The sequence below is a fragment of the Saccostrea cucullata genome, unplaced genomic scaffold (genome assembly GCF_032062105.1).
Source record: "Saccostrea cucullata isolate Sc308-1 unplaced genomic scaffold, CSIRO_AGI_Scuc_v1 ctg3455, whole genome shotgun sequence".
Classification (NCBI taxonomy): Eukaryota; Metazoa; Mollusca; class Bivalvia; order Ostreida; family Ostreidae; genus Saccostrea; species Saccostrea cuccullata.
Window position 1 is genome coordinate 19,050 of NW_026920282.1, and position 72,089 is coordinate 91,138.

General features: G+C 32.5%; 2 protein-coding genes across 2 annotated transcripts; both read left to right on the forward strand.

Annotated features, from left to right (window-relative positions):
- Nucleotides 1–10,585: 10,585 nt before the first annotated feature.
- LOC134246147 (lectin BRA-3-like) lies at nt 10,586–13,624 on the forward strand. The gene is made up of 3 exons (XM_062728451.1): nt 10,586–10,659; nt 11,059–11,155; nt 12,835–13,624. The coding sequence occupies exons 1-3, from the start codon at nt 10,636–10,638 to the stop codon at nt 13,089–13,091; spliced, it is 378 nt and encodes a 125-aa protein (XP_062584435.1). The 5' UTR covers nt 10,586–10,635; the 3' UTR covers nt 13,092–13,624.
- Nucleotides 13,625–35,701: 22,077 nt separating this feature from the next.
- On the forward strand, nt 35,702–40,020 carry LOC134246167 (lectin BRA-3-like). The gene is made up of 3 exons (XM_062728491.1): nt 35,702–35,722; nt 38,475–38,571; nt 39,782–40,020. The coding sequence occupies exons 1-3, from the start codon at nt 35,702–35,704 to the stop codon at nt 40,018–40,020; spliced, it is 357 nt and encodes a 118-aa protein (XP_062584475.1).
- The last annotated feature ends 32,069 nt before the right edge of the window (nt 40,021–72,089 follow it).

Sequence of the window (72,089 nt, forward strand, 5' to 3'; positions counted from 1 at the left end):
TGTTTTAAACCACAGGCCATGGCATGGAGGGGGGGGGGTAGGTTCGATATTAAGTACTAATTTTTTTCCAAACAGCACCACTTTAAATTCCTATTTTTAAACCTATTCTGCAACGTGTCTGTGGAAAGTGGGGGCTAAACCTACGCAGCAATGTTCAATGTCTATACTAGGAAAAAGCTAAGCCCTTCCGGTTCCGACGCCTATGTAGTTTGGTAACTTTATAACCATAGACAGAGTAGGGGAATAAAAAAATGCATTTCAACCACTCTAAGTAATATTTAGCATTACTCTGTAGTGTCCCCATCCCACAAGAACCCCTGACCCTCAGGTCCATACATTTCACAATTCTTGCTCATCTCAACCTGATCCTTTTCCATGAAATTCACAATTTTCAAAGAGGCACTCTTCCTCATTGTAACTACGCATGTAGTTAGTTGTTTAATACCCAGGGACAGAGAAGAAGATTTTCCATTTTAAAAATGCATGTTTACTATATAGTCAAAAGAGCCCTGTACCTTAACACCAGAACTCCTGACCCTGGGGCCATGAAGTTCACGATTTTAGATGAGGCACCCTTCCTCATCATAACTATGTATTTTTCAAAGAATTAATGCATGTTAACTATATAATCATTTAAGCCCCGTCCTAACACCAAAACCCATGTCCAAAGGCCATGAAATTCACTACTATAGAACAGGAATTCTTTCTCATCGTAACTATGTACTCAATTAATTTTACCCAGGAGCAGAGAAGAAGATTTTCAAAGAAATCATGTATTTTCACTATATAATCTATTTAGCCCAGCCTTAGCGTATAGAACCCCTGACCCTGGGGTAAAGAATTTTACTATTCTGGTACAGTGTAGAAGACTCAGTGCTTATTACAATTATTCCAACAGTTTCACTGCTTGATATCTAGAAGTAAAGAAGATTTTTCAGGACTGCATTAATTTTAGTGGTTTTGGTCCCACCCCTCAGGCCCCAGGGACCCTGAAATTCACTATTTTGTGTTCTTTTACCCATAGATGGGTTTTTCAAAGGTTGAAATTGGTTCAGTGGTTACAGAGAAGAAGCTAAAAATGTTCAAATGTTTACGACCGCCAAATGACGTACGACGACAAACGAACAGAGATAGCAATAGGTCACCTGAAAGACTCAGGTGACCTGAATTAAATTCTCAGAGGCACATCTACCTTTTAAAGTGCAGTTTTAAGTTTGAACTCAGATATGCAAGGATGGAAATTAAAAGGCATACAGAAACCACTTCTGGTAAATACAGACCCTTAGTAAGCAATTTCGGGGGTGGGGGTGAGGGTGGATGGGGTGTGGGGTGGGGGGTTACAACCATATATTTTCAGTTTGGGCACTATGAACAATCGAAAATTCCTTGGCAAACAAACCAAAAAATAGAAGATCGTCATATATTATCATTATTGAGGGGGCACATGTATATTGTAATGAAGTTTTCAATAGTATTCTATAGCTAAGTATCGGCATAATAGCCTCCCCCTCCCCCCCCGAGTTATATCCAAGACACGATGTAGTTACGATATCGACACATTACTGTTTTACAGTTTACTATAATATTTCTCTATTCTTGTGTGTTTACTACAATACTTTTTGTTTTAAGAAGTCTTCTTTACTGTCAATATCCACGATATCGTGCCGATATCGAATCATGATTGTTGAAAGAATTATGATTTCCATCTATAATACTGGTATAATATTTTTAACATGTGTTACTTGAAAACTATATTTTCTTAAACTTTCCATGTAGTGTCGATATCGTCGATATCGACGATGTTGCTTCGATATCGAATCATGTTTGGTCAGCTATTTGTAAATACCGTCCCTGTTACCTTGTATGTGTATTTATGTTTAATTACTTTATTTTTACTTGTACCTGCCATCGATATCGTCGATATCGACGATATCGTATCGATATCGAATCATGATTGCTAAAACATATTACTTTACCAACCTTCACCCTAATACACAATCTTTATATTTAACATAGCCAATGACAATTAGTTCTGCGTTTCTTCATGCAACGGTTGTGCACATTTACTTTCTGATTAATAAGTTTACCCTACTGTCGGTATCGTCGATATCGACGATATCGTATCGATATCGAATAATGATTGTTAAAACATATTTAACAACTTTCACTTTCACCCAACATCTTTTTGACGTCACTTGTGACCTTGTACATGTAAAGTTATGTTATACCTCATTGTGAAAATAAATTCTATATTATAGAATCGATATTGATACGATATCGGCATGGTATTGTCAATATCGACGATATCGGCATAGCACAAATCTGATATATATGTTACCAATTTTTTCAAATTAATAGTGCTCATTACGATCGATATCGATACGATATCGACATAATATTGTCGATATCGTCGATGTCGACATTGAATTTGTTCTTGGACATGTATGCCGCCCCTCCCCCCCCGCCCCTGCTTCGTACACGGCCATAGGAAAAAACAGTCATCGTTGAAGGAATTCTCAACAGACAGTAGAATGTTTTAATACGAAGACATCACAATTACGCCTGTACATGTAGCACAGGGAAAGATATTAATATAAGTCTTATTGCTACTTGTATAAGTATGTATTGAATTATAAATATGTTTGTTTTTATTTTTTGAACATGAAATAAATTTATTTAAGATTTTATTTCCAGCTGTTTGGCAAGCAAAAAAAAATTGTCAGAAAGGGATCCTGCAGATATCCAAGAAATACAAAAAAATGTCTGAAATGAAATAAAATTGAAATTTTAAGCATGTCGGAAATCCTTTGCAAAATACTGGAAATTAAATGCAGTGAAAGAAAACATGAAAATAAAATGAGCAAGCACACAAAATTGTGTACACCTAATAAAACCCTTAACCCTGGTAAAGTTTATCTAGCATAAATTGTGTTCATTTGAGATAATTTCCATTTTTCAAAAGATAAGATATTTATAAACTTGTATCTTTAACTTGCTGTTGGGAAGCTGACACTTATTCAGTTCACAAGGAATCTGTAGCTCTGGAGCTTCAAATGCTATTACCTAGAGAACAGGCCCATAGCAACGCGTATCAAAGTAGTGTGAGCAACCTCCAACATCGCTCACCTGAGCACATGGGCTAGGTAAAAACAAATCAGCTCGGCACTCAAAAGTTTACTTGGGGAAGGGAGAGGGATGGACTTGAACTTTATACTTCTTGTCACCATATCAATATAAATTACTGGTATTAATGTAAAAACTTTGGGTAAGGAAAGATGAAACTTGTGTAGAAGCATCCTCAGGTAGTGTACATTCAAGTTTATTCAAGTCATGACCCCCGGTGATAGGGTGGGGCCACAATGGACGACCAACATTTTACATAGGAATATATAGGAAAAATCTTCTTAATAACAGCAAAGCCATGATTGGTAATGTTTATATGGAAGCATCCTCAGGTAATGTAGATTCAAGTTTGTTCAAATCATGACCCCCGGGGGTATTGCCACAATGGATGATCAAAGTTTACATAGGAATATATAGGAAAAATATATAAAAAATCTTGATTGGTCTTGTTCAATTCTTAGCATCCTCAGGTAGTTTAGATAAAGATTTGTTAAAATCATGACCCCCAGGATTGGATGGGACCACAAAAGTACACAACTTATTTGGAAAAAAGCCAGTTAGTCAAAAATATGTAAGCACCCTTAGTTAGTGTAGATTCAAGTAAGCATAGATTCAAGTTTGTTCAAATCATCCCCCCCCCTCTTTTAGGATCGGGACCACTTAGGCATTTACTGAATTGATTTTTCCTAGACACAGTGCTCAGGTGATCGATGTGGCCCATGGGCCCCGTGTTACATGGATGAGTTTGATGTCAATTGTTTTCTTTTTGTTGCATAATATTTCCATTTTAAGAAATGAACTAACCGGATACATGAAGATGACCCTCTGACCATCGTTTGCATATTTTTTTTAAATGTGTTTGCACTTAACGTTAATGCAATTCTCACCAAACAACATACAAATTGAACAAAAAGTTTCTACTTGTGTGACTAGCCATGTTTTAAATTCATTTGTATTTGATCTAGATTTGGACATCTTGTAATATTTCTTTCAAATGGTGTAAAGTTAACTTCAATTTTACGTAAATAACCGTAACTGACTGCGATGCGACTTTTCTTATTTTGATTTATTTTAATGTGCCGCGTCGCCCTCATGGAGCAGTGGTTAGAGCGTCTTCTATAGTCATAAAGTAAGGAGCTGATTCTTACGTCGCGGGTTCGAATCCCACTGTGGGACGCAGTAGGTGCTACCTTTGAGCTACCGCGAACGGTTCTTTTCGTTTGGAAAAAAACTCTCCAATCTATGACAAGTATCAATAGAATAATTAAAACCTGATCTTCCTATTCAATTGGAAATATTATTGGAAATGTTTCCATAGTGACATTATTCATTTTATTTATCCATTTATTTTCATGAGGAATTAATTCATACATTGTAATACTTTCTTAGAAATCTATGACGAGTGCCTAATCTTTCAATATTATGAATAACGACTACAGAGTATCCAATACTGAAAATATAACATTGTTTGCTATGTGCTAAAAAATAGTTGTTATGGATTAAATGAGTTTAAAAATACTCTCAAAAAACACACATTTCAACATCATTTTTTTTCTTCATGACGTGATTTAGATAAAGATTTACAGGTAACATGAATATGCGTCAAACTTTCTTTGAGTCGTTGCTAGGGGAGTGGTGTTGTTGCTATGGGAATAAGTCATTGAACAATATTCAATAACTTGATACAATATTTTAAAGTCTTTCCGAACTATCACCATGCAATTATAAGCATATTACTTGAATATCCAATTCCATGACAAACAATACAATCCCAAAGTCAAATCTCTATTACAGGAAACATAGGAACTTTGGTTGTCATGTACACGGAATCCTTGCCACATGGGTTGATTAAGTAACAAAAAAAATAACAATAATAAAACCAACATTTCATTGTCAATTTTGCTCAACCGGATTTTTCTGACTTATTTTGAATAAGTCTTAATAAGATTACACGAATACACGCCAAAATTACCTTTCTTTGCCTTGTTGCTATGGAGAACCTGTCGTTACTATGGAGATAAAGAATTATGCAATATTCAATAATGTGCAGGAGAGACCGCATCTAATCATACTATTTTAAAATTTGTATTTCGTTTATCATAAATAACCGTTCATTTGATTTTTCCGTGAACTTTTTGCATTGTTTCTCATTTTATGCATCAAAAAGCCCATTTTTGTTGCTAGGCAACAGATTCGATTTTCAAAAGAGCCCATGGATTTGACTTCAAATTCTAAAAGAGAAATACCTCTACTTTTTTGTGAGATACATACAACAACTGTATTAATCTGGCCATTTTTAAAATTTGGCCTTGAATATTGCCAAAATCACGAAAAATGCTGAATCAGCAAAACTTGTAAAACATGTGTACCTTCCAATGTCTACCACAGAACTGACTTAAGACCTAAATATTTTTTATTACATTATTAGAACACAATAAATGTGTATCTTTATTACACCCATAAGTAAGAATAATTCTCATGGTATTTACGTGTTATTTTAAGCCTCAAAGATAGGTGATGTTTTGTCCTTCAACACTGAAAAATCCGCCGGTTGCTAAGGAAATTTCTTTGGCCGGGTTTCCATGGTTACCATGACTCAAAACATTTTTCATTTTACATACATTGTTCATACTTCAAAATAAATCTATGAGTGAAAAATCATCAAATTCTGAGAACCCTCATATATCACCCTTTGTCTGATTTTTATGTGGACTGGTACTTAATAGATAAAAATGATGCAAAAATATGTATTTTGAAAATGTTCTCAAATCCGGTAAGATTTTTTTTCTCTTACATTCAAGTACATTTTGTTATAATTTTTCTGCACCTCTAGCCTGACGTTTATTGCGAGAAAAAGAAAACACATGACATTGAAATAGTGCCACGCTGTTGGTAAACTATGGCAATGATTGTATCGGGAGATTGAATTCACGGATTGCATGCTTTATTTTGAGTGAAATGATTAATTAAATGTTTTCGAGTTATGCCGGAATACGAAAATAATGACGTCGCACCAACATAATATAACATCATAATGAAAATAAAATACTTTTGATGAAAAATTGTAAAATTTTAAAGTTTTTTTGTAAGATATTGAGCGAGAACATTCAAACGAAGCAGACAAATTTTACATTACTCGATGCAATGAATGTGAAGTAAATTTTGAATCGATTTATTAAAAAAAATGAAAATGGACATTTTACTATATATTTCATTGAAAAAGCGAAACCTGTTCTCATCAACATTAGCACATTTGAAATACGATTACAATCTAACCACTCAGACGAATCTAAAAAAAAATCAGTAAGAAAAATTTAAAACGAGAGGAGTTGGCTGACAAATTTTTAGCCTATGTATTCAGGCAGACAGTAAACTTGCGATTTACCTTAACCATTATAAGTATTGTAATTTCGTTCGCGCTAGTACTGGGATTGCCAGGGACTTACTTATATGCCACTTATTATCCAGAAGGCGTAAATTTGCGCAACTGCATGAAATAAATCAGAAAAAGGAATGTTGATAATTACGCCAGTATACAAAAAGTTGTTCTTGTAGAAAAAAAGATGCCATGAAGTTTTCTTTCATGCATTTCTCTTAACACATATGTTTGAAACAAAATACTCTGTTATTATACCCCTGTTTGAAAAGTGGGAGGGTATACTGTAATCGGTACGTCCGTCCGTCCGTCTGTCTGTTATGCTTTGGGGTACCAATCTCTTATCCGCAACTCCTCTTATACCACTGAGTGAAATCTAATGAACCTTGCACAGAATCCTTATTACATACTGTCATAATACATCTTCTATTTTACTTTTTGATCCGACACAAATTTTGGCTTTCTCGGCCACAGCAAAACATGGACTTTGATATATTAACCATATAGGAGGCGGGCTATCATTTAGTGAGCTCATTGCTCACAATACCTCTAGTTTTACAAGTAATTACAAGTAATTAAAAATATACCACGTTTAGGAAAACAAAAATCAAAGCTGCTTATAACTCTTAAAAATCTATTCAATGATTTATTAAACGGTCATGAAATATAGTTTTCTATCATTTCGCCTTTATATAAGCAATTTGATTAGTTATTCGTGGATTTTTTATGAAATAATTTATTATTTATCGAACTGTAAACAAACACAATTTATTTACTTTAAAAATGTTTAAGCACGATTTATAATATAGAAAACTTTCCTTTATTTATGATTTCTTTTTAGTATGTTTGAGAAACAAAAGCTGCATTGTCTGACCGATAAATAAAAAGTTATACACATCATATAAAACACCCTAGGTTCCAAACGCCTCTGCACTTGATTTAAAGAAAGTCCACGAGAGACAAAACGTTTTAAAATGGTGTACAATTCCTATACCAGATGCATTGTGATAAATTCTTCAAGTTATTATCAGTGTAAAAGTCAGCTGCCTTAAAGTTCATAATGGATGTCAATTTCATTAATGATCGGAAAAGCTCCGTTCATTTTATGAATTATCGCGCCCACTACGACTCTTTCTGGTACCACTGAAGGACTTCTATGTGACTGCTTTGATACTACTGAAGGACTTCTATGAGACTGCTTTGGTACTACTAAAGGACTTCTATGGGATTGCATTGGTACCTCTGAAGGACTTCTATTGGACTGCTTTGGTACTACTAAAGGACTTCTATTGGACTGCATTGGTACCTCTGAAGGACTTCTATTGAACTGCTTTGATACTACTAAAGAAATTCTATGGGACTGCATTGGTACCTCTGAAGGACTTCTATTGGACTGCTTTGGTACTACTAAAGGACTTCTATGTGACTGCTTTGGTACCACTGAAGGACTTCTATGGGACTGCTTTGGTACTACTAAAGGACTTCTATGGGACTGCTTTGGTACTACTGAAGGACTTCTATGGGATTGCTTTGGTACCACTGAAGGACTTCTATGGGACTGCTTTGGTTCCATTGAAGGACTTCTATTAGACTGCTCTGGTGCCTCTGAAGGACTTCTATGGGACTGCTTTGGTACTACTAAAGGACTTCTATGGGATTGCTTTGGTACCACTGAAGGACTTCTATTGGACTGATCTGGTGCCTCTGAAGGACTTCTATGGGACTGCTTTGGTACTACTAAAGGACTTCTATGGGACTGCTTTGGTACCACTGAAGGACTTCTATGTGACTGCTTTGGTACCACTTAAGGACTTCTATTGGACTGCTTTGGTACTACTAAAGGACTTCTATGTGACTGCTTTGGTACTACTAAAGGACTTCTATGTGACTGCTTTGGTACTACTGAAGGACTTCTATGTGACTGCTTTGTACCACTGAAGGACTTCTAAGGGACTGCTTTGATACTACTGAAGGACTTCTAGTTACTGCTTTGGTTCCACTGAAGGACTTCTATGAGACTGCTTTTATACTAATGAAGGACTTCTATGAGACTGCTTTGATACTACTGAAGGACTTCTAGTGACTGCTTTGGTACTACTAAAGGACTTCTATTAGACTGCTTTGGTTCCACTGGAGGACTTCTAAAGGACTGCTTTGGTTCCACTGAAGGACTTCTATGAGACTGCTTTGGTTCCACTGAAGGACTTCTATGTGACTGCTTTGGTTCCACTAAAGGACTTCTATTAGACTGCTCTGGTGCCTTTGAAGGACTTCTATTAGACTGCTCTGGTGCCTCTGAAGGACTTCTATGGGACTGCTTTGGTACCGGTGTTATACTACCTTTTGTGAGTGTGTGTCTTAATTGGACGGTATTTAGGTATGGAAAGAGAAATATACGTATAGACTTAAAAAATTGATTGCGATATTGATCCACGAATTTAATGCTGTGTAATACCTCTAAACTCTCTAATCGTCAAACATTTAATTGTATTGTGATCTTGAAAAAAAAACTACTTTAGAAATAAAATATTTAGTGTTCTATTAAATGTCCTTTGTGCATGGATGCTTTCATTCAATAATCCAGGAAATTAATTACATTTTTTCTGTTATAAGCAATTATATTCATATGTTTGAATTATTAATGCTTTAGATGCAGATCGAAGGAACTAATGACAATGGTATCAATGTTAATATTTAATTGCTCGAGAAGTGTGTATTAAAGAGCGCTATTAAATTGCAATGAACTATAAATATTACTTACAATAAGAGACGACGTCCGTAAGTCCATTGGAACAAATATATTTCGAGCGGAACAACAAGACTGTATCAGAGTTGGAATTAGATGCTAAATCATTCATATTTTTGAAGAAAAAAAAATACGTAAAGGTACAACTATTGTTTTTTTTATTAGAAGTTCAGAACAAAAGTGAAATTTCATGAACCAAAAAGTAAACTGAACTGAACAAAACGTCTAGCTACTTACAGTAAAACTCGTTTAGTACGAACACGGATATTGCGAATGCACGGATAAAGCAAAATCATATTGGATCCCCATCTGTATAATTTTAATGAATTTCTTGTATGGTTATAACGAATTATGGATATAGCGAGGTAATTTCAAAGGTCCCAGCGACTTCATAATAAGCGAGTTTTGCTGTAGCTGTATAGGAAAATGATCAGATTTGGCGTTCTTGTCTGTGTTTCTCTGGTCGTCTTTAGAAAATTCCTGTGTTCTTTGACCTCTGAAGGACATCTGATAAGAAATTTTGCTTTTGACAACACTTTACCAGCCCAGAATCTTTACTATATGAAGATTAACGAAGGGGTCGGTCTGATAGAGTGCGGTATACAATGCTTTGTGCTAAATCCAGCATGTGTCGCTGTCTTGTACAGCAAGAGATTATCGTCTTGTAAGCTCTTGAAATGTTACCTGACTGAATTATCGATCAACGGGACAAGTGCAGAAGTTGGATGGGAATATTGGTTTCAGAATAATTGTAAGTATTTTTAAAGTATATTCATATGTTATTTATTTAGATGATAGGATCATGACTTTGAGTTTAATCTTCCCTTGAATAAGAATATTTTTGGTCAAAGCTTTTGAAAAGTTGGAAGTAGTTTGTTCAAGAAATAATTTAATTAAAAAAATCTCTGATACGATGTTATGTTAGAAAATTTATTACAGATTTCAACTAGAAAATAAATCTTCTCATTTGAACTTGAAATTCATAATAAAGTTTTAATTTGATCGACATGATAAGATATAACTAGTTATTAATGTTATAAAAGATTCAAAGTAAATTGGAGAAAACCATTTCGACATTTTTTTTAAAGGCGGAAACCTCCCTGATACTAAGAAATAATTTTTCTGTACAGCATCTTTTACTGGAAGTAGAAAATATTTTTGTATTCAAATACAACTGCCCCTGCTAAAACTTACGCTTAAGGGCTTATATTTTCTGTTCATACTCCTTACATATATTAAGAAATTTGAAAATATTTTTATTATGAACTTTCTCTCAAATGAAAATTTATAAAACATAATTTCAATCGATGACAAAGAATAAATCTCTTTATCAGTTTGTCCTGTCGGATGGGTACCCTTTAATGGACATTGCTATTTTCTCAGCCACACAATGATGAATTGGACCGATGCTCAGGTAAAAAATAGTAATATATGTTTATTCATTATTTTGCGACTTGTAAAAAAAATTTAAATCAATTTAAATGCTTTAAATTAGATGCTTTGAATTAGATTTTATTTTAACATTTTTGGGAAAAAAATTCTCCTTTTTCTTGCAATATAATCTCTTCTAAATCTCTTTTCAAAAGAAAAGATGCAAATTTCAAAGGGTGCATAGATAATTATTCTAGTTTACAAACCTGAATGTATATAAATATAATCATATAAAAAAATTAATGAAGTAAAAATAGTTTTGTGGTACTATGAAAAATAATTTTGTGTTGTGTAAATTTTAATTGTCTAATGAATAACTCTTTTAAATCAGTAAACTTTTGATAAACTTTTCTGTACAATTTTCCAATTTAAAATCTTGTAGGCGCAATGTGAACTTCATGAAGCCTACCTTGTAGAGGTAGGGACTATGGCAGAAAATACATGGATTCTGGAAACGTTAATTTCACCTTGGAATAACAGTAAGATTCCTTTCCTTTGTCCAAAATTATATAATCTTAAAACGGTGTATTAAGATGATATTTGGTTTGATTGAATAATAACCTTCCACACAAAAAAGACGATACTATTAGGATTATGTATTTTGCATAACTTTATTTTTTTTAAAATATTGCTTTACATAAAGTAGTAGGCATCTTTCATCACACAATAAGCATCACCATGATGCTTGCTATATAAGTATCGTGTTCGATTAAAAAATGCTGCCTTGTTTTTTGGATGTACTAAGAGCGATATATGGTAAGTATCTCAATTGGCCCCTTAAAATGAATATTTTAATTTTACTTTATATATAGCTTAAAATTGTACAGCTATATATGCGACTTTTATTGATCAAAATGCCTTTATTTTAGAAATATGACATCATAAAAATCACGTTTTCTCGCCATTTTCGCATATTTTGTATAAAACTGCTTTTTTTCCCCAGATAATATAGAGCGCAGCCGAGAACAAACTTTATATTTTTACCAAAGATGTATCTATCCAATTCTGATTAGTGACGGAAAAATTATTTATTTTCTACACTGCGCTTTATGCAGCCGTATCGGGGCCTACTGTATGTAACTCTGACATGCTGGCACTACTAAGTCCAAAATGTACTGACATTCCATTTTTTACTGACAAACTTAGAAAATTACTGACAATGTGCTGTCTTTACTGAAAAACTTAGACGATTACTGACCATTTTACTGCCGGTGCTGATAATCTTAGTCGGTGCTGATAAACTTAGACTTTTACTGACCCGTTTACTGTCCCTGCTGAAAAACTTAGACAAGTGCTGACATTTACTGATAATTACTGTCCCTGTTGTTCTCGTTCTCGGGGAGGCTGCAGTGGTATGAAATCGATTTTTTTATATTTCAAAGAGGGTTTATTTGATTGTTTAAAGTATTGTTTTAGTGAATAATTTTATTTATTATTAAAAAATATTTTTAATTACAATATGCAAGCCCCAATGATATTCATAAAAAAGATCGTATGATCAATTTATGGAAGAATTATATTTATGTTCTCCAGTGTAATTTAACTAATTTTACAAGTTCACTGAAGCTAGTTTTTTGCACACACTTCTAAATTTATGTAGACCATATCACATCCATATTAAAGTAACGCAAACACAAAGTTTGATGGATGAATTTGTCATTTATTATACATGTATTGTCTTAAAAATTTCTTAAGGAAATATATAAAACTTTAAAGCTTTTCAGCAGAAAAGAAATTAATAATTTTTTGTGTGTGTTGTTCAGTAGCACAACATTTACAGCATATTACAGCCATGAATTCTTTTCCTCCCGACTATAAAAAATTATTATTTATTTACTTACATTCCTTTTATTTACAATCTAATCATGTATATTGACGGCAATTCATGCTTTTTTAAGCTAAGTAAAATACTCTTTGAAGTGATATTTAATTTGGGGTGGGGGCGGGGCGGGGGCGGGGGGGGGGGGGGGGGGGGGGGGGGGGGGGGGGGGGGGGGGTGGCGCATGACACATGCGATCTTTAATCAAAATGTATTATAATTTTTTTAATTATATTTTTTTTAATATGGCACACATACAGGTCAATAAAAGTTATCCTGCCGTGTTTAATTCATGTTTTATGCATTTGTTAATTGTCCCAATTGGTTTGTTATTTTTAGGGGAGTGTTCCAGGTGGTCTCAATGCTGTAAGACCTGGATTGGGGCAACAGATGTGGATAAGGAAGGCAATTTTACTTGGAATCGCAGAATAGCAGTCGATTTTACAAATTGGTACACAGATCAGCCTGATAACTACCTGACTAAAGACAAAAATGGGAATATAATAGGGCAACATTGTGCTCTATTTTGCCGAGATGGATTCTGGGATGATAATCGTTGCTTAACGGAGAAAACTTTTATCTGTGAAAAAGAGTGATTTCTAACCAATAGATTTTTTTCGATATATTAGAACAATTTTTTTATGTCAAGTGAAATATTGTAGTTTTTTTCTGGAAAGAATGATTTATATTTTCTTTTTAATTCATGATGTTGATTGTATTTTTTTAAGTAAATAGTATGTAAAACATCCGTGTGCATAGAATATAAAAAAAACTAAGGCTTAATTAATTAGGAACTGGAATTAATTTCAGAAATCCACTAATAATTATAATTTTAAAAGTTTTCATGGGGGTTTAACTTGAGTCCAAGTACTGGGGTCTAGTACTACAAAGGGATGTAAACAAAAATTAAATGAAAAGAATAGTGACATGGCAGAGACATAGTCCCAAGAGATCGAGGTGTAAGAAGTTATAAGTATTATCTGTCCGTAAGAATTTAAAAATAAAAACAAATGCCAAGAAATTCAAAGTACATTGTTTTTTTCTAATCGTTTGCATTACTAATGCAGTACTGTGCACGTGATTTCACTAATTTTCATGGGTTTTAATTTTCATTGTCTAGAGTCATGGAGAAAACTACAAAATAATAGCGAAGAAACTAGTAACAATAAACAAATATTTTTTCCCAAACTTAGCGAATTGGACTCCGTGAAAATATGTGGTTTTTCAGTTTTCTTAAGTTCTAATTATTTTACACTCAGGGTGTGCAAAAACACACATGGCTTATGTATGTTTTATTTGAAAAGTCCATCACTCATGAAAACAATAAAAATTATCATCATTGATTTGAAGCTAGAATTCTACATTTATGTTCATTTTTAATTTTCGAATTATTTTTTTATTTTATTTTTTATTTTAGAATGTCTTATCAAGCAAAAACAAGTTGGAAGAAAATTCAATTTTTAAAAAATGCATTTCATTCATTTTTTATCAAATATGAAAATTCAGAAGTGGGTTACTATTGGCAACTCTGATTCAAAACCTCTATTTTTCAGGTTTACATATTTATTGCCACAAACATTAGGCCGTTTAATAATGACTTTTCTATATTTAGTCAGCTAGAGTTTTGCCCAAATTGATTTATGCTGAAATATCAACCTGTATTTTAAGAAGTACAGTTTGCAGAAGAAATTGTCATTTTATTGATTAAAAAAGGATGTCTTTACTTACTTCAGTCTTTTTTATGCAACTATCTACCTGTATTTTTTGTGAATATTAATACGAACATATCCGTGAAACATTTTTTCCTAGCTTTACTTGGTTGTTCAATTCATTTGTCTTCTACAAAAAGGTTGGCACAATTATCAAATTATTTCAAGCCAAATGTCACAAGTTAATTATCTAATAGTCATATTATTGATAAAAAGGGATGCCTTTACGTCCTTCAGTCTTTTTTCATGCATATATTAACATGTATTTTTTTGTGAATCTTTATACGAACATGTGCGTTTAACACTTTTGCTAGCTTTTCTTAACTGCTTGTTCAGGTCATTTGTCTTCTACAAAACAGGGTGGCACAATTATTTTGTGCCAAACGTCACAAGAAATTATCGTCGAGTCTTTTTCTTGGATTGTTCGATTAAATGGAAATGTTATACCTTCGATCGAAATAAACTTTTATTCTGAATTTTAAGCCTGAGATTTTTACAAATGACAATTGACAATTTTCGTCATTTTGATAAAAACTTTGTGTATGGACAAGCAAGACTTAAAGCTGAACACTACTCGTAAAATAGGCATAGTTCTCCCTACAAAACATATATAAAGAGCAGATCAGTTCAATATATTTCACTGTAGAGATCTGAAGATTGTACACGTACATCTTACACACCCGTTTTTCCCAGTCGTGATGAAATTATAAAATTGAACGTATTTTTCCAAAACAGGACAAAAGTAACATGAAAAAAAAAAACAGGTCAATACATTATTTACAAACAGAAAATGCACATAAAAACGAGGAAATTAATAAACGCAAAAAACCTAAGACCACGAAAGGAATACTACATGTCGGCCACGAGTTTCAAATATGCAATCGGGTGTAACAAAATTGAACGGTTTATACAGACCCTGAGACGTGCTACTACCCCAAAAAAGCGTGTAACTTTCGTGCGCTTTCCGTTTCGTGCAAACCGTGTAGCGTTTCGTGTAAACCGTGCAGCGTTTCGTGCAAACCGTGTAGCGTTTCGTGTAAACCGTGAAGCGTTTCGTGTAAGCTCCAAAGCGTTTCGTGCAAACCCTGTAGCGAGCGTGCGAGAAGCGTGTGAGAAACGTGCGACTTTCGTGCAAGACCCGTGTGAGAAACGTGTGACTTTCGTGCAAGAATCGTGTAAGATTCATTCGGAAGTCATTTCATTTTAAATATGGCATTGGATGGGTTAGGATGTCGAATTGTATTAGTATTTTATTATTGAATTAGTTATGAATGTAATATTTTTGGAGTACAATAAATGGAACAACAAAACAAAATTACACGGTAATGTATGATATATTTTTATTTGTTTTTTTTTTCTTCTAAAGAAAATGCTTTCAAATTAATCAACTATGTTCAACAATTTTAAGGGCATTGAATTCAATATACTATCAACGCAATCATGGCTTCCTAAATTTTTTTTTTCTCAAAGAAAGAAAGAAATACCGGTTTATTTTATTTTTAATTTAAAGCAAAAATATATCAGGTCTCCGCTCTTGTCTTTACACTCAACGTACGTGAAAGAAAGTTTTGAAAAGATGTGTCATTAAATACCTTTTAATACATAAAATATGTTGCTCATTATTGTCAAATAATTTTAATTCGCATGCCAAGACGACCACATGTATAGAAAAGGGGGGGGGCTATTAAATTAAATTACTAGTACAGTCTTTCATTTTTTGTTGTAACTTTCAATCTAATATTAGTTTGAATAAATGCTAAATTTTCTATTTTTTTTAATCCTTTGTTAAATGTGTGCACCGATACACCCCTTAAAAATATATATGAATCTTCTTTCCGTCTTTCAGCTGTGATCAAGGTTATTTACAACAGCGATCACGGGCTCCGAGTGCATGCAACTGAAAACCGGTTTTGATATATATACATATGAAGTTCACGGTTTAATGATACCTGAACATTACGATTGGGTTTTATTTTTTTCAAATAAAATTGTTCTAAAAAGATTTAATGGGTACAACTTATATATCAGTGGATTTAGTCTTTTATTCATTTTGTTAATCTGAATTTTTAGCCGTAAACAGTAAAATAAAGAGAACTGATTTGGTAGTCCTTTCATGAATACCATGTAAGAAAAGTTCAGGAGTAAATCATTAATAATTGTATATTATTTGTTTTATAAATCACGTACTTTATATTATATCTGAGATATTTCAGCTTTGTTGTAATATACCTGAATGCCGTGTAAAGATCGATCTACATTGTATGTACAATGTGTAGTTAAATGCCGCGACTATTAATTAATGTACACATATATACAGTCATACATCTAGTCGGGTTTTGAAATGAAGAATTTTACAGTATAATGGGTAAACTGATGTTATTTGAAAAGCTTCATGCAAAAAGAGAAAGATAATAAAAATAGATTAAGATATCACATTTACCCCCCCCCCCCTCCACTTACCGATTTCCGTCCTACAGATAATGCTTACGTAAGATAAAAAAATCTTTAAAAATGTATCAATAATCGTTAGTAGAGTACATAGGCAAATTTTATAATTAAATCAAAATCAAGAAAAATAATCCGGCTACGGAAATCAAACACAATATAATTAATATTATTTAAAATCAATGAGTTCATATTTCCGCAGTAAGAAATCGAATTTTTGTTTAAATAAATTTATTGAACTATACTCGTAAAAATATTTAATTGCAAGAAATACATTGTAATAAATTATAATTTATAAAAATTGTATTTTATCAAACATTGACTCATGATTTCGGCATTTCGTTTTTAAACATTTGGATAAATAAATAAATACGAAACGAATTATTCAATAATTAATTACAACTGTCAGAGTAATAAATATTTCTAACGGTTTGTATGATACTAGTGTACTGATTTTAATTTAAACAGCTTCTAAATGTGGCTTTGTGAAAGATTTCCATTAAATAAATGATAAAACCGTAATGTCCGAGATATTCCGAGTAGAAAATCCAAACCGAGGCCAAAACGTGCGAGAATCGTGTACAAAGCGTGTGAGAAACGTGTACAAAGCGTTTCGTGCAGCCTTTCGTGTAAACCGTGCAGCCTTTCGTGCAAAGCGTTTCGTGAAAACCTTGTAGCGTTTGGTGCAAACCGTGTAGCGTTTCGTGTAAACCGTGCAGCGTTTCGTGCAAACCGTGTAGCGTTCGTGTACCGTTCGTGCAGCGAGCGTGTGGGGTAGTAGCACGTCTCAGGGTCTGTATACCCGTCTGAAAGTGCCTATTTATGAGAAGTGTTCAGTGGATTTGCTGATTATTCTAACTATTTTGTTTCTTACAAATCCAATAGGTAGACTACTCCAATCATAAACAATTAAACTCTAACCTGTTAAATAGGACATAGCATCTTAATTCAGTCTGTTTCCTTTTTTTCAAATGTTACGAAATAATGTACCTTACAAGGTAAGCTATTTTTATAAAGGGAAAAAAGTTAGCTAGTGGTATTTTTCATCACGTTTTGTGATGAACTAGGATTTCTTTTTAATACAGCAACAACAAGAGTGTAAGCCAGTAAACGAAGTGGATTGGGCTCACGCTTCTTCCACTTACATTTTACATAGGAGCCTTATCAACTTTTAGAAGATTGGTATTCGAGTCATGTAGATTTGCAGGAAGGTTTCGGAATTTTCATTTTTACGCTGGGGGTCAAATGGGAGTTTTTTTGTAGATAGCTTCTGGTTCCCTTATTTCACACAGTTACTTAATCATAGTTTGGGAGATGTTGGTGGTGTCATGAAGATGAAAAGTAGGGTTTTGGAATTTTCATTTTTTACCCCGGGGTCAAATCTTTTTTTTTTCTTTTTTTTTTTAAATGCACCTTGTTCCCTGAATTCCTCTTACATTTTTCTATTACATTTTACTTCCCCGTGGGGATCCGGGTTAGAATAAGTCCTCAGTATACCCTTGCTTGTCGTACAAGGCGACTAAATGGGGCGGTCCTTCGGATGAGACCGTATAAACCGAGACCCCGTGTCACAGCAGGTGTGGCACGATAAAGATCCCTCCCTGCTCAAAGGCCGTAAGTGCCGAGCATAGGCCTAAATTTGTAGCCCTTCACTGGCAATGATGACGTCTCAATATCATTGAAATATTCTGGAGAGGGACGTTAAACAGAATACAATCAATCAATCAATCTTACATTTTACACAGTAGCCTAATCATGTTTTGGGAGAAGGTTGGTGCATAAGGTTTCGGAATTTTGATTGTCACACTGGGGGACAAAATGAGGGTTAAAAATGACGTTTTATGTACGCAACTGGTTCTCTAAACTCCTCTTACATTCCACACAGTACTAATAGCCTTATCATCTTTTGGGAGATGGTTGGTTGTGTTATGAAGATGTTCATGAAAGTTTTGGAATTTTCCTTTTCACCCTGGGGGTTAAATGGAGATAAAAATGATGTTTTCCTTGGTTTCCCAAACTCAACTAACATTTTAAACAGTAACCTTATCAATTTTTGGTTTATGGTGTCATGTTGAAGTGCAGTAAGATTTCGGAATTTTTATTTTCACCCGGAGGGGGGGGGGGGTAAATAAATAGGAAACTTTCCTTTATTTTGATTTGCTTTTAATGTGTTTGAGATATAAAAGCTGTATTGCCTGACCGATAAATAAAAAGCCATACACACCATTAAAAACACCCTAGGTTCCAAACGCCTCTACACATGATTTGAAGAAAGTTTACGGGAAACAAATGTTTTAAAATGGTGTAAAATTCCAATACCATATGCATTTGGATAAATTCACCGAGTTATATTCAGTGTAAAAGTCAACTGCCTTCAAATTTATAATGGTGACAATTTCTTTAATGATCTGAGCAAGCTCCAGACATTTTATGAGTTATCGCGTCCACTTCGACTTCTTTCTGGAACCACCACTGAAGAACTTCTATGGGAATGCTTTGTTACCACTGAAGAACTTCTATGGGACTGCTTTGTTACCACTGAAGAACTTCTGTTAGACTGCTTTGGTTCCACTGATGGATATCTGTTGGACTGCTTTGTTACCCCTGAAGGACTTTTTTTGGACTGCTTTGTGAGTGTTGGTCTTAATTAGACTGTATTTTGGTCAAGAAAGAGAAATATACATATAGATTTAAAAAAATTGTTTGAGATATTGATCAACAAATTTAATGCTGTGTAATACAGCTAAGCTCTCTGCACGTAAAGCATTTAATTGTTTTGTTATCTTAAAAAAAATACTATAGAAATAAAAAAAAAATATCAAGTGTTCTATGAAATGTTCTTCGTGCATGGATACTTCATTCAATAGTCCAGGTAAATAATTTACATCTTTTTACATTTCAAGCAATTATTATAAAATGTTTGATTTCTTAATGCTTAAGCTACAGTGCGAAGGAACTAATCACAATTGTATCAAAATGAATATTTTACTGCTGGTGAAGTATGTATAAAAGAGTGCTATTTGATTGCAATTGAACTATGAAGATAACGAACAATAAAAGACGTCGTCCATAAGTCCATTCACACAAATACATTAAGAGCCGAACAGCTATGCATCAGAGTTGGAATAAGATGCTAAATATTTCATATATTTCTTTTAAAAATCGGTAAGGGTACAGCTATTGTTTTTTATAGAAGTTCAATACAAAAATGAAATATCATGAATTCACTTAACCAGAAAGTGAATTGAAAATAATGCCATATATATAATTACACATGTATAGCGTCTAACTACCCACAGCGTAGCTGTAAAGGAACATGATCAGATTTGGGGTTCTTGTCTGTGTTTTTCTGATTGTCTTTAGAAAATTCTTGTGCTATTCTACTTCTGAAGGACAACTGATAAGAAATATTACTTTTGACAACACTTTGCCAACCCAGACTCTTTACTATATAAAGATTTACGAAGGATTTGGTCTGATAAAGTGCAGTTTACAATGCTTAATGCTAAATTCAGCATGTGTCGCTGTCTTGTACAGCAAGAAATTCTCGTCTTGTAAACTAATGAAAGGTTACCTGACTGAATTATCGATAAACAGGACAAGTGCAGAAGTAGGATGGGAATATTGGATTAGGAATAATTGTAAGTATTTTCTAAATATATTATTATGTTATTTATTTAGAAGATAGGATGTTGACTTAGGGAATAACTATCTCCTAATTTGGTATTTGCGACCGTTAATGCTGATTTAACGGTCGCAAACTGAGTTTTACCGTAAGCGTAAGCGGAGCCGGTAAAACGGATGTTTGCGACCGTTAAATCAGCATTAACGGTCGCAAATACCAAATTAGGAGATCAGTTATTCCCATTCTAATGCAATCCATGCATTTTGTTTTGTTGTTTACGTCTTATTTTGATGAATTTTGTTACATAAATACGTCACGGAGCATTGTGTTTTTGCGTCGCTCTATTATGACGTCACAATGAAAAAGCTTTCACGCTCGTAAATGCTCGTTTTACTGCTTCAAACATCAGTGCATTAGCCAATGAAAAAGTGTTTTACAAAACAATTGCATTAGAATATGAATTTAATTTTTCTTTAAATAAGAATATTTTTGTCATACAGATTTCACCTAAAAAATAAAAACTTCTCACTTGAACTTGAAATCCATAAAAAAGTTTTAATTTGATATAAGATATTAATAGTTATGAATGTTATAAAAGATTCAAAATAAATTCAGGCATACAATTTCGACAATTTTTTGATAGGGCATATATCCCTTGTTTTGAGAAATATTATCGTACAGTTTCTCTTTTTGAAAGTAGAAAATATTTTTGAGTTCAAATACAACTGCATCTGCTAAAACTTATACTTAATGTCTTAAATTCTGTGTTCATATACTAGTACCCTGCATATATTAACAAATTTAAAAATATTTTTATTATAAACTTTCTTTCAACTGCAAATTTATACAACACAATTTCCATTGATGACAAAAAATAAATCTCTTTATCAGTTTCCCCTGTCGGATGGGTATCCTTTGATAGACATTGCTATTTTCTAAGCAACGGAAAAATGAACTGGAGCGATGCTAAGGTATATAATATATTTATTCATTATTTTGCGACTTGTACTTGTAATTAAATTTGAATTCAATTTGAATTAGTTTTATTTTATTATTTTTGGGAATTAAAAGCTTATTTCTTTTGAATCGTTATTGTTTTCACCTGAAATATGATCTCTTCTAACAAATGTAACCCTTTGGTTAAAGATGTTAAAGAGTAGTCATTAAATACTGAAAATTGTAACATAGACAATGTGATTTTGGATATGAAATGAAGATAAAATGCAAAAATGATTCCTGAAAAAATCTAATGTATTCAGAGGACGTTTTAAAAAATTAATTAAAAATTGTATTAGAAAAAAAAATACATATACACTCTACTACCCCATACGCATGTTGCACGGATGGTACACGTTCCCTACACGGTTTACAGGATATGCAATACGGTTTGCACGAAACGCTTCCCAGTTTTTACGAAGCGCTGCACGGTTTGCACGAAACGCGGCACTATTCAAACGAATTTTTACACGGTTTGCACGAAACGAAGAGGCACACGTAAGTCACATGCATTTAGGAATAGTAGCATGTCCCAAAATAGGTATAATAATTTGATAGAAAAATTTTGCTAATAATTAAATATCAATCTTTGTGAATCTAAAGAAGAAGTGTAAAATTATTTTGTTCCTGTATATTTATGTACATTGTACCTATCAGTCTGTCAATAGCTTTTAAAATAATGTTCCGAAAAGCTCTTTTAAAACAAAAAATGCAATTTCATTGACTTTTATTTATAAGTATCAGTTGCTATTATCAAAGGGTGCATAGTTAATTATTCTGCACTTACAAACCTGAATGCATATAAAAATAATCAGATAAAAGTAATTGTAGTAAAATAAAGTTAATATTTTGTGGTGTGTAATGAACAATATGCGGTATATTACACATGTTTGCCCCACAAAAGTCAAAGTCAAAGTTGAAAAATGCTTGAAATGTGCTGAATTTTATAAATTATATGAGAGACATATATTAACAGAACACATTAATGTTCGAAAGCAGTTTATTGACAATTTTTGGTTTTATGACAAACCAGTCCGAATTTATATCATTTCTAGAAATAGGACAAATTGGACAAAATTTCAACAATTTAAGTTTTAAAATTTATAGAGTGCAAGTTTGCTCAGGAATAATATTTACAAATTATATTGATATTATCATTCTACATATTATATCAAAATATTAGCCTGATTAGACCTGCGCTCGGTGACTTTTACTTTTATCGACGTAAAATATACATTTTTCTGTAGAGATCATGAAAATTTTAAATTTACATCATTTTAGTGACGTCATTTTAATCATATGACGTCATTGCTTATGGAAATATTCAGTGCTTTGAAGTCAGCATGTATTTTTCACTGTTTAAAAATATCATTAAATATTTCTCCTTCAAAGTTTGAATTGGTGGGGGGGGGGGTGGGGGGCAAATTTTAATTATTAATAAATAAAGTTCTTTAAATTGTCTTTTGAATAACTTTTAAATTATTAAACTTATGAAAAACTTGTCTGTACAATTTACGAACTTTAAAATCCAGGCACAATGTGAACTTCAAGGATCCTACCTTGTTGAGGTAGATACAATGGCAAAAAATACATGGATTCAGGAGACGCTTATTTTACCTTGGAATACAAGTAAGATTTCCTTTCTCATTTTATCATTTTTTCCGACATTTAACCACTTATAAGCAGTTCAAAAGATTGCTTAATAATGAACTTTTCCACTTATGATGGTAAATTTAGACTTACAGTCAGAAAAAAATGATATTTTATTATTTAGACCCCACAAAAATCCTTAATCACCTACGTACTCTAGAAATGCTAATGTTTCAAAATATTCAAATGCAATATTCATTATGGATATTTGAGGAAAAGGTCGATATAGGCCTTGCCTGTTGCCCAGTCCTTATTGTATTACTAGTATTCAATAAAATATATTTAAAGTACACGTGTAGATATTGATCTTTTCAAGAGGCTGAAATTTAAAAAAAATCAAAATTTGACTCAGATTTGCTAAGTTGTCTAAACGTTATGAAAACATTATCCCTTATTCATTTGTTATTTTAGTCCACAACCCCAGTTGGTCTATTATTTTATGTTGGCTGTCCCAATCGGTTTGTTATATTTAGTATGGTGTCCCAATTTGTAATGATTTAGTCCACTGTCCCAATTTGTTTGTTATTTATAGTAGACTGTTCCGATTGGTTTGTTATTTTTAGTGGGGTGTTCCATTTGGTATAAATGCTGTAAAACCTGGATTGGGGCAACAGACATGGATAACGAAGGCCTTTTTACCTGGAATCGCAGAACATCAGTCAATTTTACAAACTGGTATAACGGCCAACCTGAAAACATAAAAGGAAAAGATTGTGTTCAATTCTGCCGAAACGGATTCTGGGACGATACCGAATGCTCAAGAGAAAAGTTTTTCATCTGTGAGAAAGAGCGCGATTTCTAACCGATGAATTTTTCGATTTCATAGAACTTGAAGCTGAAGCTAAGGAATCTGGAACACTCTCATAATTCGATAAAAAGTATTGTTACCTAATCTAATGAATTTTGTTGTTCATTATACAGGGTTCTCCATGAGCTGTTTTACTGTCTTGCTCCCGACACAGTAAAATTTTCTCCGACACAGTAACGAACAGTGAATGACGTTATTGTTTTTAGGTTAAAGCATGTAAAAAGCAGTGTGTATAGATTATAAGTGAATGACGTTATTGTTTTTAGGTTAAAGCATGTAAAAAGCAGTGTGTATAGATTATAAGTGAATGACGTTATTGTTTTTAGGTTAAAGCATGTAAAAAGCATTGTGTATAGATTATAAAAGCTGAAGCTAAGGAATCTGGAACACTCTCATAATTCGATAAAAAGTATTGTTACCTAATCTAATGAATTTTGTTGTTCATTATACAGGGTTCTCCGTGAGCTGTTTTACTGTCTTGCTCCCGACACAGTAAAATTTTCTCCGACACAGTAACGATTCAAATTTTATGCGTGCGACACAGTAAAAATTTTGCCGACACAGTAAAATCTGTGATAATTAGAAAATCAAAACGTAAAGTTCTCTAACTAAAACTTTAATTAAACAATTTTACCGTCTTTCAATTCTAAACGGTGGAGCTCTTAATTACAAGGGCTTCACCTTGCTAATCAATTACCTCCTAAACCCTCGCCGGACTTAAAGCATCAGGGAACACAGACAAATAATTTGTTTTCACACTTCCATAACAGTTAATTGGTAGTTGCAAAAAATACAGTGTTTTATTTTTTAAAAAAAATATTTAAATATGTCTTCTCTATAGAGCCACGGCTCTAGAATTATGTTACATGTAGCACTGACAGACAAACATTACATCGGTACGAAGTCATTTCATTGATGTAAATAAATTGCTTAAAATTTTCTACATGTTCAAGGAACTCTTAAAAGTATTTTTCCATTCTGATGTTCGGTAATTCGATCAGGACAACGGACAAGTAATCACGGCAAATTAACTTTCAAAAATATTAAGTACAAGTAGTTCGACAGTATCGACCAGAATTTCCTCTGCTTTTTAGGTCACCTGAGCCGAAGGCTCAAGTGAGCTTTTCTGATCACATTTTGTCCGGCGTCCGTCTGTCTGTCTGCAAACTTTTCACATTTTCAACTTCTTCTCAAGAACCGCTTGGCCAATTTCAACCAAATTTCCCACAAAGTATCCTTGGGTGAAGGGGATTCAAGTTTGTTCAAAAGAAGCGCCACGCCGTCATTCAAGGGGAGATACTGTATACAGGGAAATTTTCGCCCCCGTTTTATTTTCGCCCCTTTCGCCCTCTTCTTGATAGGGCGAATTTAAAACTGAGCGAATTCAAATTACACAGCATAATTTCTTAAACAGAACTATGAATGGGCGAATTTAAAACGGGGCAAAATTGTTTGCAAGTGCAAAAGGGCGAAAATAACACGGGGCGAAAATAACTTTGTATACAGTAATTGGGAATTAATGAAAATTTAGTGGCATATTTTAAAAAATCTTGACCCCCAGGGGTAGGGCGGGGCCAAAATGGCCGATCAAAGTTTTTAAAGATATATATAGGAAAATTCTTTAAAAATCATTTTCTAAAAAATAGCAAATCCATGATTGGTCATGGGACTACTTTTGGACTTAAACTTTACAATAAAAAGTCATTTTCTACTTTTTCCTACCCTTAGTGCTCAGGTGAGCGATGTGGCCCATGGGCCTCTTGTCATGTTTTTACTTTTATCAATTTGCACTACCATACCATTTGTGTAACGGATTATCGATTTTTAAAAAGCATGTGTATGTATTTTTGGTAATAATATTGAATAGTGATTCAGTTGCGAATTTTACCGCGAAAATATCGCGAATTTCTAATTTTATTGAATTGCGATCAATTGACCGGTAAATGTATTTCGGAAAAAAAACCGATCCGGATTTCAAATTTAGTTGTTTGTAACACTTCACAAACATGATAAACAATCATCTTATTCGATCTCCCGGCATTGGTTTTAAAAATTGTGTGATTTCAGTGGTCGGATATTTTATTTAATGATAATTACGTTTATGTGCAATTGCCAATGCCAATTTATTTTGACATAATAACTACCCAGGTAGCACAACAACGATATTAAAACGTTATAAAACGTTTTCAAAATGTTATAAAAACATTTTCTAAAACATTATTACAACGTTATTTTGTATGCTTTTTTAACCGTTATCATAACGCTTTTAAAAAACATTGTCCTGTAATGTTTTGAAAACGCTTTTGAAAACGTTTTCAAAACATTTTTAAAAACGTTTATAGAACATTTCTAACAAATATTTTAAAGCAATTAAAAATTTATTTATACAACATAAAATCATTGTGCTTCCTACAGTTTCAATAAGTTTATTCTTTGTCACTTATGTAATCCATGAACTGTTTGTAACATCCACACAGTCAATAACAGTCTTCTTCACATAGAAGATTTGTCACATTTAAATTAGAAAAAAAAAATCACAGTATCCTTCTTTATTTGAAAATCATCTGTTTGGCACTTGGACTTATTTGTTTCCTTCTGAAAAACATATCTAGATAATAACTTTAATAAACAAAATGAATATTCATTCTCACAAATTATTTGAGTAAACTAAATGTTTATTCATGCATTAGAAGATTTGAAAACTATACATAGTCATAAATCCGATAAATACCAGGAAAGTGCGTATATATGTTTTTGGCAACACTTCTATAAAATATATACTATTAGATAAATCTATGTATCTGTGTAATACATTCTTTTCAAGAAACTTCAAACATACCCTAAAGAATTCATAAATCCCTCCAGGATGGTGTGGAGCAAACCTCATTATCCCAATTCTTTCATTAAGTGTTATCTTTAAAAAGGTATATTTTATTCTATGCAAACAGCCGCTGTAAATGAAAAATGATATTCATTTTAAGAATAGTAAATTGGTAAATCTATATAAATACAAATTACTTTCCAATTTGAAAGAAGTATTTAACCACACACACACACACACACACACACACACACACACCCACACACACACACACACACACACACACACACACACACACACACACACACACACACACACACACACACACACACACACACACACACATACTCGATCTATATTTAAATTATGTTTTGAAGCTTTCAATTTAAAAATCTATCTTTAAGCCTGGGATGACAATACTAAAGTACACATTAATAAAGAAAACTCACAAGTCACAATACATATGTAAATACACAATCATGATAAACTTAAATGATCACAATCTTTTCTCAAAAACAACAAATAACCCATCCATTTTAAATATCAATGAAATGTACAATCATTTACCAAGAATGATTTAGACTTATACATTTTCTCAATACATGTATACACAATGCAATACTACTTTAAATTTAACATACCATAAAAGATGTAAAAAAAAAAATCCCCAAATCCTGCTCTTTGTCTTTCAAGAATGCTGACCGATTTTTCAAAATCCTGATAAGTTGACCTATATAGATCACGTGTACATAGTTTGCAGCAAGGAGCGGTTGTCGTCAAATATCTGGAGCGGAGCAAACGAGACTGATTCAAGAATTGGGATAGGATGCTAAATATCTAATATTTCTTTGATCGTTTCTTTGATTGTTCTTTTCTTCTAAATTTTATATAAAGACAGAAAGTTCGTGTGGTAACATATCATAACGATAAATAATAGTAAATAATAAAAATATTCTGTTGACTCACTGCATGTTGAATGTTGTCTGTCTGCATTAGGGTATATAATGATATTGCTTTTTGAAAATATAAACGATACACAAAATATTTTTTGCAGTCTAGCAGTAAAAAAGATTTTAATATTTATACCCATCGATAAGGTGGACCATTTATAAACAAAAGAATGATGTATAATCTACATGCATTTACGTATACGTGATGGATAGACACAGCATTACCGATGGCAAGATTATGTGTGTCCTGGTGCTGGAGGTTGGGGGTACATTGAAATGGCAGAAACTTACAATACTTGTAGAGAACATGAAGTAAAAAAATAAATATACATTTTTTTACTTCCCAAATTTTAGGTGGACATTCCTCAGGCGGGATGTCTCTCATAAACCCAGTACCATTAACCCTACTACTTGTATATTCACTATTTATTCAAGTCAGGTTTGAATTAATACCCTTATATTATATTCGTACTTTTAATTCTCTTCTTGGGCATACATGTCTGAGCAAGGCCATTTTCAAAATCGCACAGTGATCATGAGCTCTACATTTGTACGAGACTGGAACTGAATTGCTTTTAAATGAGTTTTGTTAATCATGGATGGAATGACAGCCTAGACTAACATAATGAATCTGGTTTTACTTTATGAAATATATTTTATTGTTTTAAAGGTATACATTTAGTATATAAATAAACATGCTATCTACACATATTTAATAAAAATTTCGAACAAAATTATTTTTTCTTAATTTCGATAAAAAATGCGAATAAATCAATGATAACTATATCATTCAGTATAATGTATAGATTTTGTCGGGTTGGGATGGAGGATGAAAATTAATAACAATTAATTGTTCATGGGTAAATATACAGTCAGTTAATTGCGACTGCATTATAATATTTCCTGACAACTGTGTTTGAACTGGCTGAGTCTTGAATTGTCAGACATTTTGTAGAAATGTAAACATGTTAGAAAATTAATTATACATGTATTATTTTTGAATATTAATTTAAAAAAAAATCTCCCTCTCGTTCAACTGATTTTGTTTTGAATTTTTTTTTTATTTGATGCATGTTTTAAAAAGTATGAATTCCACTCTGGTCTCGTTCCAGATTGTAAAGCCTTTATATTAATGTTCCGGAAATTAGAAGGACACTCAACCCCTACACTAAAGTGAAAATAAAACACAAGTTGCTGTCCTTAAAGAAAATGACTGCAATACATGTACGTGGACCTTATGCATGTGTTTCTAACTGAAATTCAATTAAAGAAAATTTCTAAGTGTAATGCGATTCAGGTAGGATTGTTCACATTTTCTTCAACGATCTGCCTACTTATCATTCATTATAGTCTCAAAGCAAAATATTTCAATTTTATCTCCGATTAGCCTTTAGTTTTGTCAGTTTGATTTTAAAGGCTATTTTGATAAATGTAACCCATAATGGCTGGGGCTTGACACATGTTCTGGATTTATACGGAAGAATATATTATGAGAAAACAGATAGATCTGATGGTACAGGTGTAGCACAGCTCTGTTGTACGCAGATTTTTTTTGGAGCCCCCCTCCCCACATTAAAAACTGTTGCTACAGACCTCTATCAAACGGTATTTGGATTCCTGAAATATCACTTTTTTGCGAGCCTTGATGCACAAAACTTATGACGGTGAAAACTTGTTCTATCTTTTAAAAAAGCTAGAACTACTCGTTGAATGACGGTTTTTATTCAAGTTGTTAAGTTACTTGTATCTATATGATCTATATATACTGCAAGTTCTTCCTACTTTTTAAAATGCTTGTTCCGTAGAATTAATGTTTAGGTTGTATATAAAAGTACGAGTGAGAGAGAAATTCTGATCCTCCACTGAAAATGTGTCCGCAGAATGGTGACTTCGCCGGTTTGTTAAGGCAGCACATGGATCAGAATTCGGCGAATTGATACTTTTTTATAACTATGTAACTCAAATAAATCGGAAAAGTCAATGACAAAGCTTTTGCTATTATTATGCATTCTATAAACTTCAATGGGACTAATACTACAGGAAGTACTCCACCACGACGTCATCATATGACGTCTATAATTAGCAAATATGCCTTAATGAAAAAGTGAAAAGTTCAACACTTCCCCTAGTAAAATTAATTAATTTTCAATTTGCAATAATAATTATTTAAAAACATCTCCGTACCCTGAAAAGTGCTGCTAGAATCTTATTGTCCTATCGCAGAAATAATTATTTTACATTTTCGGACGAAACCTTCCCAAAATTTTTACATTTTGTTCATAACAAAAAAAAAATTGCATCAGTTCCCGTAAACCATACGATTCTAGCAGCACTTTCCAAAAACAATAGAATAAGAACTTAAGATAGAAACAAAAATTAAGTTTCAAAGTATGCGGCGTAGTGTTGAACTTTGCATCTATTTCGTTACGAACGACATAGGAATGGCTGATCGGCAAGTAAACACCTTACCTGCTTTAATTTTACGAAGGAATTGTAAAATTTTATAAGCATACCTTATTCATAAGCTTTATTCCCACATAAATCACACATGATATTCATTCTAATTGCTATTAAACTCTGATTTCTTGTGTTTGTTTACATGAATTTTCGTTACGTTTCACTTTCACTCAGCTACTGCATGATCAACAGTTATGACGTCACGGGTTTTGTATTTAACCCCTGTGATAACTACAGAGACCCAGAAACGACAAAACTCCGTTCATATTATGCCTCTGTATATTTTCATTCATTTTTACGACCTTAAATCAATCTTAGATATCGATTTTAAGAAATTAATATCTCTAACCTTTACGTCATATAGCTTACTATGACGTCATGTCATATAGGCAAGTAGAATATTTGGTTGTAACCTTAACATACCTGCGTTAAAGGTACCTGTAATGTGACTGAAAGGCAACTGACAGTTGCTGAAAAGTATTTGCGATTCAGGGGATGAATGACCACTGAAACGTCAATGAACGCCACCTGAAGCTTTTAGTTTTTACTGAAAGGTCTTGTTTCTTCCTGTAATATTTCTGCTGTTTCTTGTAGACGTTCAAACTGTTCTTGTTCATATTGGCTCTGGGCCGGCTTTAGGGCATTTGTTAACTGGCACTTTGCTTGCTTGTAGTCTATGTATGAAGCGTGTTCCTTGCCTCGGGGTTTGCTGTTGTCTACCCAGAATTTCATTTTCTCTCTATTCTTGATATATATGTATGTAGTTCCTTGACATTTCCATAATTCCAGTACGGTTTTAGGTAAGGACGGTAACGTTTTACTGGTAAAGAAAGTTAAGCATCTGTTAGGGATCTTGTTATCCTATCAAAGTACTCTCCAATGCCGACAGCTGAACATTCATCAAGTGTAAAGCTATCAGTAATTTCTCTAATTAACTGCCTTTATGTACATGCATCATCATCTGATACTTTGCTCCAGTTGATACTAAAATCTTCACCATGGGTTTTCGTTCCTCCAGGTAATATACCTTCGAGCGAGATGTCAACAATAATCGGAAGATGGTCTGAACAGTTTAGATAGTGGTCCTCAATTATTCCTGCGGTCCTTACAAAGTCAAGTTTATCCTGTGCAACTAGCACAATGTCTATCAAAGGCGTTTGCTCTCCGTTGTGAGCAACATCGGAGTAAGATGGACCAGTACTATTACTTGGCTTGTCAACGACTCAAGTCTACGTTCATTCATAAAATCCTTGATGATTCGCCCACGCTCGTTGGATTTGACGCGATTTTTGTCTCCATATTCATTTGATAAACGAGCATTGATGTCACCGAGAATATAACAGGTTGAACTATAAGCGTCATACAGTTTTTCTACATGTTCTAGCACTATTCTGTATTTTTCTAACTTGAGTTAGTTGAAGGTAAATGTAACAGGACACCGATTATATGAATTTCAGTGTTCTTGCATCCACCGACGGCGACAACCACACGATCATTACAAACACTTTCGACTGGGAACACAGGTAAGCAATTTCGCCACAAAATCGAAATATACTGACACGCAAAAGAAACGCAACACCCTACTTTAGGGGGAAATAATTATGTAAAGTAAATAATTTTGTATCTTAAAATTATGAATATCTTCAATTAGGTAAAGGTCGGTAATTTTACGGTTGAACGATTTCCATACCATAACCGGAAGTCAAGTTTGAGTCTGCTTAACAGAAATCAAAAATTGCATGCTTAAGAAAACATTTGACAATATTATGGAGTTTTAAGGGTTTTTTTCTGTTCATCATAAGTAATGGAGCAATATTTCAAAAAATAAACTCTCCTTTCGCTTCCCGTAACGATGCTAAGGCTACTTGAAAATGGCTTCTGTACGTATTTCCATTGTTCTAGCTGGAAAATTTCAATGTAAAGGTGATGGAGAGTTGCTGATGCGAAATTTCACTACATTACGCCTCAAAAAGGTCTTACGTATCATATACATTAAGGACAGTCCTTGTACCGGAAGTCCAGGGGTGGCTACATTGCTCTAAGTTAGAGAAAATTCGACCTAATAATCTGGAAAACAGGCATTTAGAAATACCAAAGAATAATTCCTTCGCTCAGATCTCGATATTAATGAACCTATTGTATCGTAAAAATTAAGCTGCAATTGTTGTTTAGGACAGTCTTGTACGTTTTACCTGAATGGCTGGGAGGAGGATGTTTTAACAGTCATATTTTACTTAGTAAAGTAAACAGATAAACAAACAACATTTTTATAAAATCTCTGATGTTCTGAAAAGAGAGTTTAGTATTACTTTATTCGCTTTTGAAAATCATAAGATAAAAAATCAAACATTTGTAGATTACTGCTTGTTGCGTTTCTTTTGCGTGTCAGTATATCTCCAAAACCTTCCGAACGGGTTCGTTTTTTTCTAGCTCAATGGACATACGCTTATCACAAATACCGTATGCATTAAGAGTAGAGTCAATAGAGTCTAGAAAATGCATTTGCTCTGGAAGAAGCAAGTGCTCTTCGGCAAAAAATGTTAATGTCGTTCAAAAGTTTAAACAGATATGGGGTAACGTACATGATACCTCTGGGGTTCCATGATTTCATACGCAACATTACCTGGATACTCGCCAAGGGGTATATACAGGTAATAGCTGTGAGACAATTAACCATTACAAGTATATGTATTGTGATTTCGTTCGCGCGAGTACTGGAAATCAGAAAAAGGAATGTTGATAATTACACAAGTATACAAAAAGTTGTTCTAGTAGTAAAAAATGCCATGAATTTTTCTTTCATGCTTTTGTCTTAACACATGAGTTAGAAACAAAATACTTTCAGTTGTTATTAATTTCCTTAAGAACAGATATATGCCTTTTTTTTCTTTTTTAAAAAAAAAAAATAATGTTTTAAAATAAAAAGGTTTAAATTTAGAGCAACCTGCTATACAGGATATAAGTATATCCCCGCTTGAAAAGTGGGAGGGTATACTGTAATCTGTATGTCCGTCCGTCCGTCTATGCGTCCGTCCGTCTGTCTGTTGTTACGCTCTTGGGCACCCATCTCTTATCCGCAACATCTCTTATACCCCTGAATGAAATATAATGAAACTTTCACTGAATCTTTATAACATATTTCCATTGTGCACCCCCTATTTCACTTTTTGATCCGACACATATTTTGGGTTTCTAGGCCACAGCAAAACATGACTTTACCATTATAACCATACGTGAGGCGGGTGTATCATTTAGTGAGCTCATTGCTCACAGTACCTCTAGTTTTACAAGTAATTACAAGTAATTAAAAAAATATACCACGTTTAGGAAAACAAAAATCAAAGCTGTTTATAACTCTTAAAAATCTATTCAATGATTTATTAAACGATCATGAAATATATTTTTCTATCATTTCGCCTTTACATAAGTAATTTGATCAGTTATTCGTGCTTTGTTTAATGAAAGGATGTATTCTTTATCAAAAAGTTAAACAAACACAATTTATTTATTTTTTAAAAAAGTTTAAGTATGTTTTATAATATAGGAAACTTTTCTTTAATTATGATTTTTTTTAGTATGTTTAAGATATAAAAGCTGTATTGGCTGACCGATAAATAAAAAGCCATACACATCATATAAAAACACTTTAGGTTCTCTACGCCTCTGCACATGATTTGAAGAAAGTTTACGGGAAACAGACGTTTTAAAATGGTGTACAATTCCTATACCACATGCATGGTGATACATTATTCGAGATTTTATCAGTGTAAAAGTTAACTGACTTAAAGTTTATAATGGTGACAATTTCATTAATGATCTGAGCAAGCTCCGTCCATTTTATGAATTATCGCGCCCACTACAACATCTTTCTGGGACCACCACTGCAGGATTGCTATGAGACTGCTTTGGTACCACTGAAGAACTTCTATGGGAATTCTGTGGTACCACTGGAGGACTTCTATGGGTCTGCTTTGGTACCACTGAAGGACATCTATGGGAATGCTGTGGTACCACTGAAGGACATCTATGGGAATGCTTTGGTACCACTGAAGGACTTCTATGGGACTGCTTTGGTACCACTGGAGGACTTCTATGGGAATGCTTTGGTACCACTATTATACTCCTTTTTGTGAGTGTTTGTATTAATTAGACTGTATTTTGGTAAGGAAAGAAAAATATACATATAGACTTAAAAAATTGTTTGAGATATTGATCGACAAATTTAATGCTGTGTAATACATCTAAGCTCTTTACACGTAAAGCATTTAACTGTGTTGTGATCTTGAAAAAAAATGCTATAGATACAAAAATAAAATATCTAGTGTTCTATGAAATGTTCTTCGTGCATGGATGCTTTATTCAATAGTCCAGGAAAATAATTTACATTTTTTACATTTAAAGCAATCATTATCATGTGTTTAAATAATTAATGCTTTAGATACAGCACGAAAGAACAAATGACAATTGTATCAAAATTAATATTTTACTGCTGGTGAAGTGTGTATAAAAGAGCGCTATTAAATTGCAATGAATTATGAATTGATGAATATAACGAACAATAAAAGACGTCGTCAATAAGTCCATTCAAACAAATACCTTTACAGCGGAACAAGTATGCATCAGTGTTTGAATAAGATGCTAATTATTTCATATTTTTAAAAAAAAAAGGTAAGGTAAGGGTACAACTATTGTTTTTATAGAAGTTCAATACAAAAGTGAAATATCATGAATTCACTTAATCAGAAAGTGAACTGATAACAACGCCATAACGTCTAACTGCTGTATAGGAAAATGATCAGATATGGCGTTCTTGTCTGTGTTTTTCTGATTGTCTTTAGAAAATTCTTGTGTTCTTTTATCTTTGAAGGACACCTGATAAGAAATATTACTTTTGACAACACTTTGCCAACCCAGACTATTTACTATATAAAGATTTACGAAGGAGTTGGTCTGATAGAGTGCAGTTTACAATGCTTTGTGCTAAAGCCAGCATGTGTCGCTGTCTTGTACAGCAAGAGATTATCATCTTGTAAGCTCTTGAATAGTTATCTGACCGAATTATCGATAAATAGGACAAGTGCAGAAGTAGGATGGGAATATTGGTTTAAGAATAATTGTAAGTATTTGTAAAGTATATTTATATGTTATTTATTTAGGTGATAGGATCTTGACTATGAATTTAATTTTCCCTTAAATAAGAATATTTTGGTCATAGCTTTTAAATAGTTGGTACTAATTTGTTCAAGAAATGATTTTATTAAAACAGGACTCTGATACAATGTTATGTTTGAAAATTAATACAGATTTCAACTAAAAAAAACTTCTCATCTGAACTTGAAATCCATAAAAAAGTTTTAATTTGATATCAGATATTAATTGTTATGAATGTTATAAAAGATTCAAAGTAAATTGGGGCATACAATTTCGACAATTTTTTATAGGGCATTTACCTCCCTTGTATTTAGAAATATTACTGTACAGTACCTCTTTTTGGAAGTATAAAATATTTTTGTATTTAAATACAACTGCACCTGCTAAAACTTATGCTTAAGGGCTTAATTTTTTTGTTTATATACCCTGCATACATTAACAAACTTAAAAATATTTTTTATTATAAACTTTCTTTCAACTGCAAATTTATAAAACATCATTTCCATTGATGACAAAGAATGAATCTCTTTATCAGTTTGCCCTGCTGAATGGGTACCCTTTGATGGACATTGCTATTTTCTAAGCAACACAAGGATGAACTGGACCGATGCTAAGGTAAATGATATGTTTATTCATTATTTTGCGACTTGTACCTGTAAATAAATTTGAATTCAATTTTAATTAGATTTATTTAATGATTTTTGGAAATCAAAAACTTAGTTTTTTGTATCGTGATTGTTTTCACCTGCAATATGATCTCTTCTAACATATGTAACCCTTTGGTTAAAGACCTTAAATAGTTGTCATTAAATAGCTGACACTTGTAACATAGACAGTGTGTCTTTGGATATGAAATGAATATATAATTCATTAATCATATGTTAATGATTCCTGAAAAAATCTAATTTATTCAGAGGACGTTTATATAAATTAATTAAAAATTGAATTAGAAAAATATATATATATACATGTATACGTTAAAAACTATTTCACGCATTCTTTTTATAAAGAAAAGAAACAGTGCACAGCTTTTAGATTAAACCCAAAATTTGATGCACGGAATGCAACCTTTTAGCCGTAATTCCATTTGGCAGGGTTTATATCTTCGTTTACTTAGAGGACTCTAAGGTAGTTTTGCGTTTGTATTTTTTTTGTTTTTAGAAAATGTGTATGGGAAAACAAATAATATAAAGAATCAAACAATCAATTAAAATTACTACAGACCCTGATACGCTCAACTACCCCATACGCATGCTGCGCGAATGGTACACGTTCCCTACACGTTTTACACAATATGCAACATGGTTTGCACGAAACGCTTCCACATTTGTACGAAGCGCTGCACGGTTTGCACGAAACGCTGCACTGATCAAACGAATTTTTACACGGTTTGCACGAAACGAAGAGGCACACGAAAGTCACATGCATTTTGGGATAGTAGCACGTCCCAAAACATGTATAATAACTTGAAAGAAAAAGTTTGCTAATAATTAACAATTGATCTTTATGAATCTAAACTTCAACTTATTTTGTTCCTGTATATTTATGTACATTGTACCTATCCGTCTGTCAGTAGCTTTTAAAATAATGTTACGAAAAGCTTTTTTAAAAACAAAAGATGCAATTTCATTGAATTTTATTTATAAGTAACACACGCTAGTATCAAAGGGTGCATAGTTAATTATTCTGCACTTAAAAACCTAAATGCATATAAAAATAATCATATAAAAATAATTATAGTAAAATAAAGTTAATATTTTGTGTTGTGTAAAGAACTATATGCAGTATATTGCAAATGTTTGCCCCACAAAAGTCAAATTTTGAAAAATGCTTGAAATGTGCTGAATTTTATAAATAGTCTGAGAAACAAATATTAACAGAACACATTATACTTTCAAAGCAGTTTATTGACACTTTCTGGTTTTATGACGTCACAAACCAGTCCGAATTTATATCATTTTTAGAAACAGTACAAAATGGACAAAATTTCAACAATTTTAGTTTTAAAATTTATAGAGGGCAAGTTTGCTCAGGAACAATATTTACATATTATATTGATATTATCAATCTACATATATCAAAATTTTGAGCCTGATTAGACCTGCGCTTTGTGACTTTTACTTTTATCGACGTAAAATATACATTTTTCTGTAAAGATCATGAAAATTTTAAATTTACGTCATTTAAGTAACGTTATTTCAATCATATGACGTCATGGCGTATGAAAATATTCAGTGCTTTTAAGTTAGCATATATTTTCCACTGTTTAAAAATATCGCAAGTGAGTTATGGCTACATATGGAGGTTTCTATGCAAAAATATCTAATTAGATTCCATAATTGCTCTACCTACTGCACAGAAAATGTTAAGACTTGTTTTCTAATAAAATTTTGATACCTACGACATGCAATAGCCAGTACACATTATGACGTCATATTATGATGTCATCGACCTCTGCTATACAAGTTTATAAGAAACATCAACAAAATCGCTTCGGCGCAAGGGCATACCTTACTTTGTTTTACAGAAACAAGGTTTAAAAAGACACAGAATATTCAAAGGATTTAAGATATTGCTGCACAAATGTCGGCACTGCACTTGTTTAGTTACTATTCATGCAACTTTAAGTTTGAACAGGGTAAGTATTCACAGTCCAGTGTAATTTTTCTAAAATTTTTATCGATTGAGAAAGTGCATAGGATTTGTGCAGCAATTTTATTAATCTTAAGAATATTCTCCTTAATATTATACATTGTTTATTTTAAATTATATAGGATATGTTCTTGCGCCGACGTGATTCTCTTGATGTGATTTATTACCTTGAATGGGAAAGAACAATGACGTCGTAATATGACGTCATAATGTGCACTTGCATTAATAAACTGTGGGTACTAAGTAATCAATTTCAACTTTCTCTGTACATAAAATATACAACTTATGAGTTTTACTAGCTCATTTGCATAAAAATATCCATATTTAGCCTTAACTCACTTGCGATTATTAAATATTTCTCGTTGAAAGTTTGAATTGGGGGGGGATATTAGTTATTAAAGAATAAAGCTCTTATAATTGTCTTTTGAATAACTCTTTTAAATTATTAAATTTACTGTAAACCAACTTTTCTTCGCGACGACTTTATTTCACGATTTAGCAAGGGTAAACTACATCGCGACGATTAATTTTTGCGATCAAGCCTTTTTGGATCGTTAATTTATAGACGAATAACACTTAAAGGCCCGGTTCGCGACGAGAAATATTCGCGATGACGAGGGTCTCGCGAACTCCGCGAAACTTTCTCGCACGCGGATAAAAGTTGGTTTACAGTATGAAAAACTTATTTGTACAATTTACGAATTTTAAAATCTAGGCACAATGTGAACTTCAAGGAGCTTACCTTGTTGAGGTAGAAACCATGGCAGAAAATACATGGATTCAAGAGACGCTTATTTTACCTTGGAATACAAGTAAGATTTCTTTTCTTTAGTCTAAAATCTTTTAATTGAAAATAATAACTATTTTAGACCAAAAAAAGGCATTTGTACCGAAAATGAGAAAATCACATTAAATAAATACAGTTAATAATTAAAAGGTAGATTTCCATAGTTTTCAGACCAATCCTTTATCGATGAAATACGGTTCACGGTAGCTCAGTCGGTAGAGTGCTCGCTCCGTGATCGGGAGGTCTTGAGTTCATATCTTGGCCGCGACTAACCTAGTCGTTAAAATGTGTAGCAACTGTTCCTTCGCCATGCGCTCAGCAGTTTGAAGTGAAAGTTGCGGGTCCTTTGGATGAGACCTTAAAAACCGAGGCCCCGTGTCAGCGGCAGGCGTTGGCACGATAAAGATCCCTCACTGCTCAATGGCCCTGAGTGCCGAGTAAAGGTCAAAATTTGAAGCCCTTCACCGGCATACGGTGACGTCTCAATATGAGTGAAAAATTCTCGAGAGGGACGGTAAACAATATACAATCAATCAATCAATCAATCATAGATGAAAATGGGCTTTGCATACACAATGAACAAAATGCTTTTTTCTGAATTTTTAGTTTGTATAAATACATTTTCAAAAAATGATCTTTTATCATTTATTCCGACATTAAATCACTTATAAGCAGTTCAAAAGAATTGCTTACTAATGAGTTTTCCCATTTTCCCACTCATGGTGGTAAATTTAGACTTACGGTCAGCAAATAATCATGTCTTATTATGTAGACCCTACAAAAATCCTTTATCACCTACGTACTCTAAAAATGCTAATGTTTCAAAATATTCAAATGCAATATTCATTATGGATATTTGAGGAAAGGGTGGATATAGGCCTTACCTGTTGCCCAATATTTATTGTATTACTAGCATTCAATAAAATATATCTAAAGTATAGATACTGACCTTTTCATGAGGCTGAAATTTAAAAATTTCAAAAATTGACTCAGATTAGCTCAGCTGTCTAAACGTTATGAAAACATGATCCGTTATTCATTCGTTATTTCACTCCACTGACCCAACTGGTCTGTTATTTTAAGTTGGCTGTCCCAATTGGTTTGTTACATTTAGTACAGTGTCCCAATTGGTGACATTTTAGTCCACTGTCCCGATTGGTTTGTTATTTTTAGTAGACTGTCCCAATTGGTTTGTTATTTTTAGTAGACTGCCCCAATTGGTTTGTTATTTTTAGTGGAGTGTGACATTTGGTATCAATGCTGTAAGACCTGGATCGGAGCAGCAGACATGGATAAGGAAGGCCATTTTACCTGGAATCGCAGAACCTCAGTCGATTTTACAAACTGGTACAAAGGTCAGCCTGATGACATAAAGGGAAAAGATTGTGTTCAATTCTGCTCAAACGGATTCTGGGACGATACCGAATGCAGAAGAAATAAGTTTTTCATCTGTGAGAAAGAGCTCGATTTCTAACAGATGAATTTTTCGATTTCTTAGAACTATTTTTTAATATGTCATTGGAAAGATTGTCGTTTGTCTGGCAAAAATTTCATATTTTTTTTATTCAGGTGAATGATGTTAATGTTTTAAGGTTATAGCATGTAAAATCAGTGTGTATAAATTATAAAAGCTGAAGCTAAGGAACCTGGAACACTCTCAAAATTCGATAAAAAGTACTATTGTGTACAAGGGCTTGGGGTTTAGTGATTCAAAAGCGTCGGAAAAGTTAAGAAAAATAAACAGACAGAAATTTAATTTCCTCATATTCTGAAAAAGTGTACAAAGATTGTCAATTTTCAAAGCCATTATTTTATATTTGATATACAGCGTCTGTATGTCCGTCCGTCTAGCTGTCCCTCCGTCTGTCTGTCCCTTCGTAATACATTTTCTTTGCAGTTTCCTCAGCAACTACTCATTTCAGATGCTTGAAATTTTAACACAATCTTCTCTGATGCATGGCATATGTTTGGATTAATTTTTATTCAAATCTGATATCAACTTCCTGTTTATTTTCGTCGCAATATTCTCAGCAACTACTCAACTAATCTTTACACCGGCATTCAGGTATATCTTAGATGAAAGCAATATGAGCTGCATTTTTGAGAATTTTATTTTGTTGGTAAAATGTGTTATGATTAATTTGTATGCAATCTAAACCCTTATGATCAAGAAGACCAAAATAAAGTTTTAAAATGTTTCAGAAGAAATATTTCTGTACAACCGAATATACAGTATTACATAGGAAATCATTATTGTAGAGGACGACAATAATTCAATTTTGCTTCAATCAAAGCTTATAAAAAGTTCTTCTATATAGCAAATATGAACAACAGATGTTTATAAACGTTCTATTTTCCTGTCATTGAAATAATTGATTACAAATTTGAAATATTTTTTTCTGATGTCAAACATGCAGCTCATATTGCTTGTAATAAAAAGTAAGTGATTTATAAAACAAATAATTACAATTACATGTATTCATGATTTACTCCTAAGCTTTTCTTACATGATATTCATGAAAAGACTACCAAATCAGTTCTGTTTATTTTACTGTTTACGGCTAGATATTCGGATTTACAACTAAAAGATGAAATCCGCTGATATATAAGTTGTACCAATTAAATATTTATAGAACCATTTTATTAAAAAATAATAATAATAAAACCCAGTCATATTTTTCAGATGTCATTAAGCCGTGACTCAACATGTACATATAGCAAAACAGGTTTTCAGTTGCCATGCACTCGGAGCCTGTGATCGCTGTTGTAAATGACCTTGATCACAGTTGAAAGGCGGAAAGAAGATTCCAATATATACATTTTTAAGGGGTGTATCTGTGCACACATTTAACAAAGGATTTTAAAAAATAATAGAAAATTAAGCATTTATTTAAACTAACATTAGATTGAAAGTTACAACAAAAAATGAAAGACTGTTCTAGTAAATTTTAATTTAACCCCACCCCCCGACCCCACAGTTTCTAAACATGTTATCGTCAGTGAATGTGAATTAAAATTATAAATTCCATTTATTTGACAATAATGAGCAACAAGTTTTTTGTAGTAAAGAGTATTAAATGACACATCGTTTCAAAACTTTCTTTCGCGTACTTTAAATTTAAAGACAAGAGCGGAGTCCCGATATATTTTTGCTTTAAATTAAAAGAAAAATAATACCGGATTTTTGCTTTCTTTCTTTGAGAAAAAAATTAAGAAGCCATGATCGTGTTGATAGTATATGGAATTCAATGTGTTGTATATACTAGTAGTTGAATAATTTGAACACATTTTCTTTAGAAGGAAAAGAAAACAAACAAATATATATTATACATTACCGTGTAATTTCATTCATTGTTGTTCCATTTTTTCTTGTTTTTACTCCGAAAATATCACAAGCATAACTAATTCAATAACAAAATATTAATACAATTTGACGTCCTGAACCATCAATAGCCATATTTAAAATGAAATGACTTCCGAATGAATCCTACACGATTCTTGCACGAAAGTCACAAGTTTCTCACACGCTTCTCGCACACTCGCTACACGGTTTGCACGAAACGCTTTGAAGCTTACACGAAACGCTGCACGGTTTACACGAAACGCTACACGGTTTGCACGAAACGGAAAGCGCACAAAAGTCACACGCTTTTTTGGGGTAGTAGCACGTCTCAGGGTTTGTATAAAATATGATTAACTTGCTAGACGATCCCTGACTTGTCCAGATCAAAGAACTTTTAGAAAAGTGAAACTTAAAGGGTCAGGGATGAGCAAAATTCTAGGGTTATGGACACAAGCACTTCGAATCCGCGAAAGTTAACAGACGAGTATACTTTTGAAAATGCATAGAAACATGTATACTTTTTAAAGGTCACATCTTTAATTTTGTACCATATGTTACTTACAATGAAAAAGTGTTTATATCATTTGTACCGTTCATGTAATTTTAAGGGACAGAAATAAAGGAAAATTTACTATAGGTTTATACAGGAAAATATCAAATTTTTTCACTTTAAAGCAATTACTAGTATACAAAAGCACAGTAGACATTTTGCTATGATTTATGATGAATAATACAATAAAGTACACAATAAAGTACATGATATGCAAGAAACACAAAATTCTACCACCTTGTTTCTAGAGGAAAGATCTCAAACCCTCAGAATAAAAGAAAATTCTCAGTTATAAAAGAGAACTACAAAATAGATATGACAGATAGAAACTGCAGTTTATACAAAATAAGATATCTTTTCTTAAGGTATCTTATATTTTAAGTAGAATTAATGGGATATTGAGTTTTTACTCCTTAATTCTATTTAAAATATAAGATACATTGTACTTCAGTCGATGCGAATGTTTTTAAGTGTCTACATGCAATCCATTTAGTCAAAATACTAATCCACATGTATTGCTTATTTTGCAAGCATAAATATTGTTGAGAGAAACGGAAATATTGAAATCCCACTGTGTTATAAGGGACGTTTAATAAAAATACAAGTGAACACAGGTGAACAAGCCATAGTGAGTGGGTATTACAGAAACGTAGGGTGTTTATTGAAATTGTCACTCTCTATTATCGGATATTATTATACCTCATTATAATTATTCTTCACAATACATTACCTGATTGGTTCTACATTAGCATTTGATCGGCCATAAACTTATATTTCACGGTCGTCGGCATGCTTTTCATCATATTCCACCTCTTCAGATATCTAGTGTTTCTTTCTGCAATAGTTATCGTTCTTTGAAAACTCCCAAGAGGAGTAGAAGTCGCAAAAGCCTGGTTTACGTAACAAAATTGCTGATTTGTAATGTGTAATGTGTCAAAGGTTTCAGTAACTTTACCTTAAAAAAATGAAAGTGAGTTTAATTTATGATAATTTTCATATTCATAGTAGTAAACCCACCAATTCTACTTGGGGTGATAGGGGTGACGTCACAATACCCTATATCACGGACCAATCCGAAAATCCATATCACGTATCGACTTGATTATTTTTTATAAATTCATAATGAATAATTCTTTGAGATCTTCAATTTTTTACCGTTCACGGTAGCTCAGTCCGTAGAGCGCTCGCTCCGTGATCGGGAGGTCGTGAGTTCGTATCTCGGCGGCAACTGACCTAGTCGTTAAAATTGGTAGCAACTGTTCCTTCGCCATGTGCTCGGCACTTTAAAGTGAAAGTTGCGGGTCCTTCGGATAAGACCTTCAAAACCGAGGCCCCGTGTCAGCGGCAGGCGTTGGCACGATAAAGATCCCTCACTGCTCAATGGCCCTGAGTGCCGAGTAAAGGTCAAAATTTTAAGCCCTTCACTGGCATACGGTGACGTCTCCATATGAGTGAAAAATTCTCGAGAGGGACTTTAAACAATATGCAATCAATCAATCAATCTTCAATTTTTTTTTAAATCGATCTTATCAAGAAAATAATAATTATCCAAGAAGTGTTCTGATAACAAAGGTGTTTGCCACCAACTAATCATAATCACTTTTCTATACTTTGTTCATGTTCTAAATATATGTAACATGCTCTGTCAATAACTTGAAAAGAACACCTTGTGCAAGAAAAATATCTTTATCCAACGACGAACAAATATATATATATATATATATATATATATATATATATATATATATATATATATATATATATATATATATATATATATATATATATAAAGCACTAAAAATGACCAACGACACGAACAATAAAAATTGTCAAATTTTCGGGACGCCCCGAAAATTTGACAATTTTTATTGTTCGTGTCGTTGGTCATTTTTAGTGCTTTATATAAATTTCCATCCGTGACCTTGTATCTACTTGGTAGATCCGACACTTAGGATATACAGTGTTGTTGGTTTTTTTGTGCTTTTTATATATATATATATATATATATATATATATATATATATATATATATATATATATATATATATATATATATATATATATATATATATATTTAATATTTAGGAAAACCAATATGCATACTTTTTCACTCAATTTAAAAAAACCCGACAACCCTGTTTAATATTTGTAAAATACAACAGTTATGCGTTTAAAATAAATTTACTATTTATTTTCTCGCAATAGTCATTTAAGTTTTTTCCCCAGTGTCATAAAAGGCCCTTACGTCTGTTAAGCATACATGTACCAGTGTTGAAATATGCTAAATTCATAATTAAAAATTACGAAATAAACAATTATGAAGAGAGAAAATTAGGGAATATAAATATAAGCATTGGATTCTTATTTTTGTATGTATCGGTCAAATATCGGTAAATTCTGAAAAGTATTATTAACAATGACAAATAATTTTTAGCAGACACAAAATATCAAGATGAGAAATAAACCATTTTTTAAAGAGATATAATCCAGATAAATAGTAATTACCACTTACAGTTCACAGAAAAATCATGAAAATGGGTCTAAAAACGCCACAGACTAGACCGAACTAAGGAAAGTTCAGACCCATAAAGGAAAAATAAATGGCAACACAACTCAAACATAAATCATACCAAAAGTGAGTAAAATTTACATAACTGTTCTGTACATTTCAAAAACGGGAATAACCATAAGTCCCGTAATGCCATATAACGACTTTCTCATAAGATAAACTTGAAAAGATACTGTTTCTATGAATCTTTGGAATTCAATTTTGATAACAAATTCAATTCACCAGTGTTTTAAGAGGGATAGACATATGCCCCCATCACAACAAAATCAGGTTACTGTACCAGTGTATTCTTTCTGTGGGTTCAAATGACTCTGTATAAGGTTCGATAAGGGATAAACATATGCCCTGATAGTCACAAAGAATCACATTCTTCGCTGTTTTTTACAACGTTTCCATACGTGTGGCCTTTAGTAGAGACTACCTAATGCAATGTTTCATATGAAGGATAGACATATGTTCCCATATTAAAACAAATCTAACACTGAAAACTTCCTCACTGTTTTTGAAGTTTATATGCGCGCAGCCTTGTCAATTACCAGGTTAGGTATAAACAAATGACTTAAGCACTAATGTTCTAGATAAGGGATAAACATATGCCCCCATACGTTTGTATTCCTAAAAATCACTTCAAAGCCAAGATCCTTAACAAATAACAAAACAAAATCTCCCTCAAAGTTCCATTTCTACTCAAGCATATATCAGCATGGTGTCACATGTCTTCTGTAATATTTGAATGCATCTGTTTTCCATCTACCCAGGAATCTAAACCGGGACGGGTTTAAACTCTGAAATTACTACCTGAAACCGGTAGTAATACCGAAACAAACAAATTGGCAAACATTCTTCGAGCGAAAATCCTTCACAGAAAAAAGGATTTATCTGGAATTCATTAAATACATGCCTGGACATCAAATAAAAAAAAAACAATGGAAAAAAAATCGCCATCTGTTGGGTAAAATCTTAAACTAAAATAAAAAAAAAACTCAAACGGGTTTAAACTTGGCAAGTACAAAAGACTGCCTGAATCTTGTACTTAGGATTTACCTAAAGTACTTTAAAAATCTAAATATTTTAGTAAGCAACTTACACCGAAACAAAAGTATTTGCTGACATTTTTTTCAAACAAATTTCCTTCGCAGAAAAAAAAGCTGGAATGCATTAAAATACATTCCTAGATATCAAATAAAAATTGAATATCTATTTTGTCGCTGAAATTAATGCTCCCCTTATACTCCTATATAAATATACATTCCCCTATCTGTTCACATGAACTCTGTAGTGAACATATTTATGACTAAATTCTTCTTCACGGAGGGAAACAAAATAATTTCAATGTTCCCAAAACACACAGTAACCAAGTGATGACAATGCACCTCTCAATATTGCGTTTACTCTGCAATATAATTGTTCCCAAAAGGAACACAAAAACGTGGCAATAATTTACAAATAATTATTTTAGCAACTTTATTGCGGCAATGGATTACCGATACCACAGTTTCTGCAGCTAACAATGTAGCGTCGGTACTAGGACTAATATCGTTCTCCCCAATCATTAAAACAAGTATATCTGGACGTAAGGCAAAAACGGTCTCAATATCCTTAGATAACACATCACGAACCTTCCTTCCACCCACACCCTTAGGCAAAACGGAATGCATTTCTCAAAGATCAAAGCTTGCAGAATATTTAATGTATCAAAAATTCGTGAAAACGACGCACAATTGAGTGCCAATTGCAAAGAATGACAACTGAAGTTTTGCCCATTTAAGACATAATTTGATAACTTTACTCGCCAAATTCTTGATAAGATAAATAACAAACTTTAAAAAAAAACCCGTCCGTCCTCCAAGGATGTAGATGGGGAAAAGGCAGACTTGCGCACCGCGTGTCCGGAATTTATTTTCTAGATTTTGATTGGTCAATCACTGCATCTCTTAAGACATGAAACAAAATGACCATTATGAAACACAGCTATCGATATTTTAGACTTTCATATTCAAAGAGGACACTAATTGATTACAATAATAAAAAAATTAAGTTTACTTAAATTTATTAATCAACTGTCTTAACTTTTTTTAAAAAGCCTTTTTATCACGTTATTTCACACTGCATCAACTTATCATTACATCAGGTTCGTAGGTAACGCATCAAATCATATTTAAAAAATTATAAGCATGGGGCCTTTTTTTTTAGTCATTGACAATTGTGCATGCTTTTTTGCAATGTTCTCATTTGTGTGAATAAATTAAATATTGTTTGAAAACACAAGTACACGAGAACTCACTGCATCAATGGTGTCATTCACACTGACATTTACTGCAATGCACATTGCAGTATGATATGTGGGTTTTGTCTTGTTTTTTCTTCATTCTCGAGAAGATGAGTCAAAAGTGTATATTGTTCAGATTTTACATCTTCATTACTCGACTGGCTAACCTTTGATAATGATGCAAATAAATTACGTGTACTAAGAAGACATTACGTACTGAACATAGAGAACAAGTGGCTGCCCGGAACGTTCTCAATTTTGTTGTACTTACTTGAAAATCATGATGCACAACTTGATCTTGTCGTGAAAGATGTACCGAAAAACGAATTGCCCGGACAGTTGTTGTAAGGAACCAAACAGCATAGATCAGTAAACTTTCCGCAGACAAAGACAACAGAATAAAGCGTATTTCTTTTTTAAAAAATGGACCGTCTCTTTCTAACAACACGGGGACGGAAAACGGTCAGGGTGTGTCGTAAGCTCCAAATGTCGGAAGAATACTTGAAAAGTCAATGTTGAATATTCTTTTTCATAATTTTATTGAAAATTTTATTATTTGTCTATCAAATCATTGTTTGTGATCCATTAAATTACTTAAACAACAAACTGAGACGTACGAAATCAGCAGTGATCAGCCCGTTTTAGGCAGTTAGAATTGTGCGGTAGAAATGATTTTGTCACATTCAAATCACCTTAAATTTCGAAAATATCTTTTCCTTTTTACTGCACACATCCTTATCTAATGTAAAAAAAGAAGGCGCCAATTCTATATCTTTATTGGAAAACGGCGTTCCTAAAGCAGAAAACTCTAGTTGTGATGGTTACACATGCTCTTTCTGAGTAAGGATATCCTTATTCCTTATCGAACCATTCTAGCTCTAAGATTAGGTCTTTCTGACAAATGGACTGTTCCTGTCGTAAAAAGTTACTTGCATGGTGAAAATATAAGATCCCATAAAATATTTTAGTTTCCCTATACAGAATGCTACGGAACATGTCAAGTGACTGCTTGGATCACGTGATTCGCGCATGGACAGAACGACAGGAGATGTGCATTAAATGTAGAAAAGTCTCCTTTAAAAATTAATGAATTTTGAAACCTTGTTTCATTGTGTTTTAGCAGTTATAAATTAGTCTGCGAACGTTTGATCACACCTGGTAACCCTATGGTTTATGTAACTGTATTTTGGGAAAGTCCCTTATAATACATTATTAGATTTCTCTTAAGTGTTCTGGTTTGGGAAACAAAAAATATATGTCCGATTAAGAAGTAAAATATGAGCTCGCAAGGGTACTTTGTAACAAAGATTAAATTTCAATGACTGGTAAAAGGGGAGTTCCGGATCTATAGATGATACCCCATTGTATATAATAGACGGACGGACATCCTGATCACTATATATATCCTCCCACTTTTCAAGCTTGGAGTACTTATTTTTGGTGCATTTTTCTGTCCACACGATGATTTTCCACCATCGAAAAACAATGTTCACTTAATCCTTTGGGTTCAATAATTTTTTTTTTCTTCTCCAGATTATGAATCGTTGACTATGAAATGGCAATATAATCGTGTGATTTAAGAAAAAATAACACGAGTAAACGTTTTTCAGAAACCAGCAATATTTCTCATATATTTACATTGAAATCGGTAACCTGTATGATGTTTACCAAGTATAGTTAGAGAATTTTGTAAGATGTTGTCATAAGATATTTTTTTTTGTAAAATATTGTAAGGAGTTATATAGAAAGCAAAGCAGAGTATTTATAACTCAGTACCAAGGAGAACCTTAGATTTCTTAATATTTCAGTGATTAACTATTTATGGCATTTCAAATCAAAATCTATCAAAAATATATATCAATCCGTGCATCATTTTTTTTGTCTGTGTTACATGTAGATACCCTTAATAGTATCAACATGATATGTATTCATTATCATCATTTTATTCCAAATTTAGATCATATGTGAACACGTTGGCCGGATATTCTCTTAATTCAATTTTTATGCCCCCTAAAAATTTTGACTTTAATCCACAAGGGTCATAATTCTACGGGGGTTGTTTTTCTACAAGTACAAACTGTGAAATCACTAATTTTCGTGGGGTTTAATTTTCGTTGTTTTCGAGGTATGGAGAGACCCACGAATTTATGACCACCACAAAATGTAAAGTTTCAAATGCATTAATACTTATTCTATTACGATTATTGCCGAGATTAAAGAAAAGCCGCGGACATTATTCTCCAATAAATCACGAATGTCATCAAAAATTATCAGATCAGAAACATGTATCAAACCTGCACATTTGAAATGTACATTTGACTTAAGAATGAAATACTTATAAAGACCACATTGATGTATCGTCTTTTTGCAATTTAAACACTGTAAATTGCAGAAAGTAGCTGATGAATGTAGGTTTCTAAAGCCAAGCGGCGCTGTTTCACGAACCTCCACACGCCATATTTAAACTCCATGATCTAAGTGATTAAGTTGTAAAATAGGAAACTGATTTTGTTATTGTATATTTAGAAAGATTAATCTATATAAGCTATAAATTTATAATTAATAAAAGGCTAATTTTAATGCAGAGCAAGCTCAAATTGCCTGCGCTATATTCACAGGTACACAAACAAATTTACACTCTGGTGCTAAATGGAACAGCGTTATCGCAGTATGGTGACCTAATTCGTTTTTCTATAAAGAAATGATCAGTCGTATTTTAGATCTGCTCACACATGTGGTAGATTAGAAATAGAGTCATTGTTCTCGTGAATGATGCAGAAAAACCTCCTCGATCTCGAAATGTTGTTTGAAATATAAATGCCTTGGCTAACGACTCGGCTTTTACATGTATCTTTAAAGCATTATTTCTCGACCCCGGAGGTTAGTCTGCAACATTCACGAAAACACAAACTTTATTTCGTAAACTTCTTTGAACCACGAATTCAAATCCCCACAAATCAATTCTCAACCCTCGAAAATATTACCCTACGAAAATATGTGATTTTACAATATGCACATTGCGTATAGACATTTTTTATACTACCAAAGGGGTCATTTTTTAACGTCGAATAATGGCCCCCTAACATTATTCTTTAGCGGTCGTTATTCATCTTTACACCGTTCATCCATCCACTAAGCATCCTAAAACGATTCCTTTTATTCATGCATGGCCGGTGTTATTCTATCTTCTATTTTGGCGGCATATCTACTCGATGCCAGTGTATATATTTTTTCTGTTTCTATGAGATGAAAGTCTGCAACATCTAAGACCTTCTAGCGTTTTTCGGTAGATTGCTCGTAAAATCGGCGTCATTAGGTGCCATATAAAATACGTAAATTATCTATACCAGATTCAGTCTCAAGCATGTTCCACTACTATCCATTACACACGAGTAATTGCCCTTGCAATGGTATTAAAAATTTGTTATTGTATTTTGTAAAATAGAAGTTGCATCTTAATTTTTTTTTATGCTTCTACATCAAATAAAAATTAAAACGCTCATCTTAAAAGAGTTTTGAAATTAATTGATTATCGAGTCTGATGTACTGTATAGTGTATAAGTATTGTTTTTAGCTCATTATTGCCGATATTTTACTTCTGTATCCAAAATCCGTCCACATTTATAAAACTTAAAGTGTTTTAATTATCTTTAGGATGACCCAACTTAAGATTTAAATCACAAATTTGTTACTTGATATGGTAAGGTACAGTTAGCAAAAATTTCATTATGAATATTATGCCGCAAACGCTGAATAATTATATCATACCTATTAAATTACATCTTACATACTGCAATTTAAACAGCAGTCAGGAAGATCTATTATTAAATGACCTGAAAAAGCCTAAACCGTAAATTTCTTACAAATATTTATACAAGTGCATGTGTATCATAAAGTTTCACCAAATTTTGTGTTGACAAGGTACAACGTATTCATAGTTTTTTTTTACTATAACTCGTTAAGATATATCCTATTACTAAATCTGCAGCCAACCGATAAACATAAATGTGGCAAAGGTATGTCACATATAATAACTTTACATTTAAACGTCAAACACTCTTTTTAAGGATTTAAATGCTGTATAACAAGCCTACCATTCAAAATTTCATTACTTGTAACAATCTATATAAGTTTCCGTATAAGAAACTGAAAATTGATGTTCTAATTCTGGATTCTTTTCTTTCTGACTTCATTTCTGTGTAAGTATTATCATTTTTATGTTAGCTTTTTTTTAGTTTTTTCATAAAAGGTATGCAAAGAAAATTGAAAAATTTAGTTCATATGTGCCCAAGACTGGCCAAGAACCTAAAAACACCGTAAGCAAAAACGAGAGAAAACGCTGATACAAATATGATAAAAGCAGTCAATTCATAAAAATAATACTAAGAAAAATTTATTCGCGATTTTTCAAAATGGCGGACGCAAAAACAACGCAATTCGTCCAACTAAATTGTTTAACAAATAAATGACTGTTATAACATGTAAAACGTGATGAGGTAGCCTTCAGGCTTGATAACAATTTAATGTCGGCTAGGAATTAACTTTTAAGGGATCAGAGATACTGGTAGGTTTTATGTGAGAGATTCATAACGTGTAGAATTGTGTAAAAAAATTACATAACTCTTAATATTTGGAGTTCAAATATGCAGTAAATTTCCGGTTACTGAATTAGCTTTATAATCGTGGGAATATAATATTTTGTGATGTACAGGTATTTTAAATTAATATGAACCCACAGAGTCTCGGAAACGGTAGGTTTTGCTCAGAGAATACCGGACAAGCAGGCAAAAATTTAGCATACAAACAGGACATGTACGAGAATTGTCCCCAAAAACGCGAACTTTTTGAATAGATCAAATATTATTCAACCAAAACTAATAATTTTTCACATATTGAAAAATAGTCTTTTTGAGTTATTTTGACAAATAGTGTAAGGCCTGTGATGTCATATTCATAATTTATATGAATAGTATTTGTGCAAATACACTGACATATTTTTGCTTTGTTTGATATTTTAAAAACAATAATGAAGAGAGTTTGAATTGAAAATTGTCATTTATTTTGATGTAATAAATGGCGAGACAAATCATGCAAAAATACTAATTAAACAAATTCACAAACATTACACTATCATAAAAAACGTGTTCATAAAATTTACAAATATATTTTGTTAAGCCAATTATTATAGGTGGGGCATAAAAAACCGCCGTGCGCAAAATGAGCGGAAGCTGGTATGTTGCTGATAAGAGATTAACAGATTACAGGAATATACAATGGCGAAGAGAAAAATCAGAGTTGTTCATCTTGCCATATCAGATGTTTTACGTATATTAATTTAGTGTTGTACAAAATGTAAATCATGATTGTTAAGGATGTCAAATATCGGTGCTCGGCGCACAATAGTTTTTTGACTTTTACAAATAGAATTGTCAATGAAGTTTTCTTTGTTATCAGGCTGAACGACAAGGTAATGTCTAACTTTTACCTTCATTTACTCTCTATAATTCGGTGTACATGTGTTTAAATAAAATTTTGTCTCTTTGACATCATTAATAAAAAATATAAGACGATATATGCCACAGCGCTTTGAATTAAACGTTGTCAAAAATGGCTATGCTAAGCGGTGATGTGGAGCACCAAACTATATCAAGCAACACTATGTTGAGCGGCAAAGGGCTCCTTTACCTAGGAAAAGGAGATGTTAACAAGGACAACACACAAACATTAAACTATAAGAAACAGGTTTATCACTACCAGAAAGGACTTGAAGTGGATTTGACTGGTTATGCAACAGAAGAGAAAATACCATTTAAATAAAGACGAACTAAAAAGACTAGAGCGGACGTCATAGGTGTACATGTACGTTAAGAATACTGTTAAACAATTCTATCCGTTATATTTATGATCAGAATTGTGAAATTGTCTATTTGACAATTGAATGGTAAACAAACACCTTTTCTGCATAAAGTACGTATGGATCCTCAACATCAATCATTTGGACCAAGAAACGTACATGATAGGATCAGGTGACAAAAACTTCGGTCTGTGGTCCTTTTTTGCAAGTATTATACTAAATCTACAATTATCCTGGTTATTTTCCGATGTTTTAAACAAGAGTAAAGGAAAACGACACCTGAATAGTGTCAATAGATTATAGTTCGTATTGTTTATGAAGAATAAGCATTATCATGATTTTAGATCCTATGATAGCCAAATTCAACCTGGTTGTTACAGTACGTTCTATTATGAATTACAATTAATTGAATAAGCGAATCTTTCACAAGGAGAATGCATGTCCGATGAATTTTTTTTAAATGGCTATTGATTTTAGATGCTTACAGAGAACAATTGTCAAATCCGATGACTAAATGACAAAATATGTTGTTTTACTAGATGCTTATATTTTATCATAGACAATTTACACATATTTAACATATTATTTCCACTAATTTCACAATTAAATGGTCATCAAAAGCATTTTTTATGCATGACAATACTCATGGAACTTGAGCGTCTATCGTTTTGGACCAAGCTATGCACATGAAATTTCTATTCACCAATGGTCTGGAAAACATGTAACCATTTGTCCATTAACTGATTAATCGACTTATAAACATGTAACCATTTATCCATTATATGATTAACTGACTTATAAACTTATGCAACAAATCAAATGTTTGTAATTGTTAGCATGAAAATTGTAGATTCTCATTCATCTCATTAAGTCTGTGATTGACATGCATTACAAATAAGTAGTTAGTTAAAGAAAATTCAAGCATTATATTTGTAATACTCACTCGTAATGCATCTAAGCAGATTGGTCGAATAGGAAGTCTATCCCGATGACTCAAAAAAGCTATGTTGCAACCACTATTGAAATGACGACCACTATTGAAATAAATATATCAGTTGTGGTTGAGAGTGCATTTCAATAGCAAACATAGTTAGTAACCGCTATTGAAATATGACCACTATTGAAATAATTATATCGATAGTAGTTGAGAGTGCATTTCAATAACAAACATAGTTAGTAACCACTATTGAAATACGACCACAATTGAAATATTTTTTTTTCAATAGTGGGTGAGACTGCATTTAAATATAATAACCATAGGTTTCAACCACTATTGAAGTACCAGCAATACTGAAATAATTATTCAATTGTGGGTGAGAGTGAATTTCAATATGGTAACCATAGGTTTCAACTACTATTAAAATACTACCAGTATTGAAAGAGAAATTTCACCGCGTCCGCAACTTTTGAAATGATTATTTCAATATAATGGATTTATTGTTCAATGTACTATTGAAATCAATAATTTAATCCATATTAAAATCTTTATTTCAAAAGTGAACATTATTTCTATAGTGGTTGCAACCTATGTTTGTTATTAAAATGAATTTCACCCACTATTGAAATAATTATTTCAATAGTAGTCATATTTCAATAGTGGATATTACCTATGTTTGTTATTGAAATGCACTCTCACCCACTATTAAAAAAAAATTATTTCAATAGTGGTCGTATTGCAATAGTGGATATTGCCTATGTTTGTTACTGAAATGCTCTCTCAACCACTATTCATATAATTATTTCAATAGTGGTTGTATTTCAATAGTGGTTACCAATTATGTTTGCTATTGAAATGCACTCTCTACCAATATTGATATAATTATTTCAATAGTGGTCGTTATTTTCATAGTGGTTGCAACATAGTTTTAAATACATTTTTACATCAGAAAAATGATTCATTTTTTCTGTTCACAATGGGAAAGGTCACTGCAGCTGGATATTTTACTTTATTATAAGCGCAATTAAGTTCAATACTCTACCATTTCATATGGGTAGATTTCGATAAAATGTTTTTGAATAGAGCAAGTGACAATTAAAGTTAAGAATTCTTTTGGAATTTTCTATTTAATATCCTTTTTTTATAGAAATATAACATTTGTTTTGTCTTAAATTATTTTTTTTTTCAGATTTGTGTAGAAAATGAAGAGGATTGTTTTGGTTCTTACCTTAACGGTTTGCATTGTATTCTTGCTTACAAATGAGGCAAATGGTTACCCAAAGAGGTCTGTTTATTTAGAAATAGTACTATTTTTTATTATTAGTAGTAGTAGTGCTTGTTTAGCATTAACTAATTATGTTATTGAAGGTGATTGATATAATGTAAATGTATTAAAAATCTTTTCTTTTATCATTTTTATCAAGATGCCAAAATCAAAATTTTAGTGGATTGTTCTCAGAACTCTTTTATCTTTGACGCATAAGCAAGTTCTAACTCCAGTAGGTTGTCGCTACAGATATTCTGTATGTGTAGAAAGATTGAAAGATTTTAACACAAGGGACAAATTATGATCCATTTAAAAAAAAACAATTACTTTATTAATGTGGTCTTTCCTCATTTTTTATAATAATTAAACTGCGATTTAAAAAAAAAGACATTTTTTCTTCTAAAAATAGCTTTTTTAAAATCGAGAATGATAAACAGGATATCATAACTTTTATCGATAATGGTAAACAGGACATCTTAACTTTTTCCTTTTTTCTTTCGCCACTCTTTGTGGAAAGTTTCGGTTCTTGTAATCTGTCGTGATTAAACTTCCAACAAGTTTTCTCTTCATTTTCTTTTCTCTTTTAGTTGTAAAACATCATGTTTTATTAAAACTATATTTTGTATTTTGACGACAATTAGGGTTTTGGAAAAGAAGCGGACACAGATTTTATTTCATGGAAGAGATTTTATTCAGATCAGACAAAAGGAACTTAGCGGTCTTTCTCATCATGAAGATGGAAAAAAGTCTAGTGCACTTGGTGAGTGAAGGTTATAGCCTAAAATTGTTTAAATAAAAAACATATTTTATAAATGCAGTTGGTTGAGCTGGCTCTGTAAATGGCGTTTTTTTCTCTGTTATTGTAAAACATACTACATAATTATTATACTAGGGGTGATCAAAATGTTCGTGAACAAATGGAACAGCTTTAATAACACAAATAAAATTAGATTTCAGAGTTTATTATTTTTTTTCAAAGACGCCCTCTATGATTTTAATTCATATCTACAGCCGTCCTGCCCATCTGCAAATCACGTGATCCAGGCGGTCGCGTGACATTCTCTGAAGCATTCTGTTCAAAGACGCTAAATAATAACAATGCAAGTTAATTTTCAAGAACATTCCGTGTGTCAGAAATGACCAAATCTCGGAAATAGGATGGTTTGAAAAGGATATAATATCCTTAAAAGAGCATGAGGACGGTCACAACCAGTGCCTTTTGTCTTCTCCAATATGGGGGCCTTATTTTTATCATATTTGATGTATTGAAAGTCTAAAATAAACGATTTTTTTCGGATATTGAAAATTATATTATTTTAAGGATATTCAACTTTTTTTACATTAACCCCACGATCTTTCATAACACATTGCGCAACAAAGGGCAGATTCTTGCTTTCGAGGTGCTGGAAAAACAATCCTCGTTTTAACCATCTCCCTTTCTCCAAAAAAATATCAATCCAATTTATGATTGACCGTCTGAAAAGTCCGTTGTCCTCAGAAACATTGAACAAATTATAAAAAGATACTTTACAGCTGTTCGTTCATCGAGGAAGACTGTGACAATCATTTATCGTCACGAGACACCTACATATTGACGTCATTTCTACATTGTGACGTCACAATGATGAAGACAATCCTTAGTTTTCATATGCTATTTATACATGTAGAACATGTGCTTAACAATAGATTGCTAAATTTCATTCTGCTCTGAATTGTGGTTTTGTAAATAAAGAGATTGTTCGCGAACTTTTTTAATCAATCCTCTTGCATGTATTTTATCCTTTTGACTTTGATCTATTGATTGGCCAGAAATTCCTTATAAAAATCATTCCCCCCCCCCTAATTTTCAGGGAAGAGGATTTTAAATAGTTCTTTGATACTTTACTGTTTAATATGGAACGCCGTCACTGCCTTATAGCAGAACACTACAATTGCATTGCGTCAACTTTCCATTCCATTATGTCAACACTTTGTGACATTTACTTACAGTACTATTGCATTGAGTCAACTTTCCATTACATTATGTCAACTCTTTATGAAATTTACACACACTACTATTGCGTGTTATGTCAACTTTCGATTACACTATGTTAAGTCTTTATGGCATTAACTCACACAACTATTGCATTGTGTCAATCTTCCATTACATTATATCAACTCTTTATGACATTTACTCACACTACTTTTGCATTGTGTCAACCTTCCATTACATTATGTCAACTCTTTATGATATTTACACACACTACTATGGCGTTATGTCAACTTTCCATTACATTATGCTAAGTCTTTATGGCATTAACTCGCACTTCAATTACATTGCGCCAATCTTCCATTGCATTATATCAGCTCTTTATGACATTAAGTCAAAACAACTTACGTGGTGTTAAGATGTTTTTATATAATTTCAACTCAGCATTACATTATGTACACTCTCTACTATTTGGTCTAAGTATTTCATTACATGATGTGAATTTATCTTTGATTCAATATCAAGTCGCTATAACACGATGTCAGAATTTCATTACATGATGTGAAAAAAATTGTCATATTTGGCCAATTCTTTACTATATTGTGTCGTCAATATGCTACATGACGACGGGAATCTATTACATGATGTCAATTTTCCCTTACTTTTTGACAAATCATTATTATGTTATGCCATTGTATCTTAACATTGTGCCTAAAATGCTTACCCTCTTGTCAGTATATCTTAGACTATTTCAACTCTTTATTGTGTGACGTAAGGTTTAGGTTATGCCTAAAAGTTCGTTTTGTGTTTTCAACATTACATGCACATATGTTAAACATGCAAATAATTTAAATTAAACATATCAAAAATATTAAATTATACACAAGACTTAATTAATTCTTAATTAAATATCAGGTTAAAATTTATAAAAAGGATCCTGTTCCCATGGAATCTTTATTGACGATTGTTTTTTTTAACGTCGAAATTCAATGGGCGTTAAATCTCATAATTATCGCAAATTAAATAGTATGTGTCACGCAGCAATATTTTCCTTTTTATTTTGAATTATTTTGAAAAGTACGAAAATTCTGATCTAACTACAAAACATTGTCCAAAGCTTTTTATCAGTCTTTAACCCTGCTCTTTTTCTTTTTTTAAAAAAAAGGTGTAAACACATCGTATTTCATACGTGCACTGGTGGGTGGGTGGGGAGAGGGGGGATCCCGCCCTCCCATCTTTAGTAACCAAAATATGCATGAAATTAATCAATTGGTTTTACTTTGTAGGACATTGCATTAGTTTCACATAAAGTATAACTGGAATAAGTTGAAACGTTTTATAAAAAAAAACAAAAAAAAAAAAAAACTTAAGCCTGAGAGCCTCCAGGCTTTCACCCCCTGGTCCCCAATTGCAACTTAGACACTATACCGTCCCCCTATAGCTACTCTTTTCAAGAACCCAAGATCGTCACTGATATGTGCATATGTTTACTGAGGCATGGTCAATTGATTTAAGTGAGGGACTGGTATATTTTTGTAACAAGATTCTAGTCCTAGAATGGTTGAAAAATGACTCATTCCAGTGACGTTGCATCGTTTTTGAAAGTTGGGGGAAGTTTGTCAGCCAGAAAAAAATAACGTACAAGTAAAAGCAAAAAAAAATGTCCAAACTCGAAAATCCTTTTTCGGGTGGGGGGGGGGGTCCAACTTCGATCAGTCCTAAAAAAAATTCCAAATATACTACATTACCCATATACTTCAGCAGAAATTGGGACGGGATTTCAATGAACATTTTCTATGATAAAGTTATGCGGGAAAAAAGAGGAATCCAGACCCCTTCTCATATAATGTGTCTGTAATTCGTCCTAATTAATCAGGACCCCCCCCCTTCCAAGTCGTGAAAAGACGGTTATGAACTTTGACCTAATGTAAATGTATTTTACAGCACATAATGAACATTTGTAATCAACATAATAAAGAATTAACACAATGTAAAGATAGTTTAAAATCACATAAGAAAGAGTTGAGAAAACGTAATTATATATCCACATCACGGAATGGAGTTTTGACATAATGTAATAAAATGTTGGTATAATATGGAACGCTGGGATTGTCTCCATAATGTATATTCACATTATGTTATAAACCTTTTTACATCACGTAATAAAGCACTGAAATAAAGGTAAGATGTTTTCACCTCACATATGATGACCTCGGCGTAAAATAAAGATACATTAGCATCACGTAATAATGCTGAAGTTATAATAGAAATATACACTCACAATAGAACACATGTAAAGCGAAATTAACTTGACGTAATGCAATATTGACCTCACATATTAAAGAAATGAAATAATATAAAAAAAACATTCATTTCACGTAATAAAGTTTTAACACAATGTAAACATATTTTCACTTCACATAATGAACTTTGGTCTTCAAGTTATAAAGTGCCGACATAATGGAGGAATGTGTTTACTTCATGTAATGCAGCATTGACATGATGTAAAGATATTTTTACATCACCCTATAACAAATTGACATAACGTAAAGATATGTGCACATCACGTAATGATAGATTGACATAATGAATGCATAGTTTTATGCTATAAGACAGTGATGGCGTTCCATCGTTTAAACATAATTTATTGTATTATGTCCACATAATGATTATAAAGATAAACGCCAGTTAATTGAAGACTTCACTATAGTAGACAAGAATTAAAGAAATTCTAAATCGTAACTACAGTAAATTAACGCTCGTTTCCACAATATTGAATAAAAGTTTTTTTAACATTGTATTTTTTCTTTATTTTTTTTTATTTTTGTTTGTTTGATTGTTTTGTTTTTGGTCTTTTTATTCTTTTTTTATTAGACGTTAAAATTTGAAATGTACAGGGTGTTTCACAATATATGTCACACATCTGAATGGGCATAATATGAATATCGAGCATGATGCCAAAACTACCAAAACACTATAGATAAACATATTGATATAAAATTTTAACATGCAAAATATCGGGAAAATTATAATATACCATCAAGTAACTGATGATATAATCAGTGATGTCATAATTTCAGCTGTTCTCAAATTGGAGTAAAACTTGCAGCAAAAATTTGTTGTAAACTTTTATTATAAGAACGATTTCGTAAATATTGTACATGGGGTGATGATAAAAATATCCAGACCAGAAATTATTTTTTTTCTGATATTAAGAATAATTAGAAAATTTGAACTAAATTATAATGTAAAGATAAAAGACAGTTAAACCCTGCTTTCTCCACCCCCACCCCACGCACCCCCCCCCCCCCCCCCCCCCAAAAAAAAATCAAGAAGAGATGAGAACAATATCAGAGTGGAGTCAATCATTGAGAAAACCTCATGAAAGTTAGATCTGAGTTTAGGAAAAAGGATTGTAACAATTACGGTAAGTATATCCAGTGTGTTGAAATATCTTAAATTTGAGTTAAGTGTGTCTGCATACAGATTTCAGCATTTTAAAAAGCCAGTTGAGGTCCAGAGCCGGTTTGAGTTTTCAAGGTTGACTGAAATGAACGGTGTAAAAAGTGGATACCAATTAACACTTACTGATAGTTCTTAAAAACGACTCATTTATTAATTTTATTTAAAAATAACATTAAATAAGAAAGATGTGCACTTTAGGGGATATAAAAAGCCAGATATAAAACAAGAAAAATTCTCAAGTATCCCGTGAAACTTACAAATCAGTGGTCAGAAATTTTTAAGCATTAGTCTCTTTTGTTATTTAGGACAATGTTGGGAAACACTTGGAGAATAACATTTTAGGATTTCCTGTCATAGTAACTGAAGTGGTAAATGTTTGATACTTCTGACTCAAAAAATAATTCTGAATATATGCTGATTAAAATGATATATAAAATGTATGTGTAGCTTGTGTTGTCTTTCATCTATATGTCTTTAGATGTGTGACATATATTGTGAAACACCCTGTATGTGCATAAATGGATTCTTTTATTATTTTAAATTATTATGGTGAACAAAGATTTATTATTTTTAGCATAAGACTATTGAAATTTTCATTTTTTAAAACAAAAGTAAAATAATTTTTCTACTATATTAAGCTATATTTTAGTTTACCAAGATATTCTTAAGATGTTTCCCTTACAATAATGATTTTAAAATGCGGGTGTGCTAGTTATATCATTCCATAGACTGATTTTATCGCTACTTAAAAAAATTGTTGAATACAATGATTTCATTTTATGACTTTAAAGATATATGGATCGGCAAACATGGTTTTGGTGAAGGAAGAAGGATTAAGAGAGCCCCACCATTTGTTAACAGAGTAATAGTGGCTGCAATAAAGTATCTGATGGAATCTATCTTAAAGGATACTCCTTCAGTCGTCAAAAAAGGTGCAAAGGGGAAAAAAACAGATATATTTTTTAAACAAGGAGGATACAAATCAGCAGAAAAGGATTTTGCGAGATTCAAACCGAAGGATGTAAAACAATTTTCCGGAAAAAATGTAAATTATTTACAAAGCAAATTAACCTAGCATACTACCATGTAAAATAACGATTAACAAATACAACTACATGTACTACTGCTGCTGCTGCTGCTGCTGCTGCTACTACTACTACTACTATTTCAATAACTACTACTACTACTACCACAGTATCGCCCAAACACAATCAACACCAGAGCGAACCCGAAGCAGACCTTTGGTTCGCTTCGCAGGTTCGCTTGGGGTCCGCTTCGGGTTCGCTTTAAAGAAGTTTGGGACGACTCGGGGTTTGCTTTGCGTTCGCTCGGGGTAAGCTCTGGTTCCGCTAGAGCAAACCCGGCCTTCGCTTCCTGGGACCGCTTTACGCACTTATGCGTGACATTTTTGAGAACATTGATAAATTTTCAAAAATTAAACTATACATTATATATTTAAGATTATGATTTCCTTGATTTCTCCGCTCTCGGAATTTCGATCCTGAGAAATTCAAATTTATTTATCAGCGGGCTATTAGGCATTTATTTTCTTTATTTATAACGTGAAAACCGGAAGAGGAAGAAAAGGTGTACAATTGTTTTTCAATGTATCGAATGATGTGTAAGTGAAACTAACGAAAGCATCTTAACAAAATACCTTTCAAATTCATGCATAATATAGTTCTAATTATGTAAATTTTGTTATTCTTTAAGTTTTGCTAAATCTTAGTTTAAATGTCTCACAAACAATGCATTATGATATCTATAAATTAAGCTATTGAACACGTAATATATTTAGATTTCATTTATAGTAGTTACATAATTATTGAAAGTTCGCAATTTATTACATGTATTACCGGACATATTCTTAAAAAAAAATGAAAAGATTATATAATACCTAACTCTAAGAATTATGGAGCGAGTGTGATTTTAATCAGAATGAAAAAAAAAATGACAAATGATAATTGTTCTCCCGATAAGAGTATATTAATGTACTTTACCCCCTACTTCACTTACGCACAATAATGAATTTAAATTTATTCTTTCAAAAATCTGAATATTCAAATATAAATAAATACAGTAAAAATTAAGACAAAAAACAAGAGGCCCATGGGCCACATCGCTCACCTGAGTACTGTAGCTTAGAAAAAGTAGAAATTGGTTTATTATTGAAAAGTTAAAATTCAAAAGCAATCCCATGATCAATCATGGATTTGCTATTCTTCAAAGAATTTTCCCATATATTTCTATGTAAAAATTTGGTCGGCCATTTTGGCTCCGCCCTACCCCCGGGGGTCATGATTTGAACAAATTTGAATCTACACTACCTGAAGATGCTTCCATATAAATATGATGAATAATGGCTTTGTCATTCTTGAGAAGAAGATTTTTAAAGAATTTTCCTATATATTTCTATGTAAAACTTTGGTCGGCCATATTGGCCCCGCCCTACCCCCGGGGGTCATGATTTGAACAAACTTGAATCTACACTACCTGATGATGCTTCTATATAAATATGATGAATAATGGCTTTGTCCATCTTGAGAAGAAGATTTTAATAGAATTTTCCCAATAATTTCTATGTAAAACTTTGGTCGGCCATTTTGGCTCCGCCCTACCCCCGGGGGTCATGATTTGAACAAACTTGAATCTACACTACCTGATGATGCTTCTATATAAATATGATGAATAATGGCTTTGTCATTCTTGAGAAGAAGATTTTTAAATAATTTTCCTATATATTTCTATGTAAAACTTTGGTAGGCCATATTGGCCCCGCCCTACCCCCGGGGGTCATGATTTGAACAAACTTGAATCTTCACTACCTGAGGATGCTTCTATATAAATTTGATGAATTATGGCTCTGTCATTCTTGAGAAGAAGATTTTTAAAGAATTTTCCTATATATTTCTATGTAAAAATTTGGTCGGCCATTTTGGCCCCGCCCTACCCCCTGGGCTCATGATTTGAACAAACTTGAATCTACACTACCTGAGGATGTTACCCCATAAGTTTCATCTTTCCTGGCACAGTGGTTCTTGAGGAGAAGATTTTTAAAGAATTTTCCAATATATTTCTATGTAAAAATTTGGTCGGCCATTTTGGCCCCGCCCTACCCCCTGGGCTCATGATTTGAACAAACTTGAATCTACACTACCTGAGGATGTTACCCCATAAGTTTCATCTTTCCTGGCACAGTGGTTCTTGAGGAGAAGATTTTTAAAGAATTTTCCAATATATTTCTATGTAAAATTTTGGTCGGCCATTTTGACTCCGCCCTACCCCCGGGGGTCATGATTTGAACAAACTTGAATCTTAACTACCTAAGGATGCTTCCATATAAATTTGATGAATTATGGCTCTGTCATTCTTGAGAAGATGATTTTTAAAGAATTTTCCTATATATTTCTATGTAAAACTTTGGTCGGCCATTTTGGCCCCGCCCTACCCCCGGGGGTCATGATTTAAATAAACTTGAATCTTCACTACCTGAGGATGCTTCTATATAAATTAGATGACTTATGGCTCTGTCATTCTTGAGAAGAAGATTTTTAAAGAATTTTCCTATATATTTCTATGTAAAACTTTGGGCAGCCATTTTGGCCCCGCCCTACCCCTGGGGGTCATGATTTGAACAAACTTGAATCTACACTACCTGAGGATGTTACCCCATAAGTTTCATTTTCCTGGCACAGTGGTTCTTGAGAAGAAGATTTTTAAAACATGCCACCAAATTTTCATTAATTCCCAATTATCTCCCCTTGAATGAGGACGTGGCCCTTCATTTGAACAAACTTGAATCCCCTTTACCCAAGGATGCTTTGTGGCAAGTTTGGTTGAAATTGGCCCAGTGGTTCTTGAGAAGAAGTCGAAAATGTAAAAAGTTTACAGACAGACAGACAGACAGACGGACAGACAGACGGCTGGACGGACGCCGGACAAAATGTGATCAGAAAAGCTCACTTGGGCCTTCGGCTCAGGTGAGCTAAAAAGAGATCGTTACTGTAAAGTATCATCAATAAACTAGATTTTAATAATAAAGCTCTGAGGATTTTTTTTGTTGATTTTCTATAAGTCGTCCACCACATACGGTACTCGAATTGTTTTCTATAAGCCTGAGACAGTTTTTTTCTTCAAATAATATACAGGACGAAGTACATGCGCATTGAATTTATTTCACGCCCGATTAAGAAGTTCAATAATTTTGATGTCAATTTTGAAAAATTTGAAGGAACGTGAAAGTTATTTTGATTCAATGAAAATAAAATAATTGAATAATGAATACGTACATGTACGCTCGACATATTCTTGTAATGTATCTTTAGACAATGAAATTATACAATTTGTCAAAGGTCAGTTAATTTTCTTTTCTCATTTTTTTTTATTTTAATAATAATTGAAATGTCATTTATTATCTTCTTTTTTTCCTTTACTCATTGACTAATGTTTATACAGTTTATATTAAATTTTATCATTTGACTTAAATACTGCTTTAAAAAAATAAATAAAATAAACCAGTATTTATTTTCATGTAACATTCTACCTCGAAAATTAAAATTTATATTGCTTAAAAAATAAAGAAAATATATAAAAATTTAACATAAAGCCCGGAGGATTAAAATAAAATATATAAAATAATATTTTACATTTTTCATAATTAATTTATATTGTACATTCACAAACTTTGTTTATACGTATATATAATGTTTAGATTTATATCGAATAACATCACACACTCGATTTTTTATCCAAATCGATAGATCAATATGCCATTTTGATTGGTCAACGCGCTGATTGGTTAATCGCTAATTTTGATTGACAGCTTCGTAAAGACTACTACTACTGCTAACTACATGTAGTACTACTACTACATGTACTACGACTAATACTACTATATTGACAGTGGTCAATATTATAGTATAGTGAAAATAATTAAATAACTGAAACACTAAGGCACCGTTTAGGCCTATTATGAGAAATCAACAGAATATAGACGTGCAAAAATTAGGAATTTTTTAAAAACTGAATTCATTTAAATAAAGCTGTTTTAATATCACGTGACTTAAATACTTTTTTGAAATAACATAGTAAAACCAGCTCTATACAGAATAACGTGTTCGCCCGTTATGCTAAAATTATCCCATGTTTTACTATCGTTGATGTCTCTGGCATAGTCTTCTAACTAGACAATTCCTGTCGATGAACAGTCACGTGATAAATACATATTAGTATGTGTACTGAATACAGGTCAATAACAACTTTCAATATCGGAAGCGCATACCTTAGATGAAGTTAAAGCAATATGAGCTACATTTTGAAAATTTTATTTTGCAAGCAAAATATGCTAATATGATTCATTTGTATGTAATTTAAACCCTTATGACCAATAAGCCTAAAAGAAAGTTGAAAAAAATGTTTTAGAGGAAATATTTCTAAACGACCAAATATACAGTATTATATAAGAAATCATTATTGTACAGGACGACAATAATTCAATTTTGCTTCGATCAAAGCTAATAAAAGATTTTCCATCGCAAATATGAACAACAGAAGTTTATAAATATTTTATTTTTTTGTCATTGAAATAGTTTATTACAAATTTGCAACAAAATTTTCCAATGTCAAACATGCAGCTCATATTGCTTTTAAAAAAGAATAAAGCTATTAACTGTTTCTGCATACTTTGTACTCTCTGGCAAGTGTTGCTGCTTTTAAAAGAATTCTCATTTTATTACGCAGTACAGTTAAGGTTACAGTAAGGAGGCGGGGCTTAATTTGTACGGGAAATGTTTACTATGACGTCACACATAATATAAGGTCTTTAAAATACCACAAAATGAAATTATTTGTTATTTCAAACAGCTGGGTAGCTATATTCTACGTACAAACTTACTATTACATGCAGTTTCGTCGTTTGTCAATTCCCACACAACAATATATAAACGATGCATCGATCGCAATGCACTTGTCAATGTGACGTCATCTCCCAAAAATGACGCAGTTTGTACACAGTGAAAGGCTGATCAAGTCACATTTTGTACAATGAGAAATGCCTTTTGTTCTCAAATAAAATATTATATGCAGTAAAATAAAAAGCCGTTAACATGGATGCGATATATATTTTAGTATTTTATCTATAAACTGTCCGTACATTCTCCAGACAAGTTATACTGTCGTGTGTTTGTATGCAGATTCATTAAAAAAGTAATGGAAGGGCCCTAATAAATCGATTTATTGCAAGGGCATACCCTCAATGTATCTTGTCAAGTTTTTACACATAAGCTAAAGAAGCAATAAGATATATGAAAAGTGCTGCGAACCTCATAAAATCTTGCAAATAAATAAATTATAGCTATATTCAATGTAGTTGACCAGCAAAATATTCAACCTGTCGTCCAACAAATTAAATTTTAGCAATTAAAAAGGGGAATCTATATAGGTTCGCAGCACTTTTCACAAACTACATACAGTGATAAAAAGGGATAATAAATTAAACTAAGATTTTTAACTTGGTTATGCCCTTGCAATATTTGAATTTATAAATGACCTCTAAACTGCAAGTATGATTGCTAAAATCATGGTACGTCGACATCACGTGACAAGTCTAAATAAAAAATCTAAATGTCCCCAACATGTAGATTTAAACCACATTACATTTTATTGATATCAGTGAAATCCTAAAAAGAATCGCCCATCCTAGTAAAGTATGTACTTTTTATCTTTAAAAAGTCGCCAATATTTCCATTTGTAAACTTAACTGTGCTGCGTAGTACTTTTCATTTTAAAAGGCTCATGTCTAAGTATATCTGACCTTTACCAAGTATTTTGTGTAGTTATGAATTCACGCTTCCGATTTATAGAAAGCAATAGCACTGATCAAATCAGGAAAAATCATTTATCTATACGCAAAAAATGGAGAGAGATCTATTTAGTATATGCCCTTTCGAAAAGGCAATTTAATAAGGAACCTCAATGTTAAATATGCCAATTCTGTACACAAAAGACGGTAAAATGAATTAAATACATTCACCTGATAATTATTGAATAATCGTGCTAAACAAAAGTTTTACATTGGTATTAATAGCCTAATATGTAAAATATATAAATATTAATATCTGTTAAATAACAAAAATGGATTTTTAACTGTAAAAAAAATTACTTGATGTGCCTTTCAATGGCGTATGAAATACGTCATTTTTGGCACAATAACATAATTTCAAACAGTTAATTGGGATCAGTAATTTGACTACTTGCCGTGTGGGATTTAACTAACACAAATTTTTATGCATTGATAGGTTTTGTTGTTGTTTAATATGCTTAAACAGTTAAAAGTTGCATTTTTATCTTTTTCTACGATTATGAAAAATATCTATATTCGTATGATGTTACAGAAAACATTTTCGTTGTAAGTTAGACCCCGCCATCCTTATGTAGCCTTAACAATGCTGCGACGAAAACAACGTAGTAAAGTATATTAATATAATTAATTTGTTAATAGGGACAAAAAGGAGTGACTGGAAACATTCTTGATGGAAAATATACCATTACAGCAAGAAAGACAAGTACTCATAATCAATTAAAAGTTGACGGAAAAGTAATCAAACCAGGGAGGCCGACTCTAGAATTAAGAAACAATGTTAATGGAAGAGTTACAAAAATTCGATACGAAGATGATTTGACTTTACAGAAGCAGTTAACAGGTAACGTTAACCAAATAATTAAATTAAAAAAATAAATTAACAAATATATATGCTCTTTTATAATGGTTTGGGTTTTATTATACAGTATAATTGAAAATCCCCCACGGACTCCCAGTTTTCAACAAGAAATATTGGTTTGAGCAAATTTGAATCTACGCTAACTGATGATGCATTTAATAAAACACTGACGGTTTTGCTATTTTAGGAAACAGATTTTAATCAGATATTTTTGTTACTAAGTATATTGACTGGAAACTTTAGTCCAACCCTAAACAAAGGCCTAGCTTAATGATTAAAAAAAAGAATCTTCATATCATGATGAATTTGTCTCATTAAGACTGTGCAACTCTTGGGAAAAATTCTTTTATCCTATTCTTCCGCAAAACAAAACAGCAGGTACACGTACATCAAATTCACACAGTTTATAATTAATGTCCTTTTACAAATATTAACAAGGTCACCGTTAGATTCAATATTCTTCAAATAGAGTTTTAATGCCGTCTGTAAAAAAAAATCTTTAGAAATAATTATTTTATTTTCAAATTCCCAGAAAAACCAGAGGAGGGATTAAGTTTGTTTTATCGGGAAGGAAATGGTCTTACACTTCTCCTAAACGACGCACAAAGAAGCTTGTTGGGAAACAGAGATGGTGAAATTCCAGATCTCTCTATGAATGCAAAAGAAGGATTTCCCGACTTTGAATCTAAGATAGATCTTCCAGATCTAGGTAACATTGAGATTACTGCATGAATTTGGACATTTATGTTTATAAATTGTTTTTTTCGTTAAATTGTTAAAGTATGTATATTAACATGAAAATTGACTAGCTGCAGTTAAAGTGCCCATAAACTTAACGATACAACGATCTAGAACTCAATGACAAAAACATTTTTAAAAAATAAAAGGGGGGGGGGCAATCAAAAAATCCAGTTGAAAACAGTTTTAATATCATACAAAATACAACAAATTAAAAACCCCAAAAAGAAGGGAATCAAATATATGCACAAAACTGCACTGAATTTTGTGTACATAAGTTGCAGGAAAACTGACTAGCTTCATTAAATGAGCCCGTGATCTTCACGTATCAATGACCAAGAAATCATAGAAAAAAAAACAAAACAGTAGGGACATCAACTGACTCAGTTTATTACATCATTTTACTAAAAAAAAAAGAATATCCATAGGGCAAACTTTACAAAATGTTACCTAGAAATTCAGAATTTTTTTTTTCAAATAAAGAGACAGTTTAATGAGTTTTGATGCCGAATAATGGAATGAAAGAATTGAAAAACAAATAAAAACTTTTCTTTTGAAACATTTTTTTCATTCACTTTTCTAGAAAAACCAGAAGATGGAATAAGTTTGGTGAATCCGAAAGGTAATACTCTCTCATTTCTCCAAAAGTACACACAAAGAGATCTGTTTTAGCTTATCAAGATTTCGGTTATATTAAAGATATATATGCCTTATTAGTGTTTTATTGCTAAGAAATAAATATATGTGGTGTCTCATCGAGTTACATAAGTTGTGTAATTTCTGCAATTAAGACAATTCAATTCCATCACTTTTAAAAGTTATGAAATATTATTTTGTAAAAATTATTTTCTCTCCGAATCGGATATTAAACCGCCTCTTATGGAAATATTCATGAACACGTGGTCTCGCATGCTCACAGCATACAATGGTCCAATCTCTTGAATGAGCCGAAAAGCATGATGGTCTACTACGTTTTTACTAAAAAAACGTGGGTTAGGGAAATGTACGATGCGATTTCAAATGACGGCTGGAAAGCCAATTTTCAATTTTTTGAAACCTGTTTTCGAAAAATTGGAAGAATAGTTACTAATTTCACGGTTTAATTGAAAATTACCTTTATATTAATTCTCATGTGCTTGGATCGTAGAACGTGTATTGAGTAGCATACTGTATGTTTCGAAGTTGTACACATTGTAAACATTGTTAATATGTGAGCACACCTCAGAGTTAGTTGCTTTTTGTACCGAGGAATATATAGTCACGTGAAATTATCTTTTCACTGTACAACTCGGGCGAACTGTAAACAAACGGACCTGTACAAAAGAGTGGGGAAAACTCTTATTTTTATCATTGTTCATTTGTATACAAATGTTAGCATGGGATTAGTGGATGATAATGTACATGATGCATTAAGCGTGTAAATGCTTGGGGAAATGCACCACGTCTTTCCGAGAGCGATTTAAAAAAACTAGCCTGTTCGAAAAACACATGTAGTATTTATGTACTGAGTAGTAACCCATAAATGCATTAAATACAACTCATTGAGCCGATTGGTCGACTTGTCAGTCTTGTTGGTTCCTCGATGAACAGACGTCACAAAAAATAGTTTCCTCGACCTGATGATTCTCGTGATGCTTTTCCCGCGCACATGCCCGGATCCAACATAAACATCAGTCCTTTCTAAATACGCATGAGAATATCGTGTTCTTTTCCCGAGCAGTACTTTGTTAATACCGAATAATATTTCGTCGAATTTGCGAGAATGCTTCATTTTTAATAGCTTATCATACTTCAGAAATTTTTTTTGGTTTCAGCTGTGCAAAAATACTGTTTAACACGGCATACATATCTTTAAAATAACTGAATGAATTTTAACATTTATTTTTATTATATGAATTTATTCATTATATAGTTCTCTCCAAAATCTCGGTTATTTTGTAAAAAAAGAAGTTCAGTTAATACAGTTACAGTAAAAGTTAAACTGGAGGAGTGGATCGAATTAAAGAAATAATATATAGGAAAACATTTTCATATCATACAAAATTACAACAAATTAAAAATTCTCAAAAAAAAAAAAAGGAAAACAAAAACAATGTTCCATATGCACAAAGTTGTACTGAATAATGTTCACGAATGGACGAAATGTGTGGGAAAATGTAAGTATATTTACACAAAAACAGACTAGCTGCAGTTAATGATTCAATAAACTTCATATCAGAATGAACTAGAACTCACAAAAAGCAAACAAAAAAAAGATGGACATCAACTTATTCTGTTATTTTACAAAAAAATCTCCATAGGGAAGATATTCACAAGTTCACCCTGAAAATTCAGCATTCTTAATTCATAATATGAGTTAAATGAATTTTGGTGCCGAACGAAAATGGATGTATGCAATAGAAAAAAATTCTTTTGTAACATTTCTTTACTTTCATTTTCCTAGAGAATCCAGAAGATGGTATAAGCTTGTTGAATCCTAAAGGTAATAGTCTCCCCCTTCTCCAAAACGCTGCACAAGGAGGTCTGTTATATTCAATCAAGATTTCCGTAATATAGAGATCACTGCATGAAACTAAACATTTATTTTTATATAATGATTTTTTTCCTTAAATAGTTCTCTCATGAAGTTCTTTCTATTTGAAAAACTGAATACTTCTGTTTACACAGTTACGGTAAAATAAAATTGGTGAATGGATCAATTACAAATATCATTTTGAAACAGTTTGTATATCATGCAAAATACAGTAAATTCAACCCCCCTCCCCAAGGCAAAAACGAGTAACAAATATATGCACCATATGCACAAAGCTGCATTGAATTATTTGTACACGAATATACGTATTTGCGAATATATGTAGGCACAT

What these genes read in the sequence shown, in the direction of transcription:
- LOC134246147 (XM_062728451.1), top strand. Translation starts at nt 10,636, where the DNA reads ATGATGAATTGGACCGATGCTCAG. An exon ending in TGAATTGGACCGATGCTCAG is followed by an intron (nt 10,660 to 11,058) that starts GTAAAAAATAGT and finishes AAAATCTTGTAG; the next exon opens with GCGCAATGTGAACTTCATGA. An exon ending in AATTTCACCTTGGAATAACA is followed by an intron (nt 11,156 to 12,834) that starts GTAAGATTCCTT and finishes TGTTATTTTTAG; the next exon opens with GGGAGTGTTCCAGGTGGTCT.
- LOC134246167 (XM_062728491.1), top strand. Translation starts at nt 35,702, where the DNA reads ATGAACTGGACCGATGCTAAG. An exon ending in TGAACTGGACCGATGCTAAG is followed by an intron (nt 35,723 to 38,474) that starts GTAAATGATATG and finishes TTTAAAATCTAG; the next exon opens with GCACAATGTGAACTTCAAGG. An exon ending in TATTTTACCTTGGAATACAA is followed by an intron (nt 38,572 to 39,781) that starts GTAAGATTTCTT and finishes TGTTATTTTTAG; the next exon opens with TGGAGTGTGACATTTGGTAT.